This window comes from Populus alba, chromosome 16 (genome assembly GCF_005239225.2).
Source record: "Populus alba chromosome 16, ASM523922v2, whole genome shotgun sequence".
In the NCBI taxonomy this organism is placed as follows: domain Eukaryota; kingdom Viridiplantae; phylum Streptophyta; class Magnoliopsida; order Malpighiales; family Salicaceae; genus Populus; species Populus alba.
In genome coordinates this window covers 8949460-9020850 of record NC_133299.1, presented here as the reverse complement: position 1 = coordinate 9020850, position 71391 = coordinate 8949460, and the positions used below count along the sequence as shown (strand labels likewise).

At 33.0% G+C, this 71391-nt stretch overlaps 6 protein-coding genes across 15 annotated transcripts; 3 read left to right on the top strand and 3 right to left on the bottom strand.

Moving 5' to 3' along the window:
* Positions 1-30574: 30574 nt before the first annotated feature.
* Positions 30575-33555, bottom strand: LOC118045930 (thylakoid lumenal 15.0 kDa protein 2, chloroplastic). The gene is made up of 6 exons (XM_035054688.2): positions 33280-33555; positions 32634-32737; positions 31664-31754; positions 31444-31512; positions 31256-31365; positions 30575-31159 (listed from the first exon to the last, which is right to left on the bottom strand). Exons 1-6 carry the CDS (start codon positions 33473-33475, stop codon positions 31067-31069), a joined length of 663 nt encoding a protein of 220 aa, XP_034910579.1. The 5' UTR covers positions 33476-33555; the 3' UTR covers positions 30575-31066.
* A 118-nt stretch (positions 33556-33673) lies between these two features.
* On the top strand, positions 33674-37716 carry LOC118045929 (uncharacterized). The gene is made up of 7 exons (XM_035054687.2): positions 33674-34535; positions 34630-34710; positions 34802-34978; positions 35697-35870; positions 36028-36240; positions 36338-36438; positions 36780-37716. The coding sequence occupies exons 1-7, from the start codon at positions 34448-34450 to the stop codon at positions 37479-37481; spliced, it is 1536 nt and encodes a 511-aa protein (XP_034910578.1). The 5' UTR covers positions 33674-34447; the 3' UTR covers positions 37482-37716.
* A 5075-nt stretch (positions 37717-42791) lies between these two features.
* Positions 42792-44373, bottom strand: LOC118045928 (uncharacterized). The gene is made up of 3 exons (XM_035054686.2): positions 44115-44373; positions 43151-43229; positions 42792-43010 (listed from the first exon to the last, which is right to left on the bottom strand). The coding sequence occupies exons 1-3, from the start codon at positions 44264-44266 to the stop codon at positions 42945-42947; spliced, it is 297 nt and encodes a 98-aa protein (XP_034910577.1). The 5' UTR covers positions 44267-44373; the 3' UTR covers positions 42792-42944.
* An 8573-nt stretch (positions 44374-52946) lies between these two features.
* Positions 52947-54630, top strand: LOC118045926 (transcription initiation factor TFIID subunit 8). Its single transcript, XM_035054682.2, has one exon. It carries the CDS (start codon positions 53363-53365, stop codon positions 54434-54436), a length of 1074 nt encoding a protein of 357 aa, XP_034910573.1. The 5' UTR covers positions 52947-53362; the 3' UTR covers positions 54437-54630.
* A 675-nt stretch (positions 54631-55305) lies between these two features.
* Positions 55306-59229, bottom strand: LOC118045927 (membrane magnesium transporter). 3 transcript variants are annotated; one of them, XM_035054684.2, is made up of 5 exons: positions 59087-59229; positions 58916-58968; positions 58698-58798; positions 55952-56046; positions 55306-55625 (listed from the first exon to the last, which is right to left on the bottom strand). In XM_035054684.2, the coding sequence occupies exons 1-4, from the start codon at positions 59163-59165 to the stop codon at positions 55953-55955; spliced, it is 327 nt and encodes a 108-aa protein (XP_034910575.1). In that variant the 5' UTR covers positions 59166-59229; the 3' UTR covers positions 55306-55625; position 55952. The 3 variants fall into 3 exon arrangements, with proteins under 3 accessions (XP_034910575.1, XP_034910576.1, XP_034910574.1); XM_035054685.2 differs by lacking the exon at positions 55952-56046; XM_035054683.2 differs by lacking the exon at positions 55306-55625 and having other exon boundaries at positions 55660-56046.
* Positions 59183-66971, top strand: LOC118045925 (uncharacterized). 8 transcript variants are annotated; one of them, XM_073405063.1, is made up of 16 exons: positions 59183-59304; positions 59455-59698; positions 59958-60029; positions 60066-60176; positions 60301-60347; positions 61081-61354; positions 61461-61804; positions 61945-62230; positions 62859-62926; positions 63451-63702; positions 64051-64126; positions 64442-64518; positions 64644-64693; positions 65324-65408; positions 65930-66028; positions 66160-66971. In XM_073405063.1, exons 3-16 carry the CDS (start codon positions 60002-60004, stop codon positions 66391-66393), a joined length of 2031 nt encoding a protein of 676 aa, XP_073261164.1. In that variant the 5' UTR covers positions 59183-59304; positions 59455-59698; positions 59958-60001; the 3' UTR covers positions 66394-66971. The 8 variants fall into 8 exon arrangements, with proteins under 8 accessions (XP_073261164.1, XP_034910570.1, XP_034910568.1 ...); XM_035054679.2 differs by having other exon boundaries at positions 59958-60176; positions 61695-61804; XM_035054677.2 differs by having other exon boundaries at positions 59958-60176.
* The last annotated feature ends 4420 nt before the right edge of the window (positions 66972-71391 follow it).

Here is a 71391-nt window from a genome sequence, read left to right as displayed (position 1 = left end):
TATTTATGTTCTTGTTTTGTTTATTTATGTTTCTCTTCTTCATTATGTTTAGCTAAGTTTATTATGTCAAGGTGAAAAGGTTACACTAATGGTGTAAGAATAAGTATAGTGTAAACTCAAGATAGACCTTAATGTTTAATATTAACATGTCTTATCTTTTTATCTTACTAATTCTTAATACCTTGCTTGTTAAATGGTTAATCTAGATTTGTGTTGTATAACACTTGGTACAACAAATGCTTGGCACTCTCATAGCCCAACCGTATGATATTACCTACAATTTTGCCTTCTTTCAAGGAATGCCTCCATGAACAAGCCCATGCTTTAAACAGTTTCCAAAGGCCCAATTATAACCCATACTCGCAAACATACAATCCTGGTTGGTGAAATCACCCAAATTTCAGTTGGAAGAGTGATAACAATAATGCACAAACTTCACAGCCATTGTTTCAAGCACACCATAAATTCCAAAATTCTCATGGATATGCACCTCCTTATGCTCCACCTCCTAGAAGAAATCTTGAGAAAACATTGCATGCATTCATTGAAAAGCAAGAGGCAATCAACACTCAACTTGCTCAAGGCATGACAGATTTTAAAGATACTCTTGCAAAGTTCACATCTGCTCTCAGTTTTCAAGAGAAAGGTAAGTTTCCATCTCAACCACAACAAAATCCAAAGGGGCAATACAATGCAAATGCAAGTAGTTCCGGAAGCCAACACATGGATAAAGTCAAATCAGTCATCACTCTTCGCAGTGGTAAGGTTATTGAAAAACCCACTCTTGAACCTTGTGAGAAAGATGATGAGTCAATCTCTGAGGGTAAGGAAGGGGTTGAATCTGAACATTGTGAAGAAAAGACTGATTCTCCGCCAGCACTTCCATTTCCTCATGCCATGACCAAACAAAGGAAAGTCAATCACAATTTTGAAATCCTTGAAATTTTCAAACAGGTAAGGATCAATATACCTTTGTGGGATGCTATTAAACAGGTACCTTCCTATGCTAAATTTTTGAAAGATCTATGCACTGTGAAGAGAAAACTGAATGTGAAAAAGAAAGCCTTTTTAGCCGAACAAGTAAGTGCCATTCTTCAAAACAATAATGCTTTGAAATATAAAGACCCCCTGGTAGTCCTACCATTTCTTGCTTTATTGGAGAACATAAAATTGAAAGAGCTTTACTTGATCTTGGAGCTAGTGTGAATTTACTTCCACATTCATTTTTTCAAAGTCTCAATCTAAGTGAGTTAAAACCAACTTCTGTAACTCTTTTACTTGCTGATAGATATGCAAAAGTGCCTAAAGGAATAATTGAAAATGTGTTAGTACAAGTTGATAAATTCATTTACCCTGTAGATTTTATTGTCTTGGATACACAACCTGTTGAAGCATGTAATTCAATTCCTGTTATTTTAGGACGTCCATTTCTTGCAACTTGTAATGCATTGATTAATTGTAGGAATGGACTGATGAAGCTATCATTTGGAAAGATGACATTGGAGATGAATATTTTCAACATTTACAAACAACCTGGAGATGATAATGATTTACAGGAAGTGGACTTTATTGAAAAATTAGTTCATGATCAATTTCAAACCACTTCCAGTGAAACTGAGATTGATGAACCTAACGAGTTGCAAATGGTTTATTTTCAGGAAGAAGCAAAGGCATGTAATTGGAGACCACAAATTGAAGAATTGCCACCACGATCAATTAAGTCTATACCTTCAAGTGTTCAACCACCAAAACCTGATTTGAAGCCATTACCATTCAATCTTAAATACTCATTTTTGGGAGAAAATGAAACTTTTCCGGTAATAATCTCTTCCAAACTTAATGCACATCAAGAAGGTAAGTTATTACAAACTCTGAAAATGCACAAAAATGCATTAGGATGGACCATAGCTGACATAAAAGGAATTAGTCCTTTGATTTGCACACATAGGACTTATTTTGAGGAAAAATGCTAAACCATCTAGAGAAATGCAACGAAGACATAATCCTAATATGAAAGAAGTAGTGAAAAATGAAGTCATTAAGCTTCTAGATAATGGAATCATTTATCCTATTTCTGATGGTAAATGGGTAAGTCCTACCCAAGTCAAACCAATGATCATAAAATAGTGATGAAGTTTTTGAAAGAAAATATTTTAAGTCGATTTGGAATCCCTCGAGCCATGATAAGTGATGGTGGAACATATTTTTGCAACAAGCCATTTAAGTCTTTAATGAAGAAATATGGAATCGCACACAAAGTTGCCACCCCTTATCACCCTCAAACGTGTGGACAGGTAGAACTTGCTAATAGGGAGATCAAACAGATCTTAGAGAAAACGGTGAACCCTAATCGGAAAGACTAGTGTTTAAGACTTAATGATGCACTTTGCGCTTATCGAACTGCGTATAAAACATCATTAGGTATGTCACCTTATAGACTAGTATATGAAAAACCTTGTCACTTGCCTGTGGAAATTGAACATAAAGCTTATTAGGCTATTAAAGCTTTCAATTCAAACATTGATGATGCTAGTCAGCTGCGAAAATTGCAAATAAATGAGCTTGAGGAAATAAGAAATGATGCATATGACAATTCAAGAATTAATAAAGCAAGACTCAAAGAGTTTCATGACAAGAAAATGCTGAGAAAAACATTCAATGTTGGTCAAAAAGTCTTGCTTTATAATTCTCGACTCCATTTATTTCCTAGAAAACTAAGATCAAGATGGAGCGGTTCTTTTATTGTGAAACATGTGTATCCATATGGGGCCTGTGATATCGAGAATCCAAAGAATGGAAATGTTTTCAAGGTAAATGGGCATCGGTTGAAAGTTTATTTTGACAATTTTTCAATTGAAAATGACTCTATTAAATTGAGTGATCCTATATATAAAGATTGATTCTTTTTCTCACATTGTTTTGTGTTTTGTTTTGGTGTATCTTTTGTTTTGCTAGTTTCTCTCACCCCGGTTAAATGGCGGATAATGGTACTCCATGACTCTTTAGTCGGTTCTTTCAGTTTCCCATGATAACTAATATCTGTGTATATATTTATGCAATTCTTTGCTCTTTCTTCTTTCTTTGAATCGCTCATCCAATTCTCATTTGAAAATGGACACCATTCTTGAAAAATTGAAAAAGTATTTTCCCGCTCTGCCTCAGAATACAATTACAAAAATTTACCGTGCTAGATGTGCAAGATTGAGGTTGTTAATGAACCATGGAATTCCTGAAGATATTCATTGGTTGATTGAAGCAAATGTTCGGTTATCAGGTGAGTCCTCCAATTCTTTCATTTCACACATGCCTGGAATAGGTAAAAGCACTTTTGCAAAGAAACGTCATGCAAAACGACTGCAAGTCTGTCACAGATGTGCCAGATGGACTTGTAATGCGACATGTCATTCTTTAGGAATGGTATTTGTAAACCGTGAAGATAAAATACAATTCATTAAGGATGGCCTGAGTAAGGGGTCTTTAGATAATCTTCTATTGACTCTTGAGACGTACCCTAGTGGAGATGTGCATCGTGCAATTTATGATTTATGGCCCCAATTCCATAAAGAACATGCTCGACTTAGTCTTGGAAATCTGACTAAAAAAGACCCTGTTTGCTAGTTTTTAAGAAAACTGGATGGAAAGCTTATCCCCGACCCATAGAGGGCGTTTAAGCCGTTCTTGGATGTAAAACCAAGGAAAGATGTGAGCCACAATTACAACTACCTGTACATACACATGCTTTTTCAAAATAAATAAATAAATAAAGAGAGAGAGAGAGAGAGAGAGTGAGACTACAACTGGCCTACATATAGGTGGTATGATTGCATTTTCAATTTCTCATCTATAAATTCTTCTCTTCCTTCCCTTCATTTCTACTCAACCCATACATTCATCAAATACAGACGTGTGTAGAAATGGCAGGTTCCTCAAGTAATCACATAAACAATATTTATGTTTTCGGTGGATCCAGTCCTAGGAAAGAAAAGGAGTTTTTAGAATCAGCAAATCATCTTGGTCAGGTACTAGCTGAGCGAAAGATTCATTTAGTGTATGAAGGAGGCAGCCTTGGGTTAATGGAAGGAGTGTCAATAGTTGCATCTTTAGGAGGTAGTCAAGTTTTGAGGGTTGTCCCCAAAGCTTTAGCACAAGGGGACATCATTGGAAAAACAATTGGAGCGGAATTATAGATCCCCACAATGTCTAATCGACTGAATGCAATGTTTAACCATGTTGATGCCTTCATTGCCTTACTAGGTGGTCTGGGCACATTGGAAGAGATCTTTCATATTTCCTCTTGGGCCCAACTGCACATTCACCATAAACCCATAGGTTTGTTAAATGTTAATGGTTTTTATGATAAGTTGTTGTCTTTTCTTGATCATGCTGTGGAACAGGAATTTCTAACATCTTCAGCACGACAAATCATAATCTCTGCTGCCACTGCTGAACAATTGATTGACCAACTACAATCTTTCATCCCTGTAATTAATCCCTCCATGAGTCGCATAAATTGGTCAACTAAGGAAAGCCGTAAAAAGCTTAGATTGAATTTGAGCCTTCGTTTGTAAAAACTTTGTGTCTTTTGGTTTTATTATTGTGTTTTGTTATTTCTTATATTTGTTTAAGTGTGTTTCAAGTTTGTCAGTGTTCGTTATTTCAGGTGATGTCTTCTATACTCTATCTTTCTACCTTAAGACATTAAGGACAATGTCTCATTTTGGTTGGGGGGAAAGGGTAGTAGTTGATAATTCAAAAAAAAAACTGTGTTTTCTATTTCATAAACTATTTGCAAAACTGTTGTTACTAGGATGGCAGAGTAAAAGGAGTTATTTTGTTAAAGTGACTCTTAAGACGCATCTTAGTAAACATTCTTAACAGGGTCTATCAGAATACTTCTTGAAATATTCAAGTTTACAAACTCTCGTATTGGTAGCACTTGATTCTGCTCATATGCTCATTTAACAAGTATTTTTAAATCTTCATTTTCACACACACACTTTAACATATGATTGTGGGTTGCACATTGGATTATTACATTATTTATGTTCTTTTATTAAAGGTAACAACTAAGGGAAAGGGATAGTACATAATTTGATTTGCAAAAAAAAAAAAAACAATGATAATAAAAAAGGTAGATAAGTTTGGTTTCGTAGCCTCCCTAACCTAAGCAATTAAGCCCGAAGGGGTGTTTTAACACTTAATACCCTAAAGTCAACTGACTTGGGTGCTATTGGCCCAACGCTTGTTACATGGGTTGAGGAGAAAAGCTTAAGGGAATCAAACATTACACTATCTATGTATCAGTATCTGCAACTCGAGTTGTTAAGCTCGTAGGGGTGTCTCAACACCTAATGCCCTAAGACCAACTGGTCTGGGAGTCATTAGCCTAAAACTCGTTACATGGGTTAAAGATATATTGTGTTTCAAGTTGTATGTGTATATAAATAAATAAAAGAAAAAAAATATAATAATCCCAACCTAAGGAAGTTAGCCTTAAACATTGGAACAAAAAAAAAAATTTCTTCCAAGTAAAGCCCCATAACTATATGTTGATATTTTGAGCACAAAAGAAAGATTTAGTAATATCTTGTTTAAGAGGTATTGAGCAGATATATAAATTTAATGAGAGTTTGTTTATTAGGATAAATTAAAGTAAGTTGAATGATGAATGCCTTGCTTTATGGAATTTGCAAATTGTTTTTCTATTTTAACGATTTGATTACTAGGGACTAGTAATAAGCTGGTTAGGGGGTGTGATTAGTACTTAAAAATGCATATTTATTAAGGTTTTATATCATCATTTTGCACTTAAAGTATCAATAACTCCTTAACTAAAGCATGTTTTATAATAACAAGTCTAATACTATAAAATGCCCTAATATATGGTAAATGTTCATCTTAAATGCAGGCCTATCACATAAATCAAATGATTGATTGATGAATTCAACTACTGAAATTTGTGAAGATAAAGAGAGGGTGAAACTTAGAAAAGAGATGTTGGTGCAGTCCAAACTGGAACACTGTTCGGTAATTGGGTCATATCTCGAGTTCTAGATGTCCAAATGACCTCAAATATTTACACAGATTCAGTAAGACATAGGCCTACAACTTTTATGTTTTCATCAAGATCTAAGAAGGCCGTTTTCAAGTCCAAATTATAGCAACAATGGAGAAGTCCGAATCTGTCCTGCAGCCCGAACACTGCTCAATGTTTGGCCCATATCTGGAGTTCTAGAAGTCTAAATGACCTCCTTTTTTTTTTCCTGGAAATCTGAGTCAATTTCCTACAACTTTCATGTTTTCCAGTCGACCTAGTTCGGATGGTAGCAGTTTTGTTTTATTTAGAAAAGAAGATAAGGATTTTCACCAAGTCAAAAGTTGGCCACCCACTCAACAATTATTTATCAAATCAATAATTCTAAATTTTGGCCTATAAAAGGATGCATTTTCCATGCATTTTGGGGCTTGGTTGTTCATATCAAGTTCATGCTCTTTATTTCTCCCTTTATATTTTTTGTAATCCTTAAGTTTTACTTTCATTAATTTCTTGTTTATGCTTTTCATTTCCTTTCCTTTCCGTAGTTAACTTGTATCTTATTTATGTTCTTGTTTTGTTTATTTATGTTTCTCTTCTTCATTATGTTTAGCTAAGTTTATTATGTCAAGGTGAAAAGGTTACACTAATGGTGTAAGAATAAGTATAGTGTAAACTCAACATAGACCTTAATGTTTAATATTAACATGTCTTATCTTTTTATCTTACTAATTCTTAATACCTTGCTTGTTAAATGATTAATCTAGATTTGTGTTGTATAACACTTGGTACAACAAATGCTTGGCACTCTCATAGCCCAACCGTATGGTATTCCCTACACCTGGGCTATGAAAGGAACTTATAATGAAGTTTCATTTGTTGTTAACATCAGTTAAGATCATGAATTCCTGACAATATTTAAGAGTTTGGTGTTATGTAAATAAGATAATTAATATGATCATGTTAATAATTTATAATGAGCTATTAATGAGAAATCATCTGATTGGAACCTCCTTTGTGTGTGGTTTCCAATTAAATAATAAGAGTTTATACTATACTTGTTTGAAATACCATTAGTGGATCCTCTAACCTTGACATTTGTTTTTATCATTGTTTAATCCTTACATTAATCTTTCATCTCAAAGTTCTCATTAATTTTTTCATCTTCTTCTTTTATTATTATTATTACTACTACTACTACTAATATTATTATTATTATTATTATTATTATTATTATTATTATTATTATTATTATTTACATTCTGTTTATATTATATAATATATCTCTTTGATCTTTTCATAAACTCAGTATATAGGCTAGAAACCTATGACCCGATCTTTTAGATCATTCTCAGGTATAACAACACCACGTACTGAGTATTATTATTATTATTGTTGTTGTTGTTATTGTTATTGTTATTGTTGTTGTTGTTGTTGTTGTCGTTGTTGTTGTCTTGTTATTTATAATTTATACAATTAACCTCTCTGTGGTTCGACCCCGGTCTTGCCGGGTTATTTATTACTTCAACACTCCTACACTTGGGAGAAGACATCAATATTTTGGTCGTGTCAATGGCTATGGAGAAAGGAAACCAAGAATGTGTGTGGGTTAAGTGCAATAATGGCGAGATAAGGCAACACCTATCTAACTTCCATTGATAAAGACAAAAATAGTGTTCTTGTTCATCAACACCTTCCAATTCCCTTATTATGAGCATTTGATGGGAAGCTCAGCTCAACATTTCCATGAAGTAGTGAGGATTGCCAAAAGAATTAAACAAGCTATCAAAATGGAAAAAATTGAAGGTCCTACCATGGATTTTAGAATAATGATTAGAGATGAATCCGAAGATGGCTCTTAATTAGGAAACCTTAGTTGTGTGGTTCAGTCAGGTCTCATTAGAGCATTAACTACTCAAATGCCTTTGTCCAAAATCGACATACCTTTGCCACTCAAGTTTGTCTACCAGCATCTGTTAGACTCCAGACTTATTACCCTGACTTAATCAAATCTCATACACCACTATTTCCTAGGTGGTATAATCAAGACGAGATGTGAATATCATGGTGGAGTCCTAGACCATTCGATTGAAAACTACAAAAATTTCAAGTATCAAGTTCAAAAGTTGGTAAGTAAGGGGCAAATTGAGTTCGTAAAGAATGGTAGTACCTAGCACATAGTCACCTATATCATTAGCAATGACCAGTAGCTTGCAAAATGCTAACAAGGCATAAATAATATGCAATTACCCAAAGAATGAGCATAGTATTTTGCTGCAATATGCTTTTATATATCAAGAATGCATCACATATTTTCAATTAATTGAGTTTTGTTCTTTGTCTTATTATTGTCTTGAAATAAAGAGATGTTTCTTTTAAAGGGTATTTTGACAAAATATTTTGATCAAACTCCAACATGCAAAATTAAGGTTAATTAGTCCTGAAAGATTAAAAGTGTTTTGATTATAGAAATGACCTGATGTTTGTTAAAATGGCATGATAAACAATATAGGGTGACTAAACAAATTTTGAACTCACACATAAAATTGAACCACACATCATTTAGTTACGTTTGAGCAGTATGCATAATGACATGTAGTGGATTCAATAGTTATGAACTTGTGAATATTCCTAGCATGTCCATATTATTAAATTGGATGAGGTCAAAATTTATCGATTCTAACCAACCTTGCTTGAAATGAGAAAATGTCATTTTTGTTTACTCCTTTCACAATGCTTGAAATATATATCCCTTGCAATCTCATTTTGAGCCGCATAGAATATTTCTTTCAAAAATAAAATTCAGACATGGATCACACCCCACACTAGGGCAAATGAGGGATATTTTTGTTGAAAAAATGAAAACAATGTTAGAATCAATGGTAAAAGGAATGTTAAGAATGAAAGTCCAAACAATTGAGAAAGAGCTAAAAGAAAAAAGACATACACTAGGCGGCATTTAGGAAAGCTTTGAGGAAGGCTATGTGAAAGCCAAAAAGATAGAAATTGTCTGCACTTAAAGGCAAGTCAAGATTAAAGGTAGGAGAATGTCTATCAAGTCTAGAAGGGCAAAAGAGATTTCAATTGAGGAAAGACATGGCAAATGCCAAAAGTCAATACCAGAAAAAATACTGAGCTACAAACATGTCTTATGATATCTATGATAAAGCCTTTGGGCGCCTTCAAATGATTAGATTGGTTATTAATCAAAGGAGAATTTGGATTTGCATTATGGCCTATGTTAAGAGAATTTTGATTGTTGAGGTTGACATGGTTATATGCCATTTCCTCTACAAAGATAATAAGAGAAAGAGAATTGATGAATAGTTGAAGTTGATCCTAGGTCTTTTGATTAGTACTTAAAAGTACATTTTTATCAGGATTTTATATCATCATTTTGCACTTAAAGTATCAATAACTCTTTAACTAGAGCATGTTTTATAATATCATATCTAATACTATAAGATACCTTTAATTTATGGTAAATGTTCATCTTAAATGAAGGCCTATCACATAAATGAAGGGATTGATTGATGAGTTTAACTACTGAAATTGAGAAGACAAAGAGAGGGATAAGCTTAGAAAAGAGATGTTGGTTCAATCCTAACTAGAACACTGTTCAGTCATTCAGTCATATCTGGAGTTGTAGATCTTGGATTTCAGTTTGGTTTATATGGCTAAAAAGCTAAGACATAGGCCTAAAACATTTAGGAGAGTTCAAGACTCAAATATGATGTTTGGCAGTCCAAATCTTAGCATCAAGAGAGAAATCTGAATTTATCCTGCAGCCCAGACACTATTCAATGTTCAGCCCATATCTCGAGTTTTAGAAGTCCAAATGCACCAATTTTTCTTTTGATGAAAAGCTGAGATAACTTTCTAGAACTTTCATGAAGACAATCTGTTCAAATTTTGACGTTAGCAATGACATTTTGTTCAAATAAGAAGATGAGGATTGTCACTAAGTCAAGATGTGGCCACCCACTCAACAATTAGTCATCAAATCAATAATTCCAAATTTTGGCCTATAAAGGAGGTATTTTCCATGTATTTAGGCATCTTGGTTTTCAAATCAATATCATGTTCTTGATAACTAATGCCTAAATGTAATATATGTAATCATGAATATTTTGATAATATTATATATGAAATACAGTCAAACCATTGAAACAGTGTTATGGAAGTTTCATAAATAATGTTAATTGTTTTAGTGCAGTTTGATATTCAAGGATGGTGTGAACTAAACCTAAATACTCTAGGTCTTTAATAACGTGTTTGTTTTTGTGTTTAAAAAAATATTTTAAAAACATTTTAAATTTATTTTATTTTTTATGATTTTGAATCGTTTTGATATATTAATATCAAAAATAAATTAAAAAAAGACCATTATATTTTTTTTAATGCTTAAGTTTTGTTTATATTAATCTCTTGTTTATGCTTTTCATTTCCTTTCCTTTACTTAGTTAACTTATATCTTATTTTTGTTCTTATCTTGTTTATTTATGTTTATGTTTTTCATTATATTTAGTTAAGTTTATTATGTCAAGGTGAAAAGGTTTACACTAATGGTGTAAGAATAAGTATAGTATAAATTCAACATTGACCTTAATGTTTGATACTAACATGTTTTGTATTTGTTATCTTATTCACTCTTAATACTTTGCTTGTTATTTGGTTAATCTAGATTTATATTGTATAACCCTTGGTACAACAAATACTTGGCACTTTCATAGCCCAATGGTATGGTATAACCGACACCTGTGCTATGAAAGGAACTTGATTTGTTGTTAACATAAGTTATAATCATGAATACCTGACAACATTTTCAAGTATTAGCATTATTCAAATAAGATAACTAATGTAATCATGTTAACAATTTATAATCCGATTGGAACCTCCTTTGTGTGTGGTTTCTAGTTGAGTAATAAAAAAAGTTTATACTATACTTGTTTGAAATACCATTAGTGGATTCTCTAACCTTGACAATTATTTTATTCTTTTTTAATCCTTATATCAATATCACATCTCAAAGCTCTCTTCAACTCCTTTTTTGTTATTATCTATTTTTTATTTGTAGTTTATACAGTTAACCTCCCTATGGTTCGACCCCGATCTTGCCGGATTATTTATTACTTCGACACTCCTGCACTTGGGATAAGACATCAACTCTTTGATCGTGTCATCTTTGAAACCCTCAAACACTTTTTGAGCCTTTGAATTTCCTTTTCTTTCATAGTCATGAACCATAGCCTACATTACATGTTTTTAAAAGCCCTTTTTAATTAAGTAAGCAATTTCAACCGATAAATGACGCTCTCAAAACTTGAAGAGTCTTTCCATAAGGGTCGTAGCTTCATGAACTAAGGTACTGGTTATTATACATGCTGATAAAAGAGGTATTTAAAAGAGATGATTTTTTTTCATAAAGCCTCGAGTTTTGACTTAAGTATCTTGTTTTCTTGAAATTCACAGAAGGTCACCTCATTACGTACGGATTAGTACTTAAAAGTGCATGTTTATCAAGGTTTTATATCATCATTTTACACTTGAAGTATCAATAACTCCTTAACTAAAGCATGTTTTATAATAACAAGTTTGATACTATAAGATACCTTAATTTATGGTAAATGCTCATCTTAAATGCAGGCCTATCACATAAATAAAAGGATTGATTGATGAGTTTAAGTATTGAAAGTGAAAGGACAAAGAGATGGCCAAACTTAGAAAAGAGATGCCGGTGCAGTCCAAGCCGGAACATTGCTCGGTAATTGGATCATATCTAGAGCTCTAGATCTCGGATTTAGGTCCATTTTATATGGATGGAAAATTAAGACAAAGGCCTACAACTTTCATAGGAGCCCAAGATTTAAAAAGGTCGTTTTGAAGTCCAAATTGAAGGAACAACGAAGAAGTCAGAAGTTGTCCTGCAGCCCAGACACTATTTAATGTTCAACCCATATCTTGAGTTCTAGAAGTCCAAATGACCTCATCTCTTTTTTTCTTGGAAAGTTGAGACAATTTCCTAGAACATTCCTGAGGATTCTGGGCAAATTATGATGTTAGCAATGACGTCTTGTTCAGACAAGAAGATAAGGATTGTCACCAAGTCAAGATGTTGCCACCCACTCATCAATTTGTCAACAAATCAATAGTTCCAAATTTTGGCCTATAAAAGGAGGCACTTACCATGTATTGAGGCATCTTGGTTTCCAAATCAAGATCATTCTCTTGCTTTCTCTCTTTGTATTGCTTATGTTTTGCTTTCATTAATATCAAGTTTATGCACTTCATTTCCTTTCCTTTACTTAGTTAACTTCTTTCTCATTTATGTTCTTATCTTGTTCATCTATATTTCTTTCTTTCATTATGTTGAGCTAAGTTAATTATGTCAAGGTGAAAAGGGTACACTAATGGTGTAAGAATAAGCATAATATAAACTTAACATGGACCTTAACGTTGGATACTAACATGTTTTATATTTGTTATCTTGTTTACTTTTAATACTTTGCTTATTAAATGGTTAATCTAGATTTATGTTGTATAACACTTGGTATAACAAATACTTGGCACTTTCATAGCCCATAATGTATGGTATAACCATCACCTGAGCTATGAAAGGAACTTGATTTGTTATTAACATAAGTTATAATCATGAATGCCTGCCAACATTTACAAGTATTAGCTTTATTCGAATAAGATAACTAATGTAATCATGTTAACAATTTATAATCTGATTGGAACCTCCTTTATGTGTGGTTTCCAATTGAGTAATAAGAGTTATATTATACTTGTTTGAAGTATCATTAGTGGATCCTCTAACCTTGACATTTGTTTTTATCATTGTTTAATCCTTACATTAATCTTTCATCTCAAAGTTCTCATTAATTTCTTCATCTTCTTCTTCTTCTTCTTCTTCTTCTATTATTATTATTATTATTATTATTATTTGCATTCTGTTTATATTATATAATATATCTCTTTGATCTTTTCATAAACTCAGTATATAGGCTGGAAACCTGTGACCCGATCTTTTAGATCATTCTCAGGTATAACAACGCCACGTACTGAGTATTATTATTATTATTATTATTATTATTATTATTATTATTACTATTATTGTTATTATTGTTGTTGTTGTTATTATTGTTGTCTTGATATTTATAATTTATACAATTAACCTTCTCTGTGGTTCGACCCCGGTCTTGCCGGGTTATTTATTACTTCGACACTCTTGCACTTGGGAAAAGACATCAAGCTTTTGGTTGTATCAAGTTTTTTGACGCCGTTGTCGGGGAGGTAAATCTTGTATAAATTATAATATTTAATTTATTTTCTCTTTTCACTTTTCATTTTATCTATTTTTTGTTTCCTTTGTTTTGTTTTGTTTCTTTTTCTTCTATTTTCTTTTCTTGCTTTTATTCTCTTCTTACACGTGCATGAGAGTTTGGTCACGTACATTAAAGTGGTCGACTTTGTAGGGTATCCTCATCATTTTCAGAAAATATGGCTGAAGAAGATAATCAATCGCTTCATAATGAGAATAATGAGAATAACCGTATGAGAACACTTAGAGACCACATGAATCCCACAAGAACAAGTGCACCCTCATGCATAGTTTTTCCCTCCTGATGCATCTCATTTTAATTTTAAGCTAGGCATTTATTCAACTTTTACCTTCTTTCATGGTTTAAAACCTAGAAAATCCATACTTGCATTTAAGGGAATTTGAGGAGGTCTGTAATACCTATAATGACTCAAATTGTAGCATGAACACCATTCGATTAAAGCTTTTTCCTTTTTCATTAAAAGATAAAGCTAAAACATGGCTACAAAATTTGAGACCAGGATCTATTCGTGCTTGGGATGAAATGCAACAACAATTTTTAAAGAAGTTTTTTCCGTCTCACAGAACAAACTATTTCAAAAGACAAAACATCACTTTCACTCAAAAGCCAGGAGAAACATTTTACCAATGTTGGGATAGGTATCGAGAGTTGCTTAATACTTGCCCTCGTCATGGTTTTGAAACATGGAGATTGGTTTCACATTTTTATGAAGGTTTAACACCTAGAGATAGGCAAATGGTTGAATTGATGTGCAATGGAACTTTCAAAGATAAAGACCCTAATGAAGCAATGGAGTACCTAGACTTGCTAGCCGAAAATGCTCAAAATTAGGACACCACAGGTACTTATGAGGCACCAAGTAAAACGCAACCTCATACATCTAGTGGAGGTATGCACAACCTTAGGGAAGATCATGACCTCCAAGCCAAGTTTGCATCTTTAGCTAGAAAAGTCGAAGCACTTGAATTGAAAAAGAGTGGTCAATTAAAATCTGTTCAAGACATTATGTGTCAAATCTGTGAAACCAAGGAACACTCAACAAATGATTGTCCAACTTTGCCTTCTTTTAGGGAATGCCTCCATGAACAAGCTCATGCTTTAAACAGTTTCCAAAGACCCAACCATAACCCCTACTCACAAACGTATAACCTTGGTTGGAAAAATCACCCAAATTTCAGTTGGAAGAGTGATAGCAACAATGCACAAACTTCACAGCCACCGTTTCAAGCACACCATAATTTTCAAAATCCTCATGGATATGCACCTCCTTATGCTCCACCTCCTAGAAGAAATCTTGAGGAAACATTGCATGCATTCATTGAAAAGCAAGAGACAATCAACACTCAACTTGCTCAAAACATGACAGATTTTAAAGATGCTCTTGCAAAATTAACATTTGCTCTTAATTTCCAAGAGAAAGGTAAGTTTCCATCTCAACCACAGCAAAATCCAAAAGGGCAATACAATGCAAATGCGAGTAGTTCTGGAAGCCAACACATGGATCAAGTCAAATCAGTCATCACTCTTCATAGTGGTAAGGTTATTGAAAAACCCATTATTGATCCTTGTGAGAAAGATGATGAGTCTATCTCTGAGGGTAAGGAAGGGGTTGAACCTGAACATTGCAAAGAGAAGGTTGATTCCTCGCCAGCACTTCCATTTCCTCATGCCATAACCAAACAAAGGAAAGTCAATCACAACTCTAAAATCTTTGAAACTTTCAAACAGGTAAGGATCAATATACCTTTGATGGATGCTATTAAACAGGCTCCTTCTTATGCTAAATTTTTGAAAGATCTGTGCACTATGAAGAGAAAACTGAATGTGAAAAAGAAAGCCTTTTTAGCCGAACAAGTAAGTGCCATTCTTCAAAACAATAATGCTTTGAAATATAAAGACCCTGGTTGTCCTACAATTTCTTACTTTATTGGAGAACATAAAATTGAAAGAGCCTTACTTGATCTTGGAGCTAGTGTGAATTTACTTCCATATTCAGTCTTTCAAAGTCTCAATCTAAGTGAGTTAAAACCAACCTCTGTAACTCTTTTACTTGCTGATAGATCTATAAAAGTGCCTAGAGGAATAGTTGAGGATGTGTTAGTACAAGTTGATAAATTCATTTACCCTGTCGATTTTGTTGTCTTGGATACACAACCTATTGAAGCATGTAATTCAATTCCTGTCATTTTAGGACGTCCATTTCTTGCCACTTCTAATGCATTGATTAATTGTAGGAATGGACTGATGAAGCTATCATATGAAAACATGACATTGGAGATGAATATTTTCAACATTTACAAGCAACCTAGAGATGATAATGATTTACAGGAAGTGGACTTTATTGAAAAATTAGTTCATGATCAATTTCAAACCACTTCCAGTGAAACTGAGATTGATGAATCTGACGATTTGGAAATGGTCTACTTTCAGGAATCAAAGGTATGCAATTGGAGACCACAAATTGAAGAATTGCCACCACGATCAATTGAGCCCATACCTTCAAGTGTTCAACCACCAAAACTTGAATTGAAGTCGTTACCATTTAATCTCAAATACTCATTTTTAGGAGAAAATGAAACTTTTTCGGTAATAATCTCTTCCAAACTTAATGCACATCAAGAAGGTAAGTTATTACAGACTCTGAAAATGCACAAAAATACATTAGGATGGACCATAGCTCACATAAAAGGAATTAGCCCTTTGATTTGCACACACAGGATTTATTTGGAGGAAAATGCTAAACCCTCTAGAGAAATGCAACGAAGGCTTAATCCTAATATGAAAGAAGTAGTGAAAAATGAAGTCATTAAGCTTCTAGATAATGGAATCATTTATCCTATTTCTGACAGCAAATGGGTAAGTCCTACCCAAGTTGTACCCAAAAAGTCTGGAGTCACTGTGATAACAAATGAGAAAAACGAGTTAATTCCAACTAGGATTGTTACTGGTTGGTGCATGTGCATTGACTATAGGAAACTTAATTCAATGACTAGAAAAGATCATTTCCCTTTACCTTTCATGGATCAAATCCTAGAAAGAGTTGCAGGTCATGAATTTTATTGTTTCCTAGATGGCTATTCAGGTTACAATCAAATTGAAATTGCATTGGAAGATCAAGAGAAGACTACTTTCACATGTCCATTTGGTACTTTTGCATATCGAAGGATGCCTTTTGGATTATGTAATGCACCAGCCACGTTTCAAAGATGCATGCTTAGCATATTCAGTGATATGGTTGAACGTTTTCTTGAAATTTTTATGGATGATTTTTCTGTTTTTGGTGATTCATTTGATGATTGTTTGACTAACTTAGAAAAGGTTTTGAGCAAGTGTGAAGAGAAGAATCTTGTACTGAATTGGGAAAAATGTCACTTTATGGTAACAAACGGCATTGTACTTGGTCATATCGTTTCATCGAAAGGAATTGAGGTTGATAAATCTAAAATCGAGATAATTGCCAACTTACCAACACCAAAATCTGTTAAGGATATTAGATCATTCTTAGGACATGCTGGTTTTTACAAAAGGTTCATTAAAGATTTTAGTGTAATATCTAAGCCCTTGAGTAACCTTCTAACAAAGGATAATATTTTTTAATGGACTGAACATTGTGAAGAAGCCTTTGTTAAACTTAAAAACTTGCTTACTTCTACTCCTGTCATTCAACCTCCTGATTGGTCATTACCCTTTGAAATAATATGTGACGCTAGTGATTATGCCATGGGTGTTGTCTTAGGACAACGAAAAGATAAGAAACCTTATGTGATTTACTATGCAAGTAAAACTTTAAATAGTGCTCAAATGAATTACACCACCACTGAAAAAGAATTCTTTGCAATAGTATTTGCTTGTGATAAATTCAGATCTTATCTTGTTGGCTCACCTGTTGTTGTTTTTAGTGATCATGCAGCATTGAAATATCTTCTTTCTAAGAAAGATTCTAAGGCTAGATTGGTGCGGTGGATTTTGTTACTTCAAGAATTTGATATCACAATCAAAGACAAGAAAGGCACCGAAAATGTTGTTGCAGATCATTTGTCAAGATTGACAACATATTTGAAATTTGACATCACACCAATCGATGACTATTTTCCCGATGAATATTTACTTTCTGTTTGTACGATGCCTTGGTTTGCTAATATTGTTAATTTTCTTGTTTCAGGACAATTGCCAGCTCATTGGAGTACCCAAGACAAAAGAAAGTTATTGAACGAAGTGAAGAACTTTTATTGGGATGACCCTTATTTGTTCAAATATTGTCCTGATCAAAAATTTCGAAGATGCATTCCTGACAATGAGGTGTGAAAGATTGAGGTTGTTAATGAACCATGGAATTCCTGAAGATATTCGTTGGCTGATAGAAGCAAAGGTCCGATTATCAGGTGAGTCCTCCAATTCTTTCATTTCACACATGCCTGGAACAGGTAAAAGCACTTTTGTAAAGAAACGTCATGCAAAACGACTGAAAGTCTGTCACAGATGTGTCAGATGAACTTGTAATGCGACATGTCGTTCTTTAGGAATGGTATCTGTAAACCATGAAGATAAAATACAATTCATTAAGGATGGTCTGTGTCATAACCTAATTTTTGACCATTTTTATTTTAATTATTATTATTATTATTTTATTTACTGAAAAGGATAAAAGATGATAATAATAATGAAAAAACAAGTAAAATGAAATAAATGAAGAATGAATTAAAATTTGGGTTAAGGGCAACATAATTGGAAGTTTTTGGGGTTTAATTAAACTTTGGAATTAATATAATTAAGCTCAGAATTAATTTAATTAATCCAATTAAGGGTTTAATTGGAGAATTGATAAGTTTTGAGATTTAATTAAGCTTGAAATTAATTTAATTCATCCAATCAAGGATTTAATTGGAGAATTGGTAAGTTTTGAGACTTAATTAAGCTTGGAATTAATTTAATTAATCCAATTAAGGTTTAATTGGAGAATTGACAAGTTTTGAGACTTAATTAAGCTTGAAAATTAATTTAATTAATCCAATCAAGGGTTTAATTGGAGAATTGATAAGTTTTTGGACTTAATTGGCTTGGAATTAATTTAATTAATGAAACCCGGGGACTTAATTGAAGAAATATCAAAGTTTGGGGTTTAATTGGGGTCCAAATTGCAAACATTTAAATCCAAGGACTAGCTTGAAAATGGCGCGAAAATGCAAGGATCCAAGTAAAGTTTATCCAGGGGCTTATTTACAAACATTTCAAAACTTCAAGGACCAGATCATAAATAGCAGTTGATGGGAAAACGAAGCCATTTCTTGGACAAAACTGTTCACTGTCTTCTTCCTCCGTTTCATCGGTTTCCAGCCAACGCTTAAGTTTCAGCATTGAAGGCACTTAAAGGGTCGATTACAGTGCATTTAGGAGGCTGGCCGTTACCACCGATTTTGGCCTTCTAAAAGGAGAAGGAGTCGCAGCCAACAAAGGGGGGATTTTTTTACTGAAAAGAGAGAAAAGGAGAACCAGGGGAAACACGAAAAAAACCCGAAGAGAAGGAACCCAGAAAACAGAGGGTAGAACACTAGAAACTAAGAGTGAGTGGAAGACAGAGGACGCACGAAGAGAGAGAACCAAAGACGGAGGACGGAGGACGAAGAAGAAGAAGCAGAGGACCGAAACCTGCAAAGAGAGTCAAGAGAACAGAGAAGATAAACAGAGAGAATAAGCTAACGAGAAACAGAAGCAGGGAACATTGGCCAATCATCGTCTTCGCCGCAACACCTAAACCAGGACTAAAGAGAGGAAGAGAGAACCGAGGAAATGAAGCATAAAAGGAAGGAGGAGACAAGCATAAGGAAAGAACAATAGAAGCGTTGTCCAGGCACGCTATTACCATCATCTTTGACTTCATCTCCCTGCATCATGTAAGTGCTTTCTCAATCCCTGCTTTCCTTTGCCTTATTCATTTGCTTTGCTACAGTAGCTGTGAATTATAATTCACTTGCTACTGTAGCAATGAATTATAATTCAGTCATTTGTTCTCATAGCAGGTGTGCGCTTTCATGCACGCCTGCTACTTAGACTGGGCCAGGCCAGTGGCTGGGCCCAGCCCCAAAAACATAAATATAAAAAAAAATAGGAAAATAGAAAAAATAGAAAAATAATAAAATATGTGTATGCATGAATAAAAAATAATATAAATTTACTAGTTTATTCACCAACGCCAGAGTCGGGAATAAAATACTGGTTTAAATTTATATTATTTTTGTTATATTTTATTTTAAAAAAATATGTGTGCATGTATGAAAAATAAAATTTATTTTTTTTATTTTATTTTATTGATTTATTCACTGACGCCAAAGTCGGGAATAAAAACATTGATTTAATTTTTTTATTATTATTTAACTATATTGAAAAAAACATGTGCATGTGTAATAAAATGAATTTAGTTTTATTTATTTATTCACCGATGCTAAAGGAATAAAAAATATTGATCTAATTTTTTTTTGTAGCTACGAATTTTTACCAAAGCCAGAGTTGGAATTATTCGAGCTCGAATATTCACTGGCGCCAGAGTCAGGAATATTTAAACAAATCATCATAGCATAAACTAATAAACATTTAGTAATTTAAGACAAAACCAGCAATGCAGTTTGCCTTAGGCAGAACGTTTAAGGAGTGATAATATCTTCCCTTTTACGTAACCAATCCCGAACCATCGAATCTCTGTTGACCAGTTAGGATTCCTAGTGACCATAATACTAGGTGGCGACTCCTCAAACAAGACCTTTTCCCCTAAAAGAACCGGATGCCAGAAATCTATTCTTTTTTTTGTAATTCATAGAATTATTTTGTGGACCACCGCGATGTCGGGTGCGACAGTCTGAGTAAGGGGTCTTTAGATAATCTTTTGTTGACCCTTGAGACGCATCCTAGTGGAGATGTGCATCATGTAATTCATGATTTATGGCCACAATTCCATAAAGAACATGATCGACTTAGTCTTGGGAATCTGACTAAAAAAGACCCTGTTTGCCAGTTTTTAAGAAAACTGGATGGGAAGCCTATCCCCGACCCATAGAGGGCATTTAAGTCATTCTTGGACGTAAAACTAAGGAAAGATATGAGCCACAATCACAACTACTTGTACATACATGCTTTGTCAAAATAAATAAATAAAGAGAGAGTGTGTGAAACTACAGCTGGCCTACATATAGGTGGTATGATTGCATTTTCACTTTTTCATCTATAAATTCTTCTCTTCCTTCCCTTCATTTCTACTCATCCCATACATTCATCAAATATAGAAGTGTGTAGAAATGGCAAGTTCCTCAAGTCATCACATAAGAAATATTTGTGTTTTTGGTGGATCCAGCCCTAGGAAAGAAAAAGAGTTTTTAGAATCAGCAAATCATCTTGGTCAAGTACTAGTTGAGAGAAAGATTCATTTAGTGTATGGGGGAGGCAGCCTTGGGTTAATGGGAGGTGTTTCAATGGCTGCATTTTTAGGAGGCAATCAAGTTTTGGGGGTTGTCCCCAAAGCTTTAACAAATGGGGACATCATTGGAAAAACAATTGGAGAGGAACTACAGGTCCCAACAATGTCTGATCGACTGAACGCCATGTTTAGCCATGCTGATGCCTTCATTGCCTTACCAGGTGGTCTGGGCACATTGAAAGAGATCTTTCATATTTCATCTTGGGCCCAACTGCACATTCACCATAAACCTATAGGTTTGTTAAATGTTAATGGTTTTTATGATAAGTTGCTATCTTTCCTTGATCAAGCTGTGGAACAGGAATTTCTAACATCTTCGGCACGACAAATCATAATCTCTGCTGCTACTGCTGAACAATTGATTGACCAACTATAATCTTTCATCCCTGTCATTGATCCCTGCATGAGTCGCCTAGATTGGTCAATTAAAGAAAGCCGTAAAAAGCTTAGATTAGATTTGAGCCTTCATTTGTGAAACATTGTGTCTTGTGGTTTTATTAATAGCATATTATTTTGTTTTGTTATTTCTTATGTTTGTTTAAGTGTGTTTCAGGTTTTTCATTGTTCGTTGTTTCAGGTGATGTCTTCTATACTCTATCTTTGTACCTTAGGACATTGAGGACAATGTCTCGTTTTGGTTGGGAGGAGAGGGTAGTAGTTTTTTAATAACAAGTTTGATACTATAAGATACCTTAATTTATGGTAAATGTTCATCTTAAATGCAGGCCTATCACATAAATAAAAGGATTGATTGATGAGTTTAAGTATTGAAAGTGAAAGGACAAAGAGATGGCCAAACTTAGAAAAGAGATGCCGGTACAGTCCAAACCGGAACATTGCTCGGTAATTGGATCATATCTGGAGCTCTAGATCTCGGATTTAGGTCCCTTTTATATGGATGGAAAGGTAAGATAAAGGCCTACAATTTTCATGAGGAGCCCAAGATTTAAAAAGGTCGTTTTGAAGTCCAAATTGAAGGAACAACAAAGAAGTCTGAAGCTGTCCTGCAGCCCAGACACTATTTAATGTTCAACCCATATCTTGAGTTCTAGAAGTCCAAATGACCTCATCTTTTTTTTTGTTGGAAAGCTGAGACAATTTCCTAGAACATTCCTGAGGATTCTGGGCAAATTATGATGTTAGCAATGACGTCTTGTTCAGACAAGAAGATAAGGATTGTCACCAAGTCAAGATGTGGCCACCCACTCATCAATTAGTCAACAAATCAATAGTTCCAAATTTTGGCCTAAAAAAGGAGGCACTTACCATGTATTGAGGCATCTTGGTTTCCAAATCAAGATCAAGATCATGCTCTTGCTTTCTCTCTTTGTATTGCTTATGTTTTGCTTTCATTAATATCAAGTTTATGCACTTCATTTCCTTTCCTTTACTTAGTTAACTTCTTTCTCATTTATGTTCTTATCTTGTTCAAATACTTGGCACTTTCATAGCCCATACTGTATGGTATAACCAACACCTGAGCTATGAAAGGAACTTGATTTGTTATTAACATAAGTTATAATCATGAATGCCTGCCAACATTTACAAGTATTAGCTTTATTCGAATAAGATAACTAATGTAATCATGTTAACAATTTATAATCTGATTGGAACCTCCTTTATGTGTGGTTTCCAATTGAGTAATAAGAGTTTATATTATACTTGTTTGAAATACCATTAGTGGATCCTCTAACCTTGACATTTGTTTTTATCGTTGTTTAATCCTTACATTAATCTTTCATCTCAAAGTTCTCATTAATTTCTTCATCTTCTTCTTCTTCTTCTTTTATTATTATTATTATTATTATTATTATTATTATTATTTGCATTATGTTTATATTATATAATATATCTCTTTGATCTTTTCATAAACTCAGTATATAGGCTGGAAACCTGTGACCCGATCTTTTAGATCATTCTCAGGTATAACAACGCCACGTACTGGGTATTATTATTATTATTATTACTAGTACTATTATTGTTATTATTGTTGTTGTTGTTGTTATTGTTGTCTTGATATTTATAATTTATACAATTAACCTCTCTATGGTTCGACCCCGGTCTTGCCGGGTTATTTATTACTTCGACACTCTTGCACTTGGGAAAAGACATCAAGCTTTTGGTCGTGTCACGTACCATCAAATGATATACCTAAGATCAGATATTAAAATTGACATAAAGAGCCATAGCAAAAAAAAAAAAAACTCTTTTAATCTTACAATGGGTCATTTTCTATTTTTAAAATAAAAGACAATCAAAGAACTACATGTATTGAATGGCGTGTGTTGGGTTTTTGACCAAATAAGCTTGATTTTCAAAAAATTCTTTTAAAAACTAATATCTCTTTGATTTTATTTCAATAATTAGATTTGAACATACATGATCTTTGAAACGTGCGAATTGATTCCAAAACAAGAAAGATTTTCAAACAAAAAGAACATCAATTGATTTTTCAAAATTCTTGACAGAAATGATAGACACTTCTTTATCATCCTTGAAAAGTTGAGCAGTCAAGAGCAATACAGTGGACTAGCACAAATGCCTCAATGAAACAATTAGTATTCAGATCAGTTGTGGGGGCAAGAAAGAATCAAATGATGAATCAATGAAATCCATAAAAGTTATGTTTAGTATTTGTTAATGACAAATTCCTTTTGATTGTAAACAAAAAAAACAAGCACATTCAGATCAACTGAGAGCAATGTTGTTCAAAGACAGTTTATGATCAATTAAGGGGAATTACAATTTAGGGTAACGCTGCATTTGAAGGACATCTTCATATCTTCATCTAGGCTTACCCTCTGAAACATGGTTATGACTCCTAATAGATATGATCGGAAATTATTAGGCCAATCCTACTATCAAGAAGGACCAAGTTTTCAACCTTGACATCAGGAAAATCCAAATAAATTCAGACATTAAGAAGGATAGATGTCAACCTTATAATCAAGAAACACCAAGTTTTCAACTTTATATCAGGAAATTCAGTCATTAAGAAAGATGTCAACCCTGCATTCATGAATCACCAAAAACAATCAATGAGAACTTAATCAAACCCTATCATCAAGAAGAAAGAAAATGAAAAACCCTGTAATCAGAAAGAAAAGTTTTAGTTCTGGTTAAAGAGGATCGCTGGATGAAATCTCAGGTTGACCCAACTAAAGACAAAGATTTTAGTTCTTGTTAAAAGGAATCATCAAATGGGATTTTAGGTTAACTAAGCTATTGATAGAGATTTTGGTTCTAGTTAAAAGGGATCGCTAGATGGGATCTCATGTTGACAAAGCCGCAAACACATATTTTTTTTTTATCAAAATGTAAGTATATAAATAGATCAAAATTTTATAGTGTTGGAGAACTAGGAAGTTCGTATACAGTGATTTACAAAAACAGGGAACAGACTCCCTAGAAAAACTTTACATCAAAGTCATAGCTAACAAGCTAAAATTAGAAGACAATGGTTATGTGATGAACCATAAATTACAAGGTTCCTAACCTAACATAAAGCAAAAGCCAAGACAAGTAGGTAAGAAGACGCCTTGGGCACCAACTGAAACAGGAAACATAAAGAAGATGCCTTGGGCACCATAAATTACAAGGAGTGACAGACATGAGCATCATGCAGCACAGCAAAACTTCAAGAGAAGCAGCAACAACAAATACAATCAGCTTAGAAGAAGTGACTATATGGACTGTAAACCAAAGAGAAGACAACATCCCCCAATAAAGAACATCCATAACAACCACCAATACAGTCAACTCACAGAAATTTGAGGATGATTGCGCTCATGAAAGTGCAATATCGTGTAGAATAAAACCTAAAATCTCTGAAAAACATATTCAACCAGTGTGCAAGAGTTTTCAAAAACTCTTTAATTCCTTTCTTCCTATATCAAGTAGACAAAAATGCTGAGGGAGACCCTTTTCATCCTGGCAACAGTGTTTTCCCCCCTGATATTAAAGCCCCAAACAACACTACTAATGGTGGTCATACCCCTATAGAGCCGAAGCCAGGATTTCACCTTTGACCATAAAAGGGATGTCCAGCTGTAAGCAAAGAATAGGTGATTATGGCTTTCCTCATGATCCAGACAGAAGACACAGCAAGCATCAGTATCAACAAAGTGCAGCTTGTCTCTTGTTCTCACTAGATTGGGTTTTCAGATTAACCCAATCAAAGATAGAGATTTTAGTTCTGGTTAAAGGAAATTGTCAAATGAGATTTCAGATTGACCACGCTACAAAAAGAGATTTTGGTTTTAGGATGTGTTGATATCAAAAATAATTTTAAAAAAAAACATTATTTTGATGCACTTCTAAACGAAAAGTATTTTGAAAAGCAATTGCTATCACAATCTTAAAACACTACCCAAATCACAATGGTTCATATTTGAATCCTTAACCACATGATAATCTTAAAACACTACCCAAATCACCATATTTGTAAGATTTGATTGAGTGAATAACCTTTGCAGATAATCTCAAACCTTCTTTATTGTTCCATACTTTACTAGTTGTGTACCTATGGAATGCTTAGCAAAATTGTTAATCCATGTAATAATTTTGCATTGTTCTCTTTCTTCTTTAAGTATTCTTGGACAAAAATGATTTTTCTTAGCATTCCTTCTTTCTTGTAATGGAATCTTCTCATTATCATCCTTTTAGTTATCTATAAGATTATGATTATGGGTTTGTCTCTTGCTTTAAGAATGTAGGAATTGAAACATTCATGTACATTGTTCAACAACATATCACACTTCAACTCCTTACTGAATGCATGCCAAGTCCATCTCTTACTAGGTATCCTCAGGAGCCAATTAGTTAATGCCTTGTATATCCCTTCGATAATTAAAAAGGGAAACTCGAACATTCTTTTTATTCCAGCCTTTGCATCATCCATAAGGGAATTATTCTCGAATTTACACCCAATTCTTCAATATGATTAATATATATTTTTGTAATTAACTTTTCTGTCTCTTTTTCATCACAACCATTGACATTAGCTTCAACACTAAAATGCTGTGATTTTCTCGTTTCTTCAAGGCTTCAAATATGTTGATACCTTCAAGTCATACGTGCTCTTAATATCTATTTACATAAAAACAATTATCATATTAATCTTCTTTTTTCACCATAAACATTATGCCTTACAAGCATAATTTGCGATTGTTATAGTTTCATTACTACCTAGAACTTAAAGCAACAATTCATCTAAAATTATTTTATTATTCTTATCAATCATAATGTCTAAATATTAAGTTAAAATTCACTAAATATATATTAAAATAAATACTAATTATAACAAACCTCAATATTCATACAAAAACCTATATTATCATCTAATATTATGATATTATATGGTTCTTAAATTTTATTTAATAAAAAGGTTTTTTCTATGTGTTTCACATCTTGCTTTTTAATAAATAAAATCAATAATTTAATAATTAATAAAACTATTTAATGCTATTACTTTTTTTAATATCTAAATTATTATTCTTTTAATTTCTGTCAAGATATATGTATACTTTTTTATGGATTTTATAGCATTGGCTTTTCCATCCTCTTCCATTATTGTGTTATGATTAATTTAATGTTATAAGATAATAAACATCAAGGAGAAATAAATTAAGTGACAGAAATAACTATATAAAAAACCGAAAATTCTATATTGTTAAATGCTAATTAAAATTTTATCAACCGGACATCATTCTTTAACTAGTTTGTTTAATTTCCAAGCCTTTATATATCAAGCTACTTTATGTTATAAATTTTATTACGAGAAAAATATTCAGATACTCACCGTAATTTCTTTCTCTACGTACTACAACCTAAATTGGGTTCCTTTAAATACAATATTTACAATTGAACGACACTATCACATGGCATCATTGACTATCAAGATGATAGTATTAGTTACTAACTTACTTTTTATGAATAAAATCATTTTAAAAAATATCTCATTGATAATTAAAAATATTTTTTTTTGGAAGGGAGCTGAAGTGAAACACTAAATCCACGAAGGATTCTCCTCAATAACTATACTATGCATCACTTTTTATTTCTTGTTTTGAGTGGATTTAAGAAATCCATCCTTGGATTTAGCGTTTTTCATAATCAGGTGTTTACTTCTTGTAAGAGCCTTGAACGACCGGGGTTTTACTCGCTTGTCTAGACCCACAAAGCGTGCTTTCCGGGGATGGAGTTTCCTCGAATCCAAAAAAAAAAAAAAAAAAAAAATTTCCATAGTTAAATTGTGTAAAAAATATGATAATAATTAGTTCCACAAGTTTTTGAGTTTTATTTATTGTTTTCTTATTTTAATGAATTTTTTTAGGGATGGTAAATAATTAATTTTGAACCCTACAACTCCTAGGCTTTAAGTCATTAACCACTTGACTAAAGTCTTAATTATTAGCTTTTATTATGTATATTGATCAGAATATATACTCTTGTACATTTTTTTTTAATTAATATTGTAATATTCTTATTACAAAACAATTTAATGGATGGAAGGATGGATTGGATAAAGTGAAAGGATGAGAGTCAATCCATCTAAATTGGAAATACTAAAATTACAAAGAATATGAGCCAATCCAATCAAATTAAAAGGATTAGAAATTATAAATTTATGAGAAATTATTAGAAAACCCCACATAATCCCTTTCTCCTGGTTCCTTTCCTCTTATCCATCCTTCATTCAATCCCTCCTAGCATATAGAGTGTTAATTATATATATATATATATTACAATTACAATTGATTGCATTATCTATATAATCTTATTTATTTTAAAATAATCAACTTTATATACATGTTTTATAATTATACTCCAAACAATCCAAAAAATCTTAAAGTCAATCAACTGATAAAATCTTATTTAAATACTGGCAAAATTGATAATATTATATATGAAATACAGTCAAAACTTTGAAAAAGTGTTATGGAAGTTTCATAAATAATGTTAATTGTTTTAGTGGAGTTTGATATTAAAGGATGATGTGAACTAAACTTAAACACTCCAGGTTTTTAATAGCGTGTTTGTTTTTTGTGTTTAAAACATATTTTAAAAAACATTTTAAATTTTATTTTATTTTTAAATATTTTTTATGATTTTGAATCGTTTTGATGTATTAATATCAAAAATAAATTAAAAAAATCTATTATTTTGATACGTTTCCAAGTAAAAACATTTTAAAAAGCAATTGTTATCACAATCTCTTGACACTATCCAAATCACAATGCTTTATATTTGAATCCTTAACCACATGATTGGTGCATAATTAAATTCTCTTTGGCATTCATTGCATTTGCTTATTATCCAATTAAAATTAACTTGCAGCATGAATATAATATTGTAATTATCAATAATAAATATATATCATCCATGAAAGAAAGATGTCTTATGTTATCCAAGACTTAATTTCTCATTCTTATATTAACATATTATCTCATATGCACTTTTAAGAATTTCTCATTCTTATATACCTTTCAATATTAATTAATATTTTCTCTCATATACTCTTTTTCTCCCTTACAACAAAAAGAAAAATAAATTTTCAAACATAAAAATTAATTTAATTTTCAAAAACTTAATTAGCAAGACTTGTAAGACTTAATTAGAATTAAAATAGAAATTTTTTTTAAGAAAAAAAACTATAAAATTTGAAAAACCTAGAAACATGAAAACTTGAAACATCTTAAAAAATTGAAATAACCCAGGAAATTATACAAAAGAATTGGAAATAAATGAAAATTTTGAAAAAATCATGTCCTGCAAACTTATTTCGTTCATATAGACATCTTTTTATTTATGAGTTTCATTGACATGATTTTTTTATTTTCTATATTTTATAATTAATTATTAATTTTTTCAGGTTTTTTAATTTTTAATTTTTTTTATTTTTTTGGGTTTTTCTAGGATTTTTCATATATTTTTTTAAAATATTATTTTAGGAATTCAAGAATTAATTTTCCTTCTAGTAGTTGGAGGACATTTTTATCCAGAAAGTGATAAAAGGACATATGGGATGATTTATGAAGGTATAGAAGAGTGAAAAAAAAATTAAAATGCTATGTAAAAAAATATGTTAAATATATAAGGATAAGGATAGATGAAATAATTATCCCTTTTAATTAATCTATTTTAAAAAAATATTTATTTTTTTGGTATACCTAATTTTTCTATTCTTCCGACTGTCAGTCTATTTTTCACTATATTCTTTTTCTGTATCAGTTGTTTTTATCTATATAATCAAAGTATGCGAAAGTTTTTGATATTTTTTATATTTTTAAAGTTTCTAGTAAGTTATTTTTTCTTCAAGATAAAGCACAGAGAGTTTTTATGTGATTTGAATAAATATATAGTTTAATAAATTCAATTTGAGTCATTTATAATTTATATTTCAGTTAATTTCATAAAATATATATATATATATATAGACACACGCGCGCGCGCGCGCAGTGGACTGTATTGTTTGAAAAAATTAAATGCATGTCTCCTTCTTGGAGCAAATTAGCCGACACTATAGAAACTTCCGAGTCAGCACAGAAATCTTGCGTCGGTCGTTTATCCGAACTAAAGCCGTTCTCAAAGTAAAATTGAGCTGATGTGCTAATTAATTGCTATCAACACCCTTCCCTGGTAATTAAGCAGCATAAGCATCGCGTAGCCTCAAATATTTTGGCTAATAATTCAAATATATATATATATATATATATGACCAATTGCATGTAATGATCTATTTACTCTTTAATCAGCTTCTCATCGATTTCTCAATTAACATGGATTAGTTATAATCATGGAAATAAATTGTGATCTGCTTCTAGCTCAGAGGGGAGTGGGGATTAAGTAGTCAGAAATTAATGGGACAGGAAACTGAGAGAAACAGCAGTGTAAACCGCGTTTCAAGACCCCACCAGTTACAGAAAGCACGGGCGACGAACAATCAAATGTTGCATTAACTGATTTTCAAGTCCATACGGTCCTTTCTGTCCTTGATCAGAAACTTCAGCTAAGCTTCCGATGCCCCAGACCCCTAGCTAGTATATATATTTCCTCCGAGCTCGCTGGATTAAAAAGAAAAGCAACAGAAACTATATATTCTACACCAAGTTCCCACCACACTTTGAGAAATCCATAACCATTGAAACATATGGAAGAAAGCCTTACAAGAGCAATGATGCTTAAGCTTTTCATAAGAAAGTTGAGGCGGGTTCTCTTGCTCTCAGCTTCTAGAGGAGCCAATATGAGTGAAATCAGGTTTGATGAAGAGATGGAAGCTACAAAAATGGTTCCAGGTGATGTGAAGAAGGGACATTTTTGCAGTCACTGCAACCAAGGGTGAAGAACCGAAGAGGTTTATTGTGGAGCTAAATTACCTCACTAATCCAGATTTCTTGAGCTTACTGGAGCAGGCTAAAGAGGAATACGGATTTCAACAGGAGGGAGTTCTTGCAGTTCCTTGTCGACCAGAAGAATTACAGAAGATTTTAGAAAACAGGAGAAAGAGAAGGGCAAGCACTGAATGGTAGAGTACATATTTCCCGTCATTCTACGACCACATTGAATTGCTCTGGAGCAAGAACGGTATAATTTTCAGGGTAGATTCCCCAACACAATTGTTCTTGCGTTCTTAGAGCAAAATATTTGTTGATTCTTCTAATCTTGTAGTATTCTTTTACTACTTCAGGATTAATTCCTTTGGTCCCCAAATGTTGAAGGGAATAAGTATTCAATGAAATATGATCTTATTGATTATAAACGGAGTATTGAGTCAGAATATCAAAGCTTACAAACACAATCTGGTACAAAAACTCTATATATCTGGTTTGCACATCGCGGTGCCTGTGATACTGACACAAGATGGCCTCGTAAGCCTGTAGCACTAGGAGGGACGACCTGCTCGAAGCTGGTCCTTTCTCTAGCTAGCCTGGCCTCCCGGTTAACCTGCGAATAAATTAGGTCTTTTCTCCTTTTTTACATGAAAATTAAGAATCTGAAATACTCCAACAAAAGCTGCAATGATCGACTTCATTGACCTGTACTTGATTCATAAAATCCCCATTTTCTTTTTTTATGTTTTGCTTCTTTGTAGTTTGTACTGAAATTTAAATGTGCTTTGCAAACATATAGTCTGTAGACGTAATTATACAGCACTTGGAAACAGTAGCGAAGTATAAATAGAAAAGAATCTGGCATGCCGGAACCGGTATCATGTCAGTATCAGTTCACCTCGGAGCAATTATTTGGTCCCACAGGTTCCCTCAAGCAACTGGAGATTGCCATCACAGCAGCTTCAATAGAAGCATCTTCCCCCTGTTTTTAGAATCAAGTGACGAATTATTACTTCAGAATGAATTCTTTGCATAGCCCAAACACCTAAGAAAATATTCCCGCAACTTCGTAATATACCTTCTCTTTCCAGTAAAACATGTTTCCATATTTCCCAGCCAAACGGCTCCAGAAGCTACGGGGAATGTCTAGATCAACAGAAGCCCCCACATTGAAATTTAAAATATTTCCTGGTCATAGAAATCCATCAATCAAGTCCTCAATGGTTGATGCAGTCAAAAGAATGCAACATGTTTGAATCATCTTACCAAAGTTGGGGTCAGCAACAAAGACAACTGTTCTATCATCCACTTGCCAAAAGTCTCTAATCGCCAATCCTGAAAAATAAAAGATAAACCAAAAAAAAAAGGGTAGCTGACTAAGAGAATGCTTCAAAATACAGACTGATATAAGGTTAAGAGATGGTACAATTGTCTTAAAGATCAGAATATCAAACCCATTGACATGAACTTAACACGCAAAGATTACCAGGTGTGTCAGGATAATTCTGAGCTAGAACTCTTAATTTGAATCCGGTATCCTTTTCAATCTCAGAAATCTCCTCTGCAAGTCGTTTCTCCTGCAAAATAACCATTACTTGTGCATTCATCTGACTGAAACTTCCTGCATTTAGCTCTAAGACACAGTACCATATACATGCTTTATGACTCAAGCCACCCAACAGTGTCTTTCAATAAAACATTATAAATGCTTGGATCCCTTGCAAAATGCATGCGACCAAGTGCTGGTAAACCAAATAAGTCTGGAAAATTTAGGACAGTTAGGAGTATATTTTTTTTTCAATATGATTTACAGCGAAATATTAACAGCAAGTGGATTTGTTAGTGTCTCCTTTGCTTGCTCATATACTGAAGGTAAATAACTAAGAGTATAAACATTAACTACAAAGGGATCTATGATACACAAAACTGCTCAATTGAGCCATTCAGCAATTGGCTTTGAACACAAATTATTACCAATTGTTTCATTCAGTCGAGAGGAGCCTATCATATAATTTAGACTCACAACACTACCGTGATAGCAACATTTCAAAAACATTCATGTCAATACTCGGTAGAGAATCAACACATGCTCCTGCCTAATTTACACGGGGAATCTGATCAAATTGGACTCTTGTCCTAAGAAAGTGATAGGGAAAGCAGAAGGTGAAAAACTAACTGCTACACAAAAACTGGAACAGAAGGAAATAATAATAATAATAATAATAATAATAAGGAGAGCAAGGACCATAGGTTTGAGACAAAATAATTTTCCACTCAAATGAAACGATGAATTTCAGGAATCCACAATGCTTGATTGACCAATCATATTCCCATTTAAGAAAATCCCACAAATATAGCTCACCTTAAAATAAATTAACATAATGTCAATAAAATTAGCAAGCAATTATTTAGAAATACTACAGGAAGGCACAAGTAGAAAAGTAAGCACCCCTCACCTGGCCATCAGAAAGGAACCCAGCTACATCTATAACAGTAGTAAACTCTTTAGGAAGGAGTTCTGGCTTGTTAACTCCAACTTTTGCGTCAGCAACTCGAACTCCTACAAAATTTGATGTCTATTAGCATAAACTATACATTACACACAGAAAAAGAATGAAAAGGGGAAAAAAAAATATGTAAGTGCTCTGCATCATTAATACGTTGTAGCTATCATTGCTTATCACTGGACTTCACATCCAGGGGCGGACCTCCGGCTTAAGCCACAGGTAGCGTGGCACCCTCAAACCTCACAAAATTTAGTTTAATATCATCTTAGTCAATCCTTGCCGTGGCAACCCCAAACCATCTTAGTCAACCCATGCCCTCCAACCTAGAAATTCTAGTTCCGCCCCTGTTCACATCATAAAGACATTGACAAAAACAACAGAGATAACACATTGAACCCACTGTTGCAGAGTTACAACTTAAAATAGCAAAGTTAAAACCCATATTGCAAAGATTAATAAAAAAAAATATCAGACAAAATCAACCACATGGATATAAATCAGCCATGACCCAGAATAGCGTAGTTATAATACATACATACTAGCCATACACAAATCTACCAAGCATTTGCAGAAAATACTAATGCGGAATACTTGCCTGGGAGACATAGACCAAGTGCGAGAGCCCCAGAGAAGGCAAAATTCAAAGATTTGGAACGGAAATCGAGGACCCAATTGGTGAATTTAGCAGGATTTTGGATTGGTCGAGACGAGACAGTGATGGGTACTGGTGTCAATGCAGAGCGGCAAGTAGTTTTGAGTGCGAGAGATGAAGGAAGATGGGGAAATGCCATTCTTTTCTTTCCTTTTTTTCTGGAGCCGTAGGACAACTGAACTGCAAACTCAAAGTGAATTAAACTGCTTATCTTTTTGGATAGGCTTGATTGAATTTGTCATGTGTGTACATACAGTACAGCCCTAAACCCTTTACAAGCGCGTGATATGCACTCCCGTGCAGGCAGAATTAACTTGGTACTTCATTTGATTGCATCATGATGAATTTGCCTCTACATAATTACTAGATGTTTATTTGATCCCTTCAATGCCAATGTATTGTGGGCTGAATGGAATCAAAAGATTAAGGAGAGAAATGCTTCTTGTTATGCAAATTGCAAAAATCCCAGCTATTTGCTTTGAATTGTGGTATCTGCAACATCAATTTAATCAACTTTTGGACTTGGATGCACAGTTGAGATTGGCCAGTCACTAACATTTCAACTGTTACTCGCTTCTTCTGTCGTTAGGGTGATTAACAGAGAGATTTTATCCTCGACTGGTTTCACCTCAATGCTTATCATACTCATCGCCTGAAGACCTTGTTTTTTATGTCTCCGATCATGCATCTAATAAACTACAGCCCAAACGCTGCCAAGCCCCGCTCAGCCCAGCCCCGTTCTGACAACTACTTACAAGTGCTTATTATCACGTCTCCAAAAACGAGTTTGCTATACGTGCCAAAAAGCAGTTCAAACCGACAAGATCTAGTTTGCAAGACTTAACATGTGTTCGATCAAGAGACAAATCTTTAAGACATTACCAGAGCATTTGATTCCCTCGGGCGGCTGCTTTTGCTTTTTTTACTTTCCTTTCTTGAACAGAACTCTTGCTGTTCTCTCTCCCTCTCTCGCAAAGACAGCATTCAAAAAGGGCTTTCACTACATCTGTGGGGTCTCTTCTGAGTATATAAACTTGCAAGGCTTAAATTCTTTTTATTTTCGCATTTCTCATTCTTGTTTGAGTTCAACGGAGAAAAACCACAGAAATCAATGATGTGTAGAAACTGGTTTGCTCTTGCTCTAGTTTGTTTTGTTCTCCTCAGTGGGTTCTCTTCAGTCTCGGCCACACCTCCTGCAAGTAAGTGAAGCAATTTTTTTTATTTTCGAAGTCCTCTTTCCTTTTCTTTCTCTTTGGCTTTCAACTCTTACGATGATTTATCTTGAATATACAGAAATTTTAAGTGCCGCTGTGTCCAATGTGGTATCTGCCCTTGTGAAATGGCTCTGGTCACTTAAATCCAACACTAAAATGGGTATAGGGCCTTCTATGAGCTCACATTTTTCTGTAGTACCCTGCTTTTTCTGTTCTTCGTAATTCTTAGCCTAATGTATTTGAAATCTCAGCTGTTTCTAGCCCTTCGATGATGAAATTTGAGGGTGGATATACAGTGGAGACAGTGTTTGATGGAAGCAAGTTAGGAATTGAACCATACTCAGTTGAGGTGTCTCCAAGTGGGGAACTCTTGCTTTTGGATTCAGAGAATAGTAACATTTACAAGATCTCAACGCAATTCTCTAAATGTAAGATGAGTTTATATGCTTCATTATATTTTTGAGTCATTCGATAACGTTTAATTTATCTGATAAACAATGCCAAAATTTCATGACACTTAGCTTCACTGTTGCGACAACATCTGTTGATTCCTTAACTTTTTAATGCATGTTATCAAAGAGAACATACCAAAAAAAAAAGGTTACAATTGTGCTTTACATGCTTTTGTCAAGTACAAGTCTCCACTTTCGAAAGTACGTAAATCCATTCACTTCTGTTTCTGCCAACTCAATACCTTATTTTTGGAGATCTGCACTCTCACGTTTTCATTCCTGAAGTCTACATTCTTTATTGACTACTTAGCCTTGTAAATTACTCATCTTGCGCACCTTTATCCTTTTCTTCTTTCGCTAATCCACAGTTCTTTCTTCTCTTTTTTTGCTTTCCAAGATTGATAGTAAATCAAGTTTCGTGGAGAAGCTTCAAGCCCTTGTTTAATTTGAATAGTTTAATCCCAATTCTGCGCTTGTTTTTCATGTTTGTAGATTCTTTATTCCAAATCATATATATGTTCATCCTACGCTACTTCAAGTCTGTATTTATAGATATGCAAACAGAGCATGCATTCGAGTTTTTCCCCTGGATTTGTATTGTCTTCTTGTTCTTCCTTAACTGTTTGGGAGGATAGCAGTTGAAACATTTAGTAGACTATCATTGTTTTGTGCAATGAGAGATTCTGGAATGCAGATGGCAGACCCAAGCTTATCACCGGATCATTTGAAGGGTACCCTGGACATGTAGATGGGAAATTAAGAGATGCGAGAATGAATCACCCGAAAGGTCTAACCGTGGATGAAAGAGGAAACATTTACGTTGCGGATACAATGAACATGGCTATCAGGAAAATCAGCACTGATGGAGGTGATACTCTTTTTTCTTTTTCTTTTTCTTTTTTTTTCCTTTGGCTGGTAATAGTTGTGGAATTCTGCACATAAGGAACTAAGTTATCTCCTTGTATTTTGAATATGTTATTGGCTGTTCTTGGAACATTGACTGGTTAAATTAAATATTTATGAAGGAGTTACAACCATTGCTGGAGGCAAGTGGGCTCGTGGAGGTGGTCATGTTGATGGTCCGAGTGAGGATGCTAAGTTCTCAAATGACTTTGATGTGGTTTACAGTGCAAGTAGTTGCTCTCTCTTGATTATAGATAGAGGGAGCCAGGCAATTCGAGAGATCCAACTCCATGATGATGATTGTAACTATCCACATGATGATAGTTTTCATTTAGGTATGACATAGCTGCAAACATGCAATCTGATTAATTTCCTCGACCTTATTCTCTTGCAATCATGGAGATCTAGACAACATACTCATCAATATTGCAGGATTAGCAGTGCTTGTTGCTGCTGGATTCTTTGGCTACATGCTGGCGTTGTTGCAGCGTCGGGTGCAAATATTGTTTTCTTCTACACGCAGTGAACCTCAGGTTTAATCACATCTTTCTTCATTCATCGTTTGGCCAAGTGTTCATTGGAAAGGCACCTCCATAGATCGGATCACCCCAACAATTTATTTTCAAATGTTCAAATTTCATGCTAATATTCTTAAGAATTTATTTTGAATCAACAATTATTTAACTTAAAATTGTTGTAACGATTTCTAACACTTAACATATCTTCATGGTCTAGCTAATGATGTTGAAGAGACTTTTTCCTTGTTAAATAATATAAATTTGTTTTAATTTATGTACCTGGTTTTCATAACTTGAATGTCTTTGCTACAACTACTTTACGAAGACAATTTTCTCTAATGTTGTTTCTCTTTCAGGAATCAAGAACTCAAACAAAGAAAGGCCCGCCAAAGGCCCCATATCAAAGTCCTCATATGGCAGTCAGGCCTCCCTTTATTCCAGATGAAGATGAACCTGTGAAATCAGACGAGGGGCTTTTTGGTTCACTTGGGAGGCTTATCCTCAACACTAGCTCGACAGTAGGTGAGATATTTGGGGGAATATTTTCAGGATTTAGAAGGAAACCAATACATTATCAGTTCCAGCAGCAGTACCAGCAACCACTCAAGCACTCAAACACGTGGCCCGTTCAAGATAGCTTTGTGATTCCTGATGAAGATGAGCCACCATCAATCGAAACCAGAAGTCCTACATCCCAGAAAACCTACCCATTTATGACCAAAGACGTGGAGCAAAACCACCATTTGGAGCAAAACCAGGGTTACTATAGCAATTGGGGAGGTGGTTATCACCAACAGCAACAGCAACAGCAACAGATGCATCTGCAGCGTTATAAGCAGCAGCAGCAGCAGCAGCATCATAGGCATTACATGCCCAACCCAAAGACATACTATGAGAAGAGCTGCGAGACAAACGAGATTGTGTTTGGAGCTGTTCAAGAACAGAATGGTCGACGTGAAGCTGTGGTGATAAAGGCTGTTGACTATGGTGATCCTAGGTATAATCACCATAACATTCGACCTCGATTCAACTATGTTGGTTACTCTGATGGCTACTAGTAATCCATCAGGTCACCGGAGTGGCAAGCAAAACTTATTTTAAACTTCACATGTAAGATTTGAAGTTGAGATAGGAATAGTTGATATAGAAATTAAGAATCCTTTACTGTTTTTCTTTTATGCTTGTTCTTTCGTTATTGATCTCTCTAAGGGAAATAACGATTTTCCAATGTCACTTGTCAAGAGATATATAAACAGAATAACATCTTCTAATAGCACCACAAAAAAATGGCTTCCGACATCATTGCTGGTCTTTTCTTGTTGGCTTTCCGTGACATTATTAACCAAAAAAAAAAATTAGAGGATGGGTTTCGACAGTACTCGTATATTTTTAGTTTTATTTTTAGATTTATATTTTTTTATATAAAATTTATTAGAAATTAAATTTTATAATTTTTTTAATTTATATTTTATAAAATTATTATATACTCTTGACCCAAAGCTCAAGTTTGGTAAATTGACTCAAGTTATTTTTTGTTTTTTTAATTGATTTTTTTTTTTAATTTATTCTTTAATATTGGAATGATTAGAAATTAGATTTTGTGATTTTTTTTTATTTTTTAAATTGATTTTTTTTCATATTTCATCATTTAACATTTGGTTTATTAGATATTGAGTTTCATAATTTATTTTGATTGATTTCTACAAGGTTATCATGATCTCATAACTAGGTATGTGAATTGGCAAATTAACCTAGGTTAATTTAAATCAATCCAATATAATATCTCATTTTTTATTAAAATAATTTCATTATTAATATTTATTTTGAATCAAACTATATTTTTAATAATTATCAAAATTATCTTTGGACTGATCAAGATAACAAAATCATAACAAATCAATTTCTATATAATTTATTTTATTTTATTTTACAAGAAAAATATTAACAACGCCAAAACATTTTTACTTGGAGGCCTAAAAGCTAAATTTGAGGCTGGAAAAAGTGGCCAAAATTAAAAAAACCAAATTTGGATTCATAAAGTAAATGTTGCAATATTCAGTTATTCCAAAACATGGTTTGAGGCTTGAATAAATGTCTACAAAGGAATGATTATGAGTTTATAGGGGGAAATCCCCAATCCTATGAATACTTCTGTTGCTGCTGCCAAGGGTTAAGGACTGTTAATTTTATCCCTTATGTGAAGCTTCCCAAAGTTCCATCAATATAGGAGCTGAGCATCAAAATCAGTAGCAGGTACGTATTGCAGACATCACGGGGACGCCTCCTGGGGTTGCATAGACTCCTCAGTCTTGCAGGCTGAAGCTAAAGAGGCCGCTATCCACGCAGCACTGAATGCTTGCTTTGAGTCTGATGCTAAGATAGTCACTGAAAATCTTAGCGATGACCGCAGATTAATTCCATGGGATATTATGGCAGCCAATCATTGCTCAAGCCAAGATATGGCTAGGAAGGTAAAAATTTTGAATGCATCTAATGATTAGGTTAACTGCCCTCCAGGGGTCTCCAGCTGCTGCTGTGTACTGATGTTCCTGTTGTTGAATGAGTTTCAAGTTTTGATCCAAAGAAAAGAAACGTCAACCGCAAGATTTGTTGGTTACCCAAAATAAAATAAAAAAAGGGTGGATGTCCTTCCTTGTCTTTTTCAGATTTGGTATTTGTCTTGTAAATGTAGTTTCAAAGAAACCGCAAACATCCCTTCATATATATATATATATATATATATATATATAACACCATTTGGTTTTTATTTTATCTTCAAATAAGATTATAAAAAAAAAAATTAATATTAGTAAACGTTGTTTTGGGTGATGCCCATCATAATCTCTCTTTTTTAATTTTATTCTTTTTTTATTCTAGCATCTATTTTTTATTATCATATAATTAAATAAAAATTAATTTTTAAAAAGTAAAATTATTAAACCAAGTCAGATCGTAAGTTTGGTAAGTTCAACAGGGTCAATTTAATATATTATTGTCTCAATATTTATTTTTATAAAAATTAGTTAAATCATGTTTTTACCAATTATCCAAGTTGTCTTTTGACTTGCAAAGTCAACCTCTTCATATTTATTTAATATAAAATTAGGGTTAGATAGAGAGTCAAATCTGATAGTTTTAAATTTAACCGTTAGACTGAGTTTGATGACATTGTCAAAATGCTCTTGATGACCCAGATCTAAAGGTCACTTGGGCAATGGCACAAGGCATCCACTTAACAAAAAACCCTGATAATAAATAAGGTATATTTGTTAAATTTGCTTTATGAAATAAAGATTGCCTTCGGTTAAGAAAAAGTAAAATTAGTTTTATTTAATTTTATTCTTTTTCTTTATTATGAGCATCTATTTTTTTATTATCATATAATTAAATAAAAAATTATTTTTAAAAAGTAAAATTATTAAACCAAGTCAGATCGCAAGTTTGGTAAATTCATCTGGGTGAATTCAATATAGTATTGTCTTAATTCATCAGGTTGCTTTTTAAGCTGTAAAGTCGGCCTCTTCATGTTTATTTAATTTAAAACCCGGGTTAGATTAGGAGTCAAGTCAAACAATTTCAGGTTTAACCGCTAAATTGAGTTTAATGATACTGTCGAAATGTTCATTGCAGCCAGAGTTTAAGGGTCACTTAGGCAATGGCTCAAAGCCTCTACTTAAAAATAAAAAAACCACAAGAATAAATAAGGTATATTTGTCAATTTTGCTTTATGAAATGAAGATTGCATCCTTTTAAGAAAAAGTAAAATTAATTTTATTTAATTTTATTCTTTTTCTTGATTGTGAGCATTTATTTTTTTATCATCATATAATTAAAAAAAAATTAGTTTTTAAAAAGTAAAATTATTAAACCAAGTCAGATCGCAAGTTTGGTAAGTTCATCTGGGTGAATTCAATATATTATTGTCTTAATTTTATTTTATTTTAAACATCCTCTTAAAACAATAAGTTAAACCATGTTTTTACCACTTATTCAGGTTGCTTTTTAAGCTGTAAAGTCGGCCTCTTCATGTTTATTTAATTTAAAACCCGGGTTAGATTAGGAATCAAGTCAAATAGTTTCAGGTTTAACTGCTAGACTGAGTTTAATGATACTGTCGAAATGTTCATTGCGGCCAGAGTTTAAGGGTCACTTAGGCAATGGCTCAAAGCCTCTACTTAAAAATAAAAAAACCACAAGAATAAATAAGGTATATTTGTCAATTTTGCTTTATGAAATGAAGATTGCATCCTGTTAAGAAAAAGTAAAATTAGCTTTATTTAATTTTATTCTTTTTCTTGATTGTGAGCATTTATTTTTTTATCATCACATAATTAAATAAAAATTAGTTTTTAAAAAGTAAAATTATTAAACCAAGTCAGATCGCAAGTTTGGTAAGTTCATTTAGGTGAATTCAATATATTGTTATCTTAATTTTATTTTATTTTAAATATCTTCTTAAAACAATAAGTTAAACCATGTTTTTACCACTTGTTCAGGTTGCTTTTTGAGCTACAAAGTCGACCTCTTCATGTTTATTTAATTTAAAACTCGGGTTAGATTAGGAGTCAAGTCAGACAGTTTCAATTTTAATTGTTAGACTGAGTTTAATGACACTGTTGAAATGTTTATTGCGGCCAGAGTTTAAGGATCACTTAGGCAATGGCTCCAAGCCTCCACTTAAAAATAAAAAAATCCATGAGAATAAATAAGGTATATTTGTCAATTTTACTTTATGAAATGAAGATTGCCTCCACTTAACAAAAAGTAAAAGTATTTTTATTTAATTTTATTTTTTTTCTTGATTATGAGCATCAATTTTTTTATTATCATATAATTAAATAAAAATTATTTTTTTAAAAGTAAAATTATTAAACCAAGTTAGATTGCAGGTTTGGTAAATTTAATTGAGTCAATCCAATATATTGTTGTCTTAATATATTTTTTTTAAAAAAAAAGATATCCTCTTAAAAAAATAAGTTAAATCATGTTTGTACCAGTTATCCAAGTTTTTTTTTTACCTATAAAGTTAACCTAATCACATTTATTTAATTTAAAATTTAGGCTAAATAAAGAATCAAGTCAGATATTTTAAAGTTTAACCGCTATACTAGATTTAATGATACTGTCAAAATGTTCTATGTGGCCAAAGTCTAAAGGCTACTTAGAAAATGGCTCAATGCCTCCACTTAACAAAAAAACCCCGAGAAGAAATAAGATAAATTTATCTATTTTATTTTATTTTATGAAAATTGCCTCTACTTAATAAAAAGCCTTTTAGCAATTTAATAAGACAAATAAGTTTTATTTACAAGAATAACTTTTCTATCCTTATTTTAAAACCATCCAAATTTTTATTGGTGCTTTTTATTTTTATTAAATAAATGATACTGAACAAGATTTTAGGTTTTTTTTTAGCAAATTATTTTTATTTTAATAGAATTGAAATTATTGTTCTTTTTTAAAGAACAGCTAAGCAATATAATTAAATGAGAAAAATTTAAAGGCTACATTATCAAAAAAAAATCCATTGGTTAATATTAAAATAAAAAAATAATAATATTTATTAACACATATAATCTTGTTCTTTCAACCTTCCAACATGTTAACAATACTTAAATATTATTTCTTATGTTAAGAAAAATAAAAATGATTCAAGATACGCTGCGGGCCAATGATCTAAGTAAAATCTAAAGCTGGGGAGGCCATAAATCATTCTAGTTGGCTTTCAAAAGATTCACAATTTATACATACATGTTCAATCTAAGAAACAATAGAAGAACCAGTTCGCAAAATCCATGCATAGCCATTATATCAATTTGTGAGATGCTCATGCAGTCATTCGTGCAGCCGCCCCCTTTCCATTCATGGCAGATAAGCTTATTATTGCACAATGCTATTCAAAATGTCTTCAGTGTTTGATATAGTTATGATTATTTTTTGAAATATTTTTTAATTAAAAAAATATTAAAATAATATATTTTTTTTATTTTTTAAAAAAAAATTATTTTTAATATTAACACATTTAAAATAATATGAAAACATCAAACATTCATTTAAAAAATAATAATAATTTTTTTCAAAAAGAAAACAAAACAGGTGCACACCATACAGCTTCACAACAATCTCTTAAATTTTTAAAAAGCACATTCGATACAATGAAAGGACAAGTCACTACAACCCATTTCAAGCTGTTCAGATTCTCTGACTACTCTTTTCGTGTAAAATGACCACCCATAATCAACTGTTTTCCTTTTCCTCATTGCCAACTTGCTCTTCAAATTAAAAGCACACATTAACCATTTACCTTGTCTTTCCCAGAGCTTTCTACACTAAATACACTTGCAAAAGGGAACTTAAAGATCCAGTGCTCGATAAAAACATAAAATTGAGATACTAATTGAAGATTTTCAATCCACCAGTACACAGCACAAATAAAAAGAAAGCAGGTGAATGGGATACTGAGGAAAGCACAAGCTTGTTCTTATTGTTTTCAAAGTTCACTATAGAACATGCTTCTGAAACTATGGGAAGTAGATTGGCCAGTTGAAATAATATGAATCACGAACCTCTCTGTCCATTTTATTCCACTGCAACAAAGAAAATACCACATGAAAATTAATGTTCCAGTTGGATAGATTACAACTAGTTACACCAAGCACAAAATAAACAAACCATCATAAGTAATTAATTTGAAAAGATTTAACTATAAGCTAGCCAAATAGTGCACCTTAAATTTATATGGCTCCTTCTTCTTCATTGCATTTTTCCAATGATACTGCTCAAATAAAAATGCCTTGTCATGCCAACTGCACATTGAAGTGTATCAAAATGTAAGATGGAAACAAAATTCGTTTGCTAAAAAACAACAAAAATAAATCCCCAAAAAACAGTAAAAAATATTCAGATATGCGTTAACAACATAAATACTTATGACAGCAATTCTCAGATAACTACAAGATGCATGTTCATGTAACCAAAGGTTATCATTTTGGAAGAGCAAGAGAAATGAAGACTTTTTGAAGGCTTAGAGTACAAAAGGTTGCTCTTTTACGGTTGCATCAAAGTAGAAGAAGTTAAATGAATCATCCAGTTCTCAAATTCATAAATACTCTTAACCGACTTAAAGAAGGAGGAGAGCTCCGTAAACTCTCAAGTAAAGGGCGATATTCAACGCAATCTTCTCTATTTCATTTTACAAGAATGAAGACTTTGTTCCTAATCCTTTTAAGAGAAAATAGACAGGTTCAGAATACGGGAAACCTACCAAAAGTTACACCATAACTTCATATCTCATAAAAATTCCACGGCCAAATTGTGCTTTATTTTTCACACAATACTTAAACCCTTAGATTTGATGGTGAAGGATCGTCATTCTCATTATAGATTTTTTTTAATTAACGATTTTCGCCCTTAAATGCAAATTAAAACAAAAGAAAACCAATCCATAAGACACCCTTAAACAGATAAAAATTAGCACAGGAAAAAAAACAACCAGAGTCGAACAAACATCCTTAAATATATTAATTTCAGATTTTATTTAGTAACTGAACTAAATTAATTTCCATGTAAATTGAAAAACCAAATGGGTTCTCCTAAATAAACAGTACAAAACCCTTAACAGAGCCAAACAAGCAATATAAAAATTGCAAAAAATTAAAAACAAAAGGAAAGGAAAGGGATAAAAAGACTACTTGAACTGGTTAGTGAGAGTCCAAAGGTAGGGATTGGACCAGGTGAGAATAGAGAACGCAGCCGACCCGATCCAAATGTTGACGAATCTGTCGGGGTCGGCGTGTGGGACGCCAGGGTCTCCTCTGTATGCATTTCCAAAGTACTTCTCCATTAGATCTCTTTGGCAATGACGGTCTGCAGTTATCACCAGCTCTGTGGTTCTGTTTCTACTTATCCGCTTGTGCTGTTTTTATATTTATTTATTTATTATTTTCCTTTCCTTTTTTTGTTTCCCTTAGGTTTTCTAAGCTACGAACAACACAGAGTATAGGCGCCTAGGCGGGACGGAGCAACTGGGCCGAGTTGGATTGAGATTGAGTCTTTTTCATTTCTTCTGCTTTTTTCAGGGACTAAGCCCACAAAAACATATGCATCAACGTCTGGAAAAATTTTAAAAAGAAATCACACGATTTCAACAAAGACAAAATAAAAGTATATGTATCATTTTCATTTTCTATTTTCTAGTTTTTAAAATCTAAGTTTAAAAAAATTAAAATTTATTTTTTTTCTTCATCATTTTTTTCAAAACATAAAAATCCAACCTATTGTCAAAAAAAAAATCAAAACCAAGTGAGGTGGGGTTAAAAACTTAGATAGTGATTGTTGGTTTTGTATTTTTTGAGCGAAAAAAATCAAAACAATTAAGTTTTTATATTTTTAAAAATTATAATCAAAATTAAAAATTAAAATAAGAATACGGTGATTTCACTATTCAAAGAGAAAATATTGTAAATTATAATAGCATTCCATATTGTTTTCTTTAAAAAAAAAAATCATCCTTGGATTTTTTTTTTCATTTTGATTCCTTAATTTTTTTTTTCTTTACTCCTTTGAAGTTGTGTTTATTTGGGTTTGGGTTTGGGATTGATGGTTTGTTTTGGTTGCCTAGGTTATGAGATCTCGGGGTGTTAAGAAAAAATTATAATGCTTGATTCAGCGATTGAAATTTTATTGTTTTAAAATAACTGAAGATATAGGGATCAAATTTGAACAATAAACATATATTCAACCCTTTTTCTTGAAAGAATCAATGACTAAATTGCATAAGTAAGGGAAAAATCTGCTCCTTTTATGTCTCAATTTTTTAAAAACAAATTGATCCTCTTACATGGAGTTTATTTAGGGTTGGAATGTTTTTTGGTGGCTTGATATGGAGATCCCACTATGTTTAGGAAAATTTTCAGTGCACGGTTGATACTCAATTTTGCAAAATAAAATTCAGTTTTACTAATCTAAAACAATTAAGATTTAAGGGAACAAATTAAAAAAAAAAATGTTAGGGACTAAAGTCAATAGGAAACGACAAAGATGCTAGAACATCTGTTACATACGCCAGTGTATGAAGCAAGTCATCGCACTCTGGCAATGAGTATAATATCCACCAATGTCCAAATTTTGTCTTTTCTGGTGGTGTTAGAAAGGTCTCGAGGAGACCTTGTAAGTGATGAGGCTTGCGTGAAGGTTGAGGCACATGGAGGGCTCTTTTTTTCTTTTCATTTCTTTCTCTCTCCTCTTCTTAGTTTTTGTGCAAATTCTCATTAAAATAACAAGGTGTCTTGCCATTTTATTTTTATGTCAAATTTGATCTTCATTCTTTTGATTGTTATTTGTTTTGTCTTGGATCCTTTTTAATTGAATTATTTTTTAATTTCACCCCTTGAAATTAGATTGATTAAGAATTGAGTTTCATGATATTTTACAGTTTTCCTTGAATGAGATAATTTCAATCTCATTACTCAGATCACTGAGTTCGTAAGGTTAACACAGGTTGATTTCAGTCTTTTTATGGTTTTTTTTTAAATTAATTTTTTTTTCAATTTAATTTTTCAACATTAGGTTGATTGTAGATTAAGCTTTTTAATTATTATTTTTTTATAATTTTATCCTTGTCTCACAACCTCGATCCCTAGTTTGAAGGGTTAATCCGGTTGACTCGGGTATTTTGTTTTCCTCATTTTTTAATTGATTTTTTTTAAAATTTTACCCTTTAATATTATGTTAGTTTGGGAATTGAGCTTCATATTTTTATATATATATATATATATATATATATATATATGGAGTTATCTTAATCTCACAAAGATAGTAGATTTTGCATACTGATTCGAGTTAACTCAGATTGATTTGTTTTTATCTTTTCTTATCTTTTTTTTTGAATTTTTTTTTTTTTTCGTTTCACCCTCAACATTTTATTGATTGGTATCCTTTTGCTTTATTGTTAAATGACCCAAAATGTTTTTTTATATATTATTTTATTAAATTTTATTTAATTTTTGCGTTGTTATCGAAGAAGATTATAAAGACCTTTTTATAATATTAGAAATATATTTTTTTATAATATTTGCAAGCGTTCATTTTGTGCATTTAATCATTATCATTTTTTTTAGTGTGGTTGGTTCACTATCATTGCATGTTTTTTAATCATATTTGTCATAACCTAATTCTGGGTTGTTCTCTAAAATTTATTTTTTTTCAAAATAAAAATAAAATAATAAAATAAAGGCTGGCAATGTGAAGAAAGTGGGCTGGGAAATCAAGTTGTAATTTTTGGTGGAATTTAAAGACCTAATTGTACCCCATTATGCCCTAAAATAGAGAGAAAATGCAAATTTAAGGTCAAATTAAATGATTATTAGATAAATTTGCATGAAAATTAAGTCCAATAACATAATTAAATTTTTAATAGGCCTATTTGATTTAATCATGGGCTAAATTAAATTTTAATTATGTTTAAGAATTAATTTGGATCCAATTGAAGGATTTAATTAAGTGCAAGGACTTAATTGTATACTTTTAATAGGTCAAACTAATTTTATTTGGGGTTTAATTGGTAAAAAAATTAAATTTGAGAGCCCAATTTGGGCTTAATTGAGAATATTGGAATTTTAAAAGACCAAATTTAATTTTTATCAAATTAATTGATTGAAGTCAGGGGCTAAATTATAAGAAAATTGAAGTTTTTGGGTCAATTAGGGGCTAAATTGAAGAAATTCACAGCTAAGGACCAATCTGCAAAAGACATCAAACTTTAGAGACTTCATTGACGAAATCCAAGGGTAAAATTGAAGAAATTGAAAGTTTAATAGTTAATTAGAGGTTAAATTGCATAAATCTGAGACCAAGGACCAAATCACAATAGGCACGTAACTTCGGGGTTCCAATTGAAGTTCATCAGGGACTTAATTGCATTAAATCAAACATTTAAGGTCAATTAGGGGTTCAATTGAAACAAATTGAAAGTTGAAGAACTAGATTGGACTTCGGCAAAGTCCCTAATGCAATAAAAAATGGCGTCGTTTTGAATATATATATAAAAGGAGAGGCATTGTTTCCCCGATTTTACCCGAAAATGTTGCCTGGGTGGCTACTTTTCAAGTGCATTTAATGCTTTATTTCTCCATCAAATCTAACATATCTTGCATTCAAATGATCATCTGTAATTTAGCTACAGCCCTATATGGCCCGTTCAGGCTGAATGACAACCCATCGACGTCGGCCTAAAGAGGCCAACTCGGGCAGCCTTTTCTTGCAAATTCGACAACTCAGGATGCCTAATTTGAACCAACGGTTGGGATCTTTCTCAACTAAATCAAGGGGTGAAATTTTTCCTGGGTATAGACAAGATTGCCCTCTCCAACCGTATATAAATAGAGGTGGATTTCATGACCCGAGGGAGGAGAAAATCGAGTCCAAAGTCAGCCAAAAACCAGCCCCCTACCCCCGTTTCTACAGTTTTTCTCTCCCTCTCTCTCCCTGTCGTTCCAGCCACCACCAGTTTCTCCACCACCAGCTCCACCACAGGTAGCTAGCTCAACCACAAGCTGGCCACCCCCACGCCTGAAACAGTCACCGTTTCTTCCTCTCTCATACCTCTACAAAATCCTTCTTCCTTCCCCCGTGATCAACTCCAGCACTGTTCCTCCTAGCGAAGCCATCAAAACCATCAGCTCAATCTCTTGATCACGGTCGAGACTCCTATTTCGAGTGAGCAGCTCCTCCGTCAACCTCCATTTTATGCAACCATTTTGATTGCATGCAGAACATGAACCACTGTTCACGTTCTACAAATAATTAACATTAACTTTGGGTCAGCCAGATATGGCCCAGCCCAATTGGCTGGGTCTAGCTCGACCCAAAAAAAAAGAAAAAGAAAATATGTTGGGCTGAGATCGGCCCATTGTTTTCTAGGTTTGTGCCTGGCCCAGTTATCCGACCCGATCGACATGTTTTAATAATATTTAATTATATAATATATATTTATATATATTTCTTTTTTAAAAAATGAAAAATTCCAAAAAAAAAATAAATTCCAACATCCTTTGAAAAAAATTATGATTTTCTCACATGTTTTTCTATCAATTTTGCATAATATCGAGCTGTATATTTACACTGTAAAATACAAATTTGGTATTAAAATACTTGGTTTTCTCTGAAATTTTTCAAAAAAAAAATTTCAAAACATTTTCAAAAAGAAAAAAAATATATTTTATTGCATAAGACCAAATCCTAAAATTTTTCCAAGCATATTTTTCATAAAAAACAAAAATTGCATCTTTTTAATGTTTTAAAAAATCCAAAAATGGATATCGTAACCAGTTTATGATCATCCATTCAGGTTTGACCAAAATACCAAAAACCTTTTTCTAATATTTTTTTTCTAGGATTCAATGTAGACTTAATATCTATAGGGTGTAAAATTACACAAAAAAGTACACTCTCAGGTATTAAAGATACAAGGTGTATAAATGCAATGCTAAGATTCAGACTTTAGAATGGTTAGGATTTAACACAATAAGGTAGAAACTCTTTCATGAAGAGAAATCTGCCTTGAACCTTAGAAAAGACCAATGAATAGAAACCCGACTTAGAAAAAAAAACAATCAAACAACAATGCAACTTACTTTAAGTAAGGTGCACTGGGGGTGATGCGTTTTTTCCTTGCACAACTAGTCCCTTACTCAGACTCTCGCAGACCATAGGTTCCTAGTGACCATAATATTAGGTGGCAACTCCTAAATATTAATAATAATTTTATGATTAAATCCAAAAACCCTTCCCAACACACAACAACTCACACATGAGGCATGACAAGAGCCTCTTCCATCACCAGACGAAGTCGCTGCGCGGGCTCACCCCACAATAATATTATTAAATTAATGATCTTCTTAAACCTAATTAAGTCTATGACCCGAGTCTCAAGTTTTTTATGTTGACAACGCTAAGCATTTTTTTATGTTTAAAAACAATTGGTTTAACCCGTAATATAGCTCGGGTCACCAATCTAGTTTTAAAACTCAAATAGAAAGTGAAAACCACAAAGGACATTAAATTGAAGTTATCTCAGGCCATGTGTTGGACGGGTTGATCCTTGTAAATTAAAAACATCATTTCAATTGTTTTTTTTTATTCAAATTGACATTATTTTGAAAACAAATTAAATAAAAAATCAAATTGGGTTTTGATCGAGTCGATTAGGTCAAATCGATTCAACTCTAAGTTAATATTTTTTTGAAACCCCAACCTAGATTGGCTAAGTCTCAGGTTGACTTATTGGACTAGGCTAGGTTTTACAACTATGCATGAAATAATACCAAATTAATGACATGTTATGTTCTTCGTTCTTTATTTTTTATGATTTTTTTTAACTTTTTTAATAGATTCTTATACTTGATTAAATTATTTTTGTCTTTCCATACTGTTTCACTGTATAGAATGCTACTAAATCATTGGTTAATACTATGTTATGGGTCAGATCAATTTTTTTTTATCAGAAAAAAAAAATTGTAGGCATTGCTAACGTGTTATCTAGTAGAAAAAAAAATTAAACTACGTGGAGGTTGATCTCATGTAACTCGGTTAACTTGACGAACCCAAAGGCAACTAGGATGACAAATAAAAATATAGTTTGACTAAAAAAAATAAAAGACAACATTTATTTTTAAATGTTAAGACATCAACATATTTGATTGACTTAGGTTAACCTAAGCTAACATACCAAAACCATATCTCAGGATATGAGACTATGATAACCTCATATAAAATAAATTAAAATAAATTATGAAGCTCAATTCTCAATAAAACATGTACAAATGCAACACAACCAAAGATTTTTAGAGGTATGTAGAGTATTAAAGATAGTGTAACATATCATTCGAAAGTTTGGAGTGGTTTGTGAAAATCAAGTACCCATGATTACATGCAATTGATAAGATAAACAATTGTACCAACAACATCAAACTAAAATCATTAAGTCATATGAGTTGCTCCCACAATTGTTTATACTATCTCTTGTATGTATTTACTTTTATGCTCGACAATTCTATTCTTCTGAGGAGTATGTGACCATAAAGTCTTATGTCTAATTCCATTATTATTATTATAAAATTCTTTAAACTCTTGACTAAATTGTTCCCTTTCATTATCGAATCAAAGAGTTTTAATGCATATGAAAACCTGAGTTTGTACAGGATGTAAAAACTACTTAAAAATAAATAAGATATCATTCTTATATTTTAATACATATACCCAAGTTACCCTAGTACAGTCATCAATAAAAGTGACAAACCATCTAAAACCAGCAGTAGTACGGGTGCAGGACCCTATAGATCTAAATGGATAATCATAAAAGGTGCATTACATTTATTATAACTAGTGGGGTAATTTGTTCGATGACTTTGAAACTAGAAGGTAGTCATTTATAAATAAAGTAGGGAATAAATGCTATAAATAGCTAAATGATAAATGTCCTAACTGGTAATGCCACAACCAAATTTCTTGTCCTTGCCTCTATGAAGATCGAACATAATAAGTTTTACCAAGGTCCAGATCATCCACATAATATAACCTTCTCTCTTAGTACCATGAACAAAAATCATCTTCATGAGAGCATCTTAAAAAAAAAAAAAAAATGAGGAGTATATTAGCATATAATTGTTTAAATCTTTTGTTACCTAACCCACTGATAACACTTTTGTGGAGACGAAAAGTATAAAAAAAGTATTGAGGAGAGTGAACATGGTTGATAAATTCATTGTTCCTCCTCTTGAAACTGGTTATGTATAACCATTGGCATTTGATATAGCTTGCCTTCAAGGAATTGATTTTGTTTTAAATTCATTTGGATCATATGTCATGTGATTTATCCCTTCAAGTCAATAATCCAATTGTTTATATTTTCACCATTCGATACTATATTTATAGAACCGATAATACCTAGGTCAAGGTTAGTAAACTAATGATGAGGTTGACTGTTGAGTGGCACAAATATGTGTGGGTCTATATTAGTGACTAATGTTGTTTGGTCATCCCTCTTTTTTTAAGCCTTCAAGTTCATACCACCATTCCTGGTACCTGTGTAGTTGAAAACACGTGTTTTTGGTGTGTTTATTTCCTCCACAATGAGTGGACTCACCCTTAAAGTCTCCAATTCTAACAAAAGATAACCTGCTGGAATTTTATCCACGAAAACTAGGCTTAGGCTGAATGGCATGTCTATTAGCCCATAAGGGATCATAAGTTTGTTTAAATGGATTTCCACCAAGTCCAACCTGTTTATTTGGGTTTATGAGAGTTAATTCCTTCAAATCATTCAAATCCTTATCACCCCTCAATTATTAACCAACAACCATATTTTTCTCATCGTAACGCTACACCTCTAGATTTTCACACTTCCTCTTATAGTCTCGCCCTAATTTCATGTATCCCTCTCTTGGCCGTTTATTAACAAGCGAAAACTATTGTCATCTACTCTTGTTGTTTCCATTATCAAAGTTCATCAATTGTGTTCTCTTCTCACCTGAGCAAAAGTCTGCTCAACCAATAAAAGTGATGTCTATTGAAGAATGCCTTGACATACCCAGTCAAATTGGCTATCTAAACCATCTAAAAAGGTGTAGATTTGGTTTTTTTGTAGTAGTTTATTGTACTTTTTTATGTCTTTATCATAGACTATAGTGTTTAGGCATATTGAATCAATCTCTTTCGCCAGGGATTTTAGAGTCTAGCGTAATAGTCCTTTAAGAGATATGGGCATTGTTTAGCTTGACTAACCTTTCTTTTTAGATCATACACTTGAATCATATCTCTTCCATCATAATAAATTGTTGCAATGACATCCCAATATCCTTTAGTTATAGGAAAACAGATAAAGTTTTCCAATAACTTTTAGCTATAAAAAGCCAGATGAAGTTTCCAATTAATTATAGGAAAAATAATGAAGTTTCCTAATATCCTTTAGCTATAAGAAAATGGATTAAATTACCCCTTGATATTAATTTTAAATTTTTTACTTCCAGAAGTATTTTAGTCGTTTCACTGTGTATTTAAAATGAGAAAAGACTTATTTATTCTTGATTAATTTGATAATGATCAATAGACCATGTAAGAAGATTTAAATGCTCCAAATAATCAGTGTTAAGTTTTTTAAATGAAGAAGTAAAACTATGAAAAATAAATAATGTTTTACGTACTAGCTACAATGAAAATCCTCTTTGATTAGCTTTTGTAAATTGTAATTTTAAAATTAAATAATAATTATTTATTTTTGATTAATAAATGCATGGGTAATTTGTAAATTAAGCGACTTGATGTCGTTTTTTTTAAATATTTTTTTATTTTAAAAAAAATCAAAATATTATATATTTTTTATATTTTTTTAAATTTAGTTTTAACATTAACATATTAAAATAATTTAAAAACATTAAAAATCAATTTTAAACAAACGTTTGACGTGATGCCAAACGCCCTCTAATAAGGCAAGCATAGTCCAGCAGCTGCGAGTTATCCGGTTCTATAAATATACCTGCCCGTTACTCCTCTATAAATGTCATCTCTCTCCCTTGATCCCTATCTTCCTTTCAATCTGTTTTTCAATCCTCCAATTTCCCTCCAAAAATATTACCCTAATCCCACTAAAACCGTAATTTTTCTATTACTCCCTCTAGGTTTTATCATAATAAATCACTTTTCACTTTTACTCTGTCAATTCTCTAATTAATTTGTCGGTTTTTCATTTCTCTCTTTCCTACAGTTCATTGCTTCTTTTCTAGATTAGGGTTTTCACTTTCTGTTTGATTCCTTAGGAAACTATAGCAGAAAGAAAGAAAACAAGATTTCCCTTCTCGTATGATTCTTTCCACGTCGGGGTTGAAATGGCCTTGTATTTGGAAAATCCCTAATATTTCTTCTTTTTTGACATGATGGTTCAAATATGAGCAATGGAGGTGAAGAGAATACACCGGGAAGAGTCAAATCCGATGACTTTGGCCGCGCTGTATCAAGAATGGCAGTGGCTCAGATATGTGAGAGTGCGGGCTTTGACGGGTTCAAGAAATCTGCTTTGGATTCTCTCAGTGATGTCACAATCCAATACCTCTGTGACCTAGGCAAGACTGCAAGCTTCTACGCCAACTTATCAGGTAGAACCCAATGTCATTTCTTTGATATAGTTAGAAGTTTTGAAGATATAATAATAGGAGCTTCACAAGGGTTTTTAGGTGCGTCCAGTTCTGGTAATTGTCTAGTCAATTCTGGTACGATTAAAGAACTTATTGATTTTGTGGGTTCTAATGATGAGATTCCATTTGCGCAACCAGTGCCAAGGTTTCCTGTTATTAGGGATAAAAAGTTAATTCCTACTTTTGAAAAAATGAGTGAAGTTCCGCCTGGGAAGCATATTCAGGCATGGTTGCCAGCTTTGCCCGATCCTCACACGTATTTGCATACACCTATGTGGAATGAGAGGCTTGTAGATCCTCGTGCAGAAACGATCGAGCAAGCGAGGCAGAGGAGAAAGGCAGAGAGAGCTTTGTTGAGTTTGCAGAAGAGGTTGTTGAGTAATGGCTCAGCAGGGGCTTCATCCTCAGGGATTAGTAATAATGTTAAAGAGTCAGGAGTAATTGATAGTGGTCAGTTTCTTGCCATGCCATCAGAGTCTGGGAAGAAGGATGTTTCTCCAGTTGTGCTGTCAGATAAGCTAAAAAACCATATTTCTGTGATGCAGGCATTTGCGCCTGCTATTGAAGCAGCAAAAGAAAGTGGAATTTGTGACGATGGAGATTTTGAGAGGAAGACACTTCTGGAAAAAAGACCTGCTGTGATTTTTAAGTTTAAGACTGGAAAGAAGTTGCTTGGAGAGTCTTTGGATCTGAGTCTTTCGAAGAAGGGTGGGAGGAGTATAGGGCATTGGTTAGGGCGGGATGACGAGAGGGATGACAAGAAGAGGAGAGCTGAGTATATACTTAGGCAGTCAATGGAAAACCCTCAAGAACTTACACAGTTGTAAACTAATTTCAAGACTGACTGGCTAATTCAGAAGTTGGTTTTAGTAGGGGCTATTGGTTCACTTATTATTTCAGGGACATATTTGTTGTTCCTGCACAGATATTATGAGATTCTTATTGAGTATCCCATGCAAACTATAACGAATTTTTAGGTATGTGAATGCTTTTGCTTATGTTACTTTAGCTTTAGTCTCAAGTGATTCTTTGACAGTGAAGATTGTGCTTCTTTGTTCCGTCATTAGATGTTGTATCAGCATTGAATTTTATTGAGTGATGGACAAAATGTGCTCTTTGATTCTGGCCAATATCACCTGGACATACAACAAAAAGATAATATTTAGGATACTGTGCATTTCCACATGAGCACCTTAATGTTTGCAAAATTTTGTTTTGAGGTTGTCTGGATTGTTGGGACATTCAGACCATACTGATGCGTAATGTTTGTGTTTGGAGAACAATTTTGCGTTGATTGTGTCAAATAACTTGGGGATGGGAAGTCGCTCCCCTATACACAACAACGCGTGCATCTTGGCAATCACATTCTTTTTGTTATAGAAATAGAATTAAGAGATAATTGATCGTGTGTTTGTTGAAACAGTTACCCTATTTCGTCAGGTTCTTACATTTTGAGTATAGAGTGAGGCAATTCAATGCCTTGTATCTGGCCACTCTCGAGCTGCAGATTCACTAGCCCAGTTGTTTTTCGTTGCAATCAACTATATTGCTGCAGCCTCTGAATAGTAATTTTCCAACTTTTAATTAATGATAAATGTTTTCTTAATTTAATCAGCTGCAAATTTTGATCATTTTGGAAGTTGATTCTCTTCAGGTCTGCCGCTTTATAGTAAAGTCGATCTGTATACAGTGAAAACAGGCAAGAGACACCGCCCAGTGCATAAGCTATCGTAGCTTTTGCTTTGACATACAGCTTCCGTTATTTGGCTTTAAAGCTATAATCGAGTTGTTAACGATGGAAAAACTACCAGCTCATGCAGCAAAGTGACAGGATATCAGAATCAAGAAACATCAATTTATATGCAGAAAAATTCTTCCATGAGAAAGAGCCGAGAAAGCCATGTTTTTAGAGCAGGATGACGCCACGGTCCATTCCACCAGTCAATCAACAGCATGCTGGGACGAGATTAACCCATGCATTTACAATGCCACTCCGATGTCCTCTCATGTGCAAACCTGTTGCAAGAGGACAGAGTTATTGGACTGATCATTAACAAATCAAAGTGAACACCACAAAAACGCCCTGCCCAGATCCAAATACAAAACTCAAATGCTAAAGATGCAAAACACATAACCCAGTTCAAGTTACATGACCATGATGAACAGTGATGATGAATATACGACCACTACAAATCCAAAGGGACGATCATAATTATGTAATCCTAACAACTTGACAGTAGCCCTGTTGAGTTGATGAGCTTCTCTTTCGGAGTGTGAATTTGATTGAGAAACAATAATCTATTCAAATATGTTGGAGGTGAATCTTCCATTGCTTTAATGACCTTAACGTTTTGATTTCATGTTGATTTCTGGAACAAATACTTTTCCACGATGGTTGAAGATTATGAAATCCAGGTTGTCTGGCAAAGAAACCATCCTCCATTGAAGAATATATGAATAATGTCAATGGCCCGTTATAGTGTAAAAACAACATTACTAACAACCACATTTGGTGTAATTCACATCTCCAAGCATATGTAGTGTAGAAAGAATCAACACAACTAAAGCATGCCCTCTAAGGAACATGAAATTTGACACGGGAAACTTGACCATCTTTAGCCTACCACCAAGTCTGGGCTAGACATGTGGAGACGATTGCTATTGTAAGTTGTAGCTAACAAAATGGTGAAGGAGCCAGAATTTTCAAGACAATAGTGAGCTGCTTTGGCCTTCAGACTGTCTTTTTTCTCATGGTCAAAAAGGCCGGGTGGGTGGGTGGGTGATTCAAGGACGAGATCCAAGGGTTTTTCTTGAGTGGATTCTAAAGCTCAAGGGTTGCTTTCTTCCATTCTACAAGGGATTTTGTGCTTGTACTCTTTTGAGCGTATGCCTTTTAACTTTGTTAGTTAGGAAGTCATTGGTGTGTATCCACTAGATTCCTTGTGGACTCAAGGGATTACTCTTGTAGTTATGATCTTTTCAACCCTTAATTTCATCAACCACTGGATCCAGATTATATGCCCTGTGGTTTTTCCCTCTTTAAAGGTTTTCCATGTAGATTGCTTGCATTCTCTACTTGGATCATAATTGTTCCCTGTCTTATATGCATCATTGTTCAATGTTCATCTTTTACCGTGCTAATTAAACTTTCAACAAATCCACCAATTGAACACAATCTTCAAGCAATAAGTAGCAAGATAAACACAATCAACTACGATGCAAAATAACAACATAAGTGTCCAGGATGAGAACGCAAGCAATTTAAATAAAACCATCTAAATGATGGAAATCTATGGGGGATAATCTGTTCCACTAATTAGTGAGAGCAAGAGTGCTAACAATGGCTCCTTAACTAACAAAATTTTGGAACACATCCAAGGTAGAATGAGGAAAAAAAACTGCTGTGCCTAGATCTTGAACCATCCAAACCATAGGATGAGGTCTTTCCCATGGTTTCAGGAAACAAACAAAAGTCAGAAAACAAGGCTGACTTGGTCCAGTCCTTACACTGACTTGGCTTCTCTACATTTTTTTTTTTTTTTTTTTTGTTTTTTTTTAATCATGTTTTCATCTATTACCTGAAACAACAAGCCTATGTCTAAATACAATTCACGTCAATCTAGCCTAAAAACAATAGTAGTAAGCCTAGAGGCCCCATTGCCATGGTCAAGGCTTAAGAAAAATAACAAGCCCTCTTCTTGCATATCAAGAAAATTTTAGTTTGATTTAGTCCCTTGTAAAGTGAAATCTTCAGTCAAACAAACTTACATTGATATGCACATGATTATGCTTGCAAGGGCACACTGTAGAGCAAACATATAACTTGACAATGAAGAAATGGTAGTCTACAGTTCAATCTAGAATTCCTAGGAAATTAATCATAAAGTCAGAATGTGTTCAAGCTATATGAAGGTACAACGCCCCACTTAAGGATTCTTAAGGATTTCTATATGTTCCTTAATTATCAAGTCATGATCTACAAGATACGAAGACACTGTCCAGCTGACCAATTAATGGACCCTTGATTTACAATAAAGTATGCTTATCATGTGGCAAGAATCAACAGAAATAGCTTTAGGTGCAGTTGAGACTATTGCTGTACCATTAACATTACCAGACTGGGATAGGAAATTTAAACAGTATCTTCAAAATCCAGATACTGATAAGTCAGAAGCGATAAAACCATTACATGGTTTATCTTACATTTCATTCAGGAAAAGTCATGACCATCTCGTGAATTAAAAAGAGGAAACTTCCCTTATAACATCTGGAAACTACATAATTTATATCTAATCTAAGTTTGCCATGATCAATAAAAAGTGAATGACAACACTGTACATCAGATGCTGCAAAGAATGGTTTCATGTATACTTTTTTAAAGCATGCAATGGGAATAGCACTTGTATGGCACCCAAAGGAAAGAAACCTTCAGAAATAAGTGTCACAACTAATAAGAGTAAGCAAGCAAACATGCCTCTCAATGGAAGTAAATCACTAAAAATTCTGCAGTATGGGTTCATTCTCAAACGAGCTCTTTGTCTTAGTTGGCACATTAATCTGGATACCATGTATCAACCAACTCAAGGAAATCAAGGGCCACCCTAAGGAAAACGAAAAACAAAACAAGAACCAACCTGAGGAAAACTAGAAACAGTTGAAGCTCATGTCAACTAGAAAGAATACTTCCCAATAGAAGTTTACAGAGTTTCGCTCAACAATGAAAGGGCAACATCCTTTTTCCAAAAAACAAAAACAAAATTCAAAGGCTGCTTATTTTCAACGTAATACATATAAATTTCTCAAAGTGATGAATAACACACTCCTTAAAGGGAAACGTGATTACCTCATTAACTAACTCAAATATACTCACAACAGTGAGTAAATCAGTCTTATTTGTTTATTTATTCTCAATTTCTTAAAGAGCAATCTGATTACTTGACAGTGAATTACTCATATTTTATCGGCCCAAAGTAAATTTATATAACCCAATGAACGATCTGCATATTTGAGTTGGAAAATGAATAGAAAGAAATCTCAATAGACGAAATTGAGAGATATAAATATAAAGACAAAGAAAGAATGAGTTACCTATTGTCATCAGAATTAGGATGAATAGAGAGAAAGATGCCAGGCACAGTTATGGCTGCCCACGTACACAAAACCAGCCCCACAATCAACTCCACCACCACCTGCATAAACATCCACACACACCCAAATAAGAGATTTAAAAAAAAAAGTCAACAAAAAAGAGAAATAGAAGGAAAGGAAAGGAAAGGAAAGGAGAAGTAGAGAGAGAGATAAGATACATTGAAAGGAGGTCCAGAAAACTCATCCTCTGTAATCTTCAACAAACCCTCATCTGAATCACCACCACCATCAGCATAAATAAACAGAAATAACAAAAAAGAAGAACAATCAGAAAAAAGAAGGAAAGATATAAGAAAGAGAGAGAGGGAGAGAGAGTATGATGTGCATACATTGAGTGGTTGAATAAGCGGCATGAGAGAGAAGTAAAACTCCAACAAATCCAATAACAAATCCTACCGAAAAACCCATTTTATTTTTCTATGTTACCCGAGATGGCTTGCTCCTCCTCCTAGTGAAGCAGACAAATCAGTCAGTGACAGAGAGGAAGGCCTTCAGTCTCAGATTTGTGCGAGTTCCATTCATTAGCCCGCCGTTACTTGCTGTCGCGGTAGGAAATTTTTTTTTTTTTTTTAATTTGATATTTGTTTGGAAGTATATAAAAATAATATTGTTTTATTTTTAATATTAATGCATTAAAAATTAAAATGATATATTTCAAAAAATATTTAATATTTTTCAACGGGTTTTTTTTTTGCAGTTGCTGTCAAACGACACGACGTTGTATTTGAAGAAGATACGTTAAATTTAAAGCACCCTTTTTAACACTTTGCGTAAATACGCACCGTATTACGCTATTACTTCTTAACATCGCACCTACAAAATAATAAACGCGTCCTTTTTCTTCAAGACTAGCAGAGAGCATATCTATATAGAAGAAGAAGATAACGCAGACAGGCATGCCATGGTGCTGTGACCCTCATCTCCTTTTCTATTTCTTTAAGGTAACCCCCTTTTCTTTTTCCTTTTCCTTTTCTTTTTGGGTTTCTGCTTAAACTACTGAAGTGTTTTTTTCTTCTTTCATGTTGGATTCGAGTGTTATTACAAGTGAATAAACAACATTTTCAAAGATAAGGGAACCACTGGTGTCTGACTATTGTAAACAATCCAATTATAGGGATTGGATTTTCAAAGATAAAGAAAGCAACCAAGATAGTTCAACTTAATTCTTTTGTGCTCTTATATATAACCTTCTGCTTACAGTTGCTCGGTGAGTTAATATAGAGGCGGCAGCAAAAGGAGGAAACATGTGTCAACTTCTAAATTCAGTGGATGGAACTCTATCCTTATTAAACAAGTTGACGTTTTATGCTTTTCCTACCAAAACATCGGAGTTTCGTCATCCAAAATCTTCTCCATACCTCGGAAACAAGACTGCCAGACGTTGGAGATTTCGTGGTGTTCGATTATTATCCTTACAAGGTTCCTTGCCTTTTTTAAAAAATAAAAAATAAATGCACGATTAGTAGTAACATTTAACATTTTATCTTTGTTTCTTCTCATGTCTCATTTTTCTTTTTCAAGTTTAATTTAATGTTCTTGGCAGGTGGTTCAGAGGCAGCAGATCATGTCAAAAGCTCTAACAAATTTAAGGTACCAAGAAATCTGGCTGATGTTCCCTTATTGGCAGGTGCTGTTGCTGGAATGGGGCTAGTTTCTAAGAATTAGCTTTTCCTTTTTCTTTTTTCTTTTTTTGTGGATAGTACTGATAATTATATTTTTAATCTGTTACCAGTACAGTAATTCTTTTATGTACCTGAACATATTGATGGTTCAACAGGAGTTAAAAATATAAGTCATTGTATGTCTAATTGTAAACTGCAATGGATTCTCATCTGTTGATCATTATTGGAAGGTTAAGTTGGTGTACATTATCATCAAACTTTCATATCATTAAATTTGGATGATATCGACAAAACTGGCAGAAGTTGTGTATTTTCTTTGTGAAGCCTCTACCATCGGTGGTTTTTTGGACAAGAGGATTACTATCCCAACAATCCACCTCATAAAACTGGTGTGTTTGTAGTCATGAAATTTTAGTTGGCATTCCTGTTGGTATACCACTTTCCAAGTTTACAGAAAATGTTTGTTCTATTAAGTTGAACTGAACTGTTTTGCAATTCCTGTTCAAATGCCTTCCCATCATTTGCTTGAGCTTTTAGTTGAAGCAACTTCAAATGCCCATGATAGACAAAACACAGGACTCCTTAATTTATATTTGTATGATGTGTCTGCTTAGTCTGGCTAAGTATTCCTTAAAAATGATTTTTTCTTGTTGGTTGGCTGAGATATTTAATTGTAACTCTCAATTGGGTTTTGTTCTTAGGCTGATTGTTGTGATGAAGGAGAAATGGAGCCTTTCCCACATGTACAAACTCTTAGAAAATTTCCTAAGGAGGAGCTGGTGGGAAAAGTGGTCATGGTCAGATTTGATAGTACCAATTTACTTAGGGAAGAAGAACAGGACCAGAGTTCTCAATCAGTGTCAAGTGCAGTTTTCACGATTAAATATCTACATGAAGCTGGAGCAAAAATAATTCTTGTGAGTGACTGGAGGAAGAAAACTAATTCGCAGCTTCATGATGTTGAGACTGTTGCAGGTATCATTCCTAGAGCACTTCAAAGAGATTGCTTCACATTGTAGGACCAGTCCAATATGGTTGTAAACAGCTTCAGAAATAATTCATGACAATCTCTTTGTTCCAGACATGATATCATCAGTTATCCAACACAGAGTTGTTACCATTAAATGCGATTATTCTGCTGTGTTGTTGAAAATGGAAGTCCTGAAGAAAGCAGATATATTCCTTCTTGAGAACCTTTCAGAGTACAAAGAGGAAGTTGCCAATAATTCAAAGTTTGCTGAACTATTATCATTAGGAGTTGATATTTTTGTTAACGACTCCTTTTCGCAGTCTCATAAAATTCTTGCATCAACAGTTGGTATTGCTCGCTTTTGTTCTGCTTGTATAGCTGGTTTTCACTTTGAAGAGAGCCTTTGTCAGCTGAAGAAGGTTGCTAGGACTAACAAAAGACCATATGTTGCAATTGTATGTCTCCACTGCTACACATATCTTTCACTTAGCTTCATTAGTTTAAAAAGTTGCTTCCCCCTCTTTAAGTGAGTATTAACTTTTGCATGTTTCCTTTTGCTCTTCACTTATTGCTAGAATTATCTTATCTGATGCAGATTGGAGGGGGTAATCTCCATGACAAAGCAGCTGCATTGCATTTTTTAGTTTCCAGATGTGATGGACTGGTCTTTGTTGGGATGATGTCATTCCAAATAATGCATGCTTTGGGACTTTCTGTTCCTTCATATCTGGTAGAACCCGGGGCGTATAAAGCAGCTTTAGATATAATCCAAATTGCACATGATAGAAACATTCCCATTCTACATCCCATGGATTTTTGGTGCATGAATGAGCATCTTCCAGAGAAAATGGGCATATTTCCTTCTCATCATATTTTGGATGGTGAGATTCTTCCCACAATTATTACATTTTTTGGCTTCATGTATGTCCTTCCTTTCAATGATTTAATATCCAAGCTCTTGAATTTATATTTGGTTGGGTAAATTAGTGCCTCCCTCTATATTCTTCTAATTTATTCCTCAACCTGCTACTTTTGAAATTTAGATTGTCAGCATTTCTTTTTGCAATTACCAAAAACTTCATCAAAAGTGCTATAGTCGTCACGGTTTTACACTGCCTTCAAGGAGTTAGAGTTAATATTTGAAACTATCTTCCTCTTTAAACTTTCCATATTGACTTACTTCATTGTTCTTTCAGTTATTCTAGTGGCCGCATATTACATGAGAAAGCTATATATATATATAAAGTGTTTGTGGCCCCCCTGCAAGTACCATGTGGTATATACTTGTCTAATCAATAGCAGAAAGAAGAAAAATGCATCACTATAATATAGAATTGATATGTCTGCTGCATCCTTCCGTGGTAATATTATTTCAAATGCTACCACAATCAAAGCAGCTCCTTTAAATTTGTATGTTTGATGACTCCACATTTATAAATTGTTATTATTGACCATTCTTAGATGTAACAAGTTCTGCGCTTGAAGTATCTTATGTTCCTTATATTTTAGGTTGGCTACCTGTTGATCTTGGTCCTCGGTCATTGGATGAATTAAACTCTTTACTAGTGAAATGCAAGGTAAAAAGGAGTTGTTGCTGAGCATCCATTGTTTTTAGCTGATCCAAACTCCATGTTTTTTTGTTTATATTCAACACTTGTTAATTGATGAGAGCTTATTAGTAGAGCGTATAGGTGATTCATTAGCCATAACTTTCATTTACTATAATGAGAAGAATTTTAATTCATCTATCTGGAGATGGTAAACTTTGACGCATTATATTTCTATCTATTTGGCTCTGTTCATTTTACAATATCTTACCTCTTTATACCCACTTACTTTCAATGGTGTTGCACTGAGAATCAAGGCATAGAAGTTCTGTTTTTTTTTTTTTTTTTTCAGTTCAATTTACTAATTATGGCTTTTTTAGTTTTCATGAAGTAAATAAATCATATTGAACTTATTTTTATCAATTGACGACATTTCTGTTTCAAAAAGCCATTATTTGTGGAATTCTGCTCGTGTATGTTGTATTTTGCTTTTAATTGGCAGCTCATTGTTGATTACTATCAGACTTAACTGAGTTTTTTTGCTTGTATTACAGAAAATTCTATGGATTGGTCCAGTAAAATTCAAGTTCTCAGGTGAATGCGCAGACGGGGCATCTAAATTGGCTCAAGCACTTAATGAATTAAGGCAAAGAAATTGTGATATCACTGTGGTGGGGAATATGGCATGCCAAGCAATGGTGATGGAATCAAAGTCTGTCTTGGTTAATGACATGATTGAAAATGCTTCAGTTCTATGGGAATTTTTCAAAGGAAGAAAGCTTCCCGGGGTTATGGCCTTAGATAGAGTATGTTCCGTCAACTTCACTATTTATTTTTTGCTGTAGTAATCAAAACTAAAATGAGGATTTTCCTAGATGAGACCATGGTAAAGAGTACAGCTGTTAACATTGAGGGGAGTATTTTGCAACCATCATAGTTCATCATATTTCTTTGGATGGTGTTAAAGAATATAATTTTACAGGCCCATCACTTCTTGCGATTTGATAAAACTGATGTCTTGGTTGCATAATATCCTCACTTAAGTAGTTAAGAGATCTATCCTACCTATTCTTGCTTGAAGGTTTCGAAGACATCAATGTGCCAGCTTTTTATGATGATTTTCTTGGGCATTGTTCCTTTCATGCTTTGTGCAGGCATATCCATTTGAGATCGATTGGAAGTCTGCCTATTGTAATCCAGCTCAACCATTGGTGGTTGATATTGGAAGTGGTACATTTTCCCTTTTCTCTTCCTACTATTTGATTTCCTCGTATTTGTTGCTTCAAAAGTTAAGTACATGTGAGATTGAGTAGTTGACATTTGAAGTTGTATCTATTAATCTGTTTGATTTGCTCTTATCTGCTGTGAAATATGTGTGAAGTATTGAACGGAAAATGAGTACGTTGGGTACAGAAAAACAAATGTCAAATAGTGATTTTTATAAGACTAAACCATGATATGCCCATCTTGTGGGAACGTGTGTCTGTGTCTGACAAAAAGGTTATGTTATTATGGTTCTTTCATCCATTTGACTAAAAATGGCAGGTAGTGGACTATTTCTTTTGGGGATGGCTAGGAGAAGAAAGGATTTGAATTTTCTTGGTCTAGAAATCAATTCAAAGGTTATTTGTTCTTCTGGGCTTCTGCTTTCTTTCTTTTTTTCTATTTACTTTTACGTCTTTCCTCTTTGATTCAATTTCTTACTTCTGTTTTGTTTTATTTTATTTTATTTTTTCAAAAACTTTAGCTTGTAAGACGCTGTATGGATTCTGTTCATCAGCATGGCATTCAAAATGGGTACGGTCCTTGCTTTACTTCTGCAAAAATTTGCACATTTATGATATAGTAAACATAGGCTAAAAATAATTATGCTGTCCAAATTGGATGTTCATGACATCTTTGTAAATCATTGTGCATTTAAATTAGGATAGATTTCTGTTTGATTGAATATTTCCATCATTATGGCTAAGAAATGAGTTTTTCAATGTGAATCTGATGGTAGGGTAATTAATATTTTTGTTTTCGACAAAACTGTGTTTGCTTAAGATTATTGAATCCCTGCTTTATATATACAAGGCAATATGTAATTTTCCTGAATGCTTAATTTTCCGAATGAACTTTTGTATATATTTCTTTCACGTGTGCAAGTTTGGGGAGTGGATTTTCATTTATAATTGAACTTTTGAAAGATTTCTTTGCATTTTGACGAGTACTGATTGGAAATCATATTTAGTTCCTCATGTTATTAACTTTCTATTGCCAATTGCCCTGGGATTTTATTTACTCGTGTGGGAAAAGAGTAGGGATAGGCTTGTGTTCAAATATTGCCAATCATTAAGGAAAAAAAAATTGTGCAGGTAAAAGTTTGTTTTATTATCTCTAGATTTATGTAATTGTTTCATCTGTTTCTTTTGTTCTGCATGTTAGGTACTTCATTGTAACAAATGCTACAACAACATTTCGTTCCATAGTTTCTAGTTATCCAGGAGAGTTGGTACTTGTTTCGATACAGGTAGTGGATAGATTGTTCTTTCTACTTTCAATCTGTAGGATCCATTTCTTTGTGTGCATTTGTCAGTAACTCATTCTTGTTGCACTCCTAGGCATGGATTTATTGAGATCCAGATAATCTTCTAAACCATTTAGGTGATGTATTCTAATTTGTTGTATGAAGAATTTTAAATCTTCTATTTCAAGAAAATTGTTGTCTCACCGTCTTATTTCACCACAATACAATCATCACTTAATATCTCCATTTACCACCATCGAATATGAAACAATAGGTGCTGCTACATTCTTCTGTTGTCAGCCTCAGTGGTTTTTTTCCAAGGAGTAGTAATTTCAGATTATTTATGGATTCTGTCTTCTTTAAGAAAGCACTTTAGTCTCCTTGTAGGTGCAATAAAAGTACCTCAATAATCCAAAACAACTGCAAATTAGAAAATTGGCTAGTGGTTTTATCCCTTGTTTTCAATGAATTGCTGAGACTTGACATCTATGCCACATAAGGACAACCTTTATCACCTTGTTCAGTGTCCCAACCCTGATTTCAACAATCCAGAACATAGATGGAGAATGCTGCAAAGGTCATTAATTAAAGCTGTGGTGGATCTCCTTGCACTGGATGGGAAGGTAACACGAAGTTTTTGCAGCTTCCGTTTCTGATATTGTGTAATCCGTTCTTCATTACTCGATTTCCATCACAAAGCATGAAATGCTGCTTGCTCCAGCTTATTAACTCTATTCTGAATTTCTTGCGCCAGGTTTTCCTGCAATCTGACATAGAAGCAGTTGCTTTGAGAATGAAAGAATTATTTCTCAAAAATGGCAAGGGCAAGCTCAATCTATGGAATGATCAATACCATGCAAGAATGAATCTCGGGGAATGGCTTAAAGAGAACCCATTTGGAGTTATGTCAGATTGGGAGCAACATGTTATCGATCGCGGGGACCCTATGTACAGATTGATGCTTTCCAAATCATCTGGTATCGAATGATATCAAAGTAGCTGGTGAGTGAAGGCTCACTCTATATCACTTACCAGGATGCTGTTGGGATACCATAATACTTCTTGAAGATCATTTGCTGATCATTTCAATGTGGGGGCAGACCAAGGTTTTCCATTTTATTGGTCATGATATCTTATACTGATCACCTACAAGTTGTGCTAGAATATAAATCCTTGCAGCCTTGCCCCACCCCAAACCAAATAAATTGATGGAATTCTTGTGGCCACGGAGAGCTGAGGGGCGAATATCATCCATCATTCTAAAAGTTTGTTTACACCATTCTGTGGAAGGTAGTGGATAAGAAGAAAGTATCTGTAAACTTTTATGAATAACAAGAACAGAGACTCGGTACAAAAGAGATGCACTGCATTTGCTTTCGTTAACCAGCAAATTGGTTTTCAAAGTCGGGGTTTTCGAGCTTTTGGAGGCTGTAACTAATTGCTAACAGCAACATTAAATCTCAGCTGTGCCTGCAAAAATAGGAAAAACAAGTATTTCGTTATCATTGGCCGTTCGTCTTTTGTTCGTAGAAGCTTGAACATGAAACAAAGAATCAGTTGTGTTCAGCTGATGTCAACTTTGGACCTGTAACTTGTTCAATATTACTAGCATTATTTAGTATGTACTGTTCCTTCAGCCAATAAGAACTACAGTTTTTATAATTTTGTGAGCGTGGTCAGTAAATTTAACATTTACTGTTAAAAATTAAAAAAACAAAAAAAGTTGAACGGTGCAAGTGAATTGCACTGTTCACGTGAACAGTGCAATTCACTGTTGAACATTGTTGAAACTCATAAAAAAGCAGTATCTTGCTGCTTTTAAAAAATCATCCGATTTGTAACCAAACAGTATTGTCATGCATTTTGCAAACACAAATCTTCATCTTTTCTTTCCAAACATGAATAATGATTCACGTGCCTTTCCTTAAAGGAAGATGCTTTTTTTCTCCTTTTTCTTCTAGGAATATGGTAAATGTGACGAGGAGGAGGATGTCTTTAGCCTTTTGACATTTCAGGACAGAAAAATATTTAAAATAATTAGAAAAGACAATTTGTGGTTTCCTTGTGACAAACAATGTTTTTTAACATTAGAATGGAGACAAGTGTCCTTTGACGCCTCGTTGTTTCCTGCCTTTTATTATTTTCTTATTTGTTTATAATGAAACGTATTTAATCTCCAAGAATATTTTTTTTAGATAAACATAAATTTGATTATAAAAAATTGAATGCCGTTTAATATACGTTCAAGTAGCTAATGGTGATTAGTTGCACCTAAGGTTACAATTGGTTAGTGTATGTAAAATTAATCATAGCTAAAATTATGTAGTGAAAATATCACAAAAGACTAAATATTAAAGAAAATATTATATCTTTTTCATGCCTCAAATATTGTCCTACAACAACAATATAAAGAACGTAATTTCAAGAGGTATTTGAGACTAATTTTATATCTTCTTGTGGCTGAATCAAATAATGAGTTTTTGATGAAAAATCATTAATCACATCCTATATGTTTTAAACCATTCCCTGAAGTTAACAAAACATTTATCCAAAAGACAAGAAAGAACCAGGAGTATAGATATAAAAATAAAAAATAAAAAAAGAGAAGAGGTAATCCTTCAAAAGACAACCCATTATACCAGAAGTGAAGATATAAAAAAAACCAAACAAGAAAAGGATAAGAATTTGTATAAACCTGAAGATAAGTGTCATAGTTGTGGTATGCATGGTCATTAGTCTTGCACTTGTCGAATGCCAAAAAATCTTACAAATTTATATTAAGTCTTTATGAAACAAAATGCAGTTGAGACTTATTTTATTCATAAATATTATTTTGAAGGTCATAATGCTTATCTTGATGTTTCTGATTTCTTTGAAAACCCGGATAAAACAGATAACATACTTAGTGGTGGAATCTTTGGGGATAATTAATATTTTTATTTGTATTAAGATATTTATCTTATTGTATTTTCAATAAACAATGTCAATTTAATTTCAGTTAAATAATAAACTTTAATTGTATCTTAAATAAGGAATGACTTTTCATGATGAAGATTTATGTCTGGCAGACAATACAACAATGCACATAATTCTCAAGGAAAAGAAATACTTTGAATATTTGACATTAACCAAAGCTAATGTCACTATAATATCGAATCCAACAGGTATGATTTAAGGCTTTGAAAGATTTAATATTTTGTTACCAAATAACACACATAATATTTTTTTTTCTTCATCTATATTCATCCAAGTCCAGAAGAAATTTACTCAATTTTTAAGATATATGTGCTAATGGTTATCATATTGAAACTATAGATGAAGAGAAAAAAAAAGAATATCTTTATATTATTTCACGTATTTTAGGTCAGAAGGTTGTACTTGAAAAATTACATGTTTTCTCTCTAGAATTTATTACACGATCATGAAATCTATTGAAACAAATATTGTGAAACACGAGTATTTTTCCTACCCAAAAATATTTATGCTCTGGCATGATCGACTTGGACATCCAAGATCAATAATGATGCGATAAATTATTAAAAATTCACATGAGCATCCTTTAAAGAACCTGAATATTCTTTTACCATATGAGAATCCATACACTACATGTTCTCAAGGTAAATTAATTACCAAATCATATCCATTAAAGGTTGTTATAGAATCACAATCTTTTCTTGAAAGAATTCAATGAGATATATATAGACCTATTCATCCACCATACAAACCTTTTAGATATGTTATGGTATTAATTGATGCATAAAATAAATGGTCACATGTTTGTTTACTTTTTAGTCAAAATGTTTCATTTGCTAGATTAATAGCATATATTATCAAATTACGGATACAATTTTCTAATTATCAAATCAAGAAAATTCGATTGGATAATGCTGACGAGTTTACTTTTTAAGCATCACACTTTTTTTGGAATTGATGTTGATTATCTTGTTACTCAAGTACATACTCAAAATGGTCTAACATAATCATTTATAAGGCTTCTTTAATTAATTGCTAGACCATTACTTATGAGATCAAAATTGCTTATATTTGTTTGGGAACATGCTATATTACATGCTACATTATTGGTTAGAATTAAACCAAGTGATTACTATAAATAGTATTCTTTACAACTTGTTTTTGTTATACTACCAAATATATTTCTTCTATAAACTTTTAATTATGCAGTATATATGTCTGCAACAAACAAAAAACTAAAATGGGTCTATAATATAGAATATGAATTTATGTTGGTTTTGATTCTCCATCTATTATTAGATTCTTTAAACCTTTAACTAGTGATTTTTTAAGGCACATTTTAAAGACTGCCATTTTGATGAGAATATTTTCTTACAATTAGAAAAAGAAAAGCTAATGTCTGAAGCACGAAAATAAATTACTTGAAATAACCTAAAGTTATCTCATTTTGATCCAAGGACAAATCAATATGAATTTGAAGTTTAAAAGATAATTCATTTATAAAAAATTACAAATCAATTACTAGATATTTTCACCAACAGTGAAAAGGTAGTTAAATATTATGTCAAAATCATCTTCTAATATTGATCCTATTGAAGATAGATCTCTTATAGAGATTCAACTACCTGAAAATAATGAGATCTCCATAAACTATGTTTATAAAGAAGAGATTTTGATTCGAAATAAAATTGTCATAAATAACATATTTGCATTTAAGGTTGCTTTTGGCATCAGTAGAAGTAATGATAAAATTAAACCACAAACTATCAAAGAATGTCAACATAGAAATGATTGGTCAATGTAGAAAGAAGTAATTTAAACTCACTTGCAAAACATGAAGTATTTGGACATGTAGTTCATACACCTAAATGTGTTATGGTTGTTGAATATAAATGGGTTTTCGTTAGAAAATGAAATAAGAAGAACAATGGAATTGTTCGATACAAGGCACGACTTGTTGCACAAGAATTTTTACAAAGACCTAGCATTGATTGTGAGGACACTTATTCTCTAGTTATGGATGCAATCACTTTCAAATTTTTAATTGGTTTAGTAGTCTCAAAAACTCTACATATATGTTTAATGGATGTAGTTACAACATATCTATATGGATCATTAGATAAAGAAATCCATATGAAAATTGTTGAAGGATTCAAAATGCTTGAAGCCTTTATGATAAACATAAAAGTGTTGATTCTATTAATCTACAAATATCTTTATATGGGTTAAAGCAATCTAGTTGAATGTGGTATAATTATCTTAATGAATACCTCTTAAAAAAAGGGTTTGAGAATAATGAGATTTACCCATGCATTTTTATTAAGAAAATCACATTCAGATTTTTTTATTATTGCAATACATGTTGATGATTTAAATCTTGTTGGTACTCTTGAAAAGCTCAGAAAAACTGAAAACATATTTGAAAGATGAATTTGAAATGAAAGATCTCGAAAAGATAATTTTGTCTTGATTTACATATTGAATATCTTTCAAATAAAAAATTTATCCATTAATCGATGTATACAAAAAAGATCTTAAAACACTTTTACTTGGACAATGTTCATCCTTTGAGTATATTTATGATTGTTCGATCATTTGATGTGAAAAGAATAAATAAATTATTGGTTCAAAAATATCATATCTTAATGCCATCGGAGCACTCATGTCTCTTGCAAATTATACAAGACCAAATTTAGCTTTTGCAGTTAATTATTGGCAAGATATAGTTCAATTCCCACAAAAAAAACACTAGAATAGGGTCAAACAAATACTTTAATATCTCTGCGGAATAACTAAAATGTGGTTATTTTATAGTGGATCACATTCATAATTAATTAGATATGCAAATATAGATTATCTCTATAATCTCCACAAAGAACAAGTTCTCTGTTTATATATAGAAGCACTACAATTTCTTGGAAATCTGTCAAATAAATATTTGTGGCTATTTCATCAAATTATTCAGAAATTATTGCAATACATAAAGCAAGTCAAGAATATATATGGCTAAGGT

Excerpts from the sequence above, each read along its gene's own strand:
- LOC118045930 (XM_035054688.2), bottom strand. The coding sequence starts at position 33,475 with ATGGCATTTCCCCATCTTCCTTCATCTCTCGCACTCAAAACTACTTGC. Across the intron at positions 31,755-32,633 it reads GGTTCCTTTCTGATGGCCAG|GAGAAACGACTTGCAGAGGA; the intron begins GTGAGGGGTGCT and ends GTTATTTTGCAG. Across the intron at positions 31,366-31,443 it reads TGTTGCTGACCCCAACTTTG|GAAATATTTTAAATTTCAAT; the intron begins GTAAGATGATTC and ends TTCTATGACCAG.
- LOC118045929 (XM_035054687.2), top strand. The coding sequence starts at position 34,448 with ATGATGTGTAGAAACTGGTTTGCTCTTGCTCTAGTTTGTTTTGTTCTC. Across the intron at positions 36,241-36,337 it reads TGATGATAGTTTTCATTTAG|GATTAGCAGTGCTTGTTGCT; the intron begins GTATGACATAGC and ends TCAATATTGCAG. Across the intron at positions 36,439-36,779 it reads CTACACGCAGTGAACCTCAG|GAATCAAGAACTCAAACAAA; the intron begins GTTTAATCACAT and ends TTTCTCTTTCAG.
- LOC118045928 (XM_035054686.2), bottom strand. The coding sequence starts at position 44,266 with ATGGAGAAGTACTTTGGAAATGCATACAGAGGAGACCCTGGCGTCCCA. Across the intron at positions 43,230-44,114 it reads ACTCTCACTAACCAGTTCAA|TTGGCATGACAAGGCATTTT; the intron begins GTAGTCTTTTTA and ends TTCAATGTGCAG. Across the intron at positions 43,011-43,150 it reads AGGAGCCATATAAATTTAAG|TGGAATAAAATGGACAGAGA; the intron begins GTGCACTATTTG and ends TCTTTGTTGCAG.
- LOC118045926 (XM_035054682.2), top strand. The coding sequence starts at position 53,363 with ATGAGCAATGGAGGTGAAGAGAATACACCGGGAAGAGTCAAATCCGAT.
- LOC118045927 (XM_035054684.2), bottom strand. The coding sequence starts at position 59,165 with ATGGGTTTTTCGGTAGGATTTGTTATTGGATTTGTTGGAGTTTTACTT. Across the intron at positions 58,969-59,086 it reads CGCTTATTCAACCACTCAAT|ATGAGGGTTTGTTGAAGATT; the intron begins GTATGCACATCA and ends GTGGTGATTCAG. Across the intron at positions 56,047-58,697 it reads CCTAATTCTGATGACAATAG|GATGGTTTCTTTGCCAGACA; the intron begins GTAACTCATTCT and ends TCTTCAATGGAG.
- LOC118045925 (XM_035054677.2), top strand. The coding sequence starts at position 60,002 with ATGTGTCAACTTCTAAATTCAGTGGATGGAACTCTATCCTTATTAAAC. Across the intron at positions 62,231-62,858 it reads TTCTCATCATATTTTGGATG|GTTGGCTACCTGTTGATCTT; the intron begins GTGAGATTCTTC and ends CTTATATTTTAG. Across the intron at positions 64,694-65,323 it reads CAGCATGGCATTCAAAATGG|GTACTTCATTGTAACAAATG; the intron begins GTACGGTCCTTG and ends TCTGCATGTTAG.